At 27.2% G+C, this 72,089-nt stretch overlaps 3 protein-coding genes and 2 long non-coding RNA genes across 10 annotated transcripts in view; 1 reads left to right on the top strand and 4 right to left on the bottom strand.

The window, feature by feature from the left end:
• Positions 1–11,991: 11,991 nt before the first annotated feature.
• Positions 11,992–14,996, bottom strand: LOC136077154 (E3 SUMO-protein ligase ZBED1-like). The gene is made up of 2 exons (XM_065791862.1): positions 14,504–14,996; positions 11,992–14,333 (listed from the first exon to the last, which is right to left on the bottom strand). The coding sequence occupies exons 1-2, from the start codon at positions 14,994–14,996 to the stop codon at positions 13,525–13,527; spliced, it is 1,302 nt and encodes a 433-aa protein (XP_065647934.1). The 3' UTR covers positions 11,992–13,524.
• A 19,083-nt stretch (positions 14,997–34,079) lies between these two features.
• Positions 34,080–58,864, bottom strand: LOC136077153 (uncharacterized). 4 transcript variants are annotated; one of them, XM_065791859.1, is made up of 12 exons: positions 58,578–58,864; positions 57,322–57,391; positions 57,182–57,237; positions 55,077–56,674; positions 54,906–54,971; positions 52,726–52,788; positions 52,539–52,604; positions 36,501–36,606; positions 36,252–36,339; positions 35,994–36,154; positions 35,608–35,792; positions 34,080–35,364 (listed from the first exon to the last, which is right to left on the bottom strand). In XM_065791859.1, the coding sequence occupies exons 4-10, from the start codon at positions 55,225–55,227 to the stop codon at positions 36,089–36,091; spliced, it is 606 nt and encodes a 201-aa protein (XP_065647931.1). In that variant the 5' UTR covers positions 55,228–56,674; positions 57,182–57,237; positions 57,322–57,391; positions 58,578–58,864; the 3' UTR covers positions 34,080–35,364; positions 35,608–35,792; positions 35,994–36,088. The 4 variants fall into 4 exon arrangements, with proteins under 4 accessions (XP_065647931.1, XP_065647933.1, XP_065647930.1 ...); XM_065791861.1 differs by lacking the exon at positions 54,906–54,971; XM_065791860.1 differs by lacking the exons at positions 34,080–35,364; positions 35,608–35,792; positions 35,994–36,154 and adding an exon at positions 52,258–52,357 and having other exon boundaries at positions 36,251–36,339; positions 36,501–36,640.
• A 3,755-nt stretch (positions 58,865–62,619) lies between these two features.
• Positions 62,620–63,877, bottom strand: LOC136076606 (uncharacterized). The gene is made up of 4 exons (XR_010636420.1): positions 63,812–63,877; positions 63,655–63,722; positions 63,051–63,102; positions 62,620–62,684 (listed from the first exon to the last, which is right to left on the bottom strand). It is a non-coding gene; the product is annotated as an uncharacterized LOC136076606 (long non-coding RNA).
• Positions 63,878–64,214: 337 nt separating this feature from the next.
• Positions 64,215–72,089, top strand: part of LOC136077152 (uncharacterized) — a 13,025-nt gene continuing 5,150 nt past the window's right edge. Inside the window, exon 1 of the long non-coding RNA XR_010636866.1 lies at positions 64,215–64,285. This is a non-coding gene — a long non-coding RNA (uncharacterized LOC136077152). The remainder of the gene's footprint in view (positions 64,286–72,089) is intronic.
• LOC136077151 (histone-lysine N-methyltransferase Set8-like) lies at positions 66,495–71,284 on the bottom strand. Of its 3 annotated transcripts, XM_065791856.1 has the most exons (7): positions 70,329–71,284; positions 69,832–69,882; positions 68,537–68,633; positions 67,863–68,028; positions 67,590–67,782; positions 67,479–67,517; positions 66,506–66,559 (listed from the first exon to the last, which is right to left on the bottom strand). In XM_065791856.1, exons 1-7 carry the CDS (start codon positions 70,527–70,529, stop codon positions 66,554–66,556), a joined length of 753 nt encoding a protein of 250 aa, XP_065647928.1. In that variant the 5' UTR covers positions 70,530–71,284; the 3' UTR covers positions 66,506–66,553. The 3 variants fall into 3 exon arrangements, with proteins under 3 accessions (XP_065647929.1, XP_065647928.1, XP_065647927.1); XM_065791857.1 differs by lacking the exon at positions 67,479–67,517 and having other exon boundaries at positions 66,495–66,559; XM_065791855.1 differs by lacking the exon at positions 66,506–66,559 and having other exon boundaries at positions 66,908–67,517.

Below are 72,089 nucleotides of genomic sequence, written 5' to 3'. Positions count from 1 at the left end.
TTTGCGTATACGTGTTTATGTATATATGTGTGTATGTGCGCGCATATGTATGTCTATGTGTATATATATATGTGTGTATATGTATGTATGTGTATATATGAGTGTGTGTGTGTGTGTGTGTGTATGTATGTATGTGTGTGCATGTATGTATTTATGTATGTATATGTGTATACATGTAGTATGTATCTATGTGTTTTATTTGTATATGTCTATGTGTTTGCTTATGTTCGTACAAATGTTCTATATGCACATATGATGTTATGTATGTACATACACCTAAGTGACTAGTATGACCTTCAAAACTAACCTACTTGCCTAAAACGGCTGAAATTGTTTCAAAGTTGCTGCACGTGGGTCAAAGAAAAAGTTTTACAAATATTCATCACCAGACGATAAAAATCTTGTAATTGAAAATTCAACAAATTGTGATAAACAATATTCGACAAAGACAATTATGATATACTAAAAAAAAAAAAAAAAATAGACTTTATCTATTCAATAATGTATTTGCAAAGGTGTTTTACAACGGTTGAAGAAAATAATAATTTTGAAGAAAAATAAAAATTCGTCAAGAAAATTGTGACACTGAAATGAAGAGAAAATAAAAAAAGTTAAAAAAATCCAAAGAATGATGATCCTCGTAAAACCCACCATGTTTCAAGTTAATATAAGGAAAACTTCAAAAACTGTATTTATTACCAATAAATTATGTGATAGTGGCATTGAATGAGTTTACATCAACTTTTATTGACGTGCCAAACTTTAGCGGTTCTCATGACAAGACCTCTGAGTCTTCTTTGAGTTTCTTCGTTCTTTATTTTTATTTTTATTTAATTTCTATCATTATTTTAACATAATCTTTAATTGTAAACTTTTTAACTTTATATATCTGTATAAAAATTTTCATGTAATAAAGAACAAAAAAAAAAATAAAAAATAAAAAATAAAAAAAAATAAAAAAAAAAAAGAAGAAGGTAAAGTCTTTCTCATTTTTGGTGGTGGAGAGGAGAGACAACTTTTAGAGATATTTGGAAACACTGATGGAGCATGAATTGGTCTCAATTTACCACGACATAATGTAAACTCCGCTTCATCTGGCCAATGAAATTTACAAACACCAGTGAATTTTGTAACGGTTTAATTTAAACGAGGGATACTCATAAACCATTTATTTTTTTCTGATTCTTCACGAGGGAATTTATATATAGATACATTACAACCTGAAGACTTATAATTTGATGAACATTTTGGAACACAGCATTTTAAAGGCATTCTAAATTATTTAATTTAAATTCACTTGAAGAATAACTTTAAATATTTCTCAAAAATAGCAATCAATATTTTACACCTTTATCCAAACAAAGTTTGCGTTTATAAGAAGTTTTTAAAAACCGGCCTTCAGTCCAAAAAAATAGCGTACGGTGTCGAGGCCTTCTATAAAGAAGACCATGGTTCGAGCAGTCGGTTCTTGGAAATTAACAAGTGGATAAAGAAGTTTAAAAAACATTTTATTTATAAAACTTAGCACAATAATATTATTATAAAGTATTAAGAATTAAAAAAACACGTCTTTTTTTGTCCTAAAAAGACGTCCTAACTACGTTTTAAAAATATGTCATTTGGCGTTGCCATTTAGAACCAGCTCTGAACGTCTTAATAAAGTCGCAAAAAGACGTTTTATTTACGTCTTAAAAAGACATCCTTATTAAGTCCTATAAAAATGTCATCTGGAGTTGTCATTTCGAACCGGTCCTGAACGTTCTAAAAAGACGTCTTTTCGATGTTATATAGACGTTGGCGTGTCTACTGGGAATTGCTTTTACTTGACATTTTTGAAGTAATTGTTACGCTTTTCGTGAATACAAATTTGAGCAAAATCGATAAATGTATTCATAAAAAGGTGATCAATTAGTCTAAAAGCGCTGAGTAAAAGCTCTTTTTTATTCACCCGGCATAATGAGCTAAAAAGATTATAAACACATGTTAAAACCATAAAAAACAGTTGTAAAAAGTATAGTTAAACTTGTTTTTACTTTTTTTTTAAACAAATTTATTTACATGATATATAATTAAATATGTAACAAAAATATTTTTTAAAAAATACCCTTTATAAAACACATTTTTCTTTAAAAACAATTAACGTTTAAGGTACTTTTCAAAATCAGTTATATCAGCCGCTATCTATAGCACCGAGGAGCCAAGCATAGCCTATTGTAAAGAAAACCATATTAAATAATTATTACCGATAGGAACTGATAGCAGCCGTGGCGCAGTGGTTAGAGTTCTGGCTCAGAACCCAGAGGTCCGAGGTTCGACGCCAGCTCCAGCCCAACGAGCGACATTGGTACGAAAGGAGGCGTGAACTTCCCGTTAAATGCTCTCCCACTTTTCTCTGTGAAAAGACCGCAAGGACTGCTGGGAGCACCTAAATAACCAAAAATAAAAAATAAAAATAAAAAAGAACGATGATTAAACATATATTTAAAAATTTACGTGATTCCATTTTAGTAGAAAGTTATAGAAAAGTAAATTGGTAAAAAATAAAAAAGAACAAAATAAAAACCGGATTTTTAAAAACTACTTAACTCTGAGCATTTTGACCATGGTCTTCAATTTTGAAACCAATATCTTTTAATGAAAAGCCAACTCATTTAACAATCTTCTACCAAGCGTTTTTTCAGATAACTTTCTTATATCATTTTCTAAAAAATATAATCTGCGTTCAAATACCAGGAACGACTATCAATTAGGAAAAATTAAATCACAGCAGTCAAGTTTTTTAATTACAAACTGAGGTCCATCAATATGGAATCGTTTCCAAAATAAAAATATTAAAGACCTAAATAGCATTTCATCGTTTAAACAACAAACTAACATGCATCTCCTTAATTCCTGACATATATATTATAGTATTTGTTTTCAGATTTTTTTTTATTTTTTTTTATTTATTTTTTATTTTTTTCTTCTTATGTGTTTTAATTTTATTATATTTTTTATTTTTCTTTAAAAATTATAGTGTTTTTTTATTTTTATTTCAATAGTGACTAAAGGGACTCTATGAAAAGGTTGTGATGTTAAACGCATCATCCTTACCTTCTTTGAGTCCCTGACTGGTTATAACAGTATATATATATATATATATATATATATATATATATATATATATATATATATATATATATATATGTATATATTAAAAATTAAAAAGATTTTTTAATTTTTTTATAAAGATTTTTATGTTTACGATCTTATTTATTTCATATAAAAGATTGTAATATTGTTTAATCAGCAAAATAAAAGTTAAATAAATAAAATGAATAATAATAAATAAATAAATCTTATTCAGAGAGAAAAATTATTAATAACACTAAAGATAAAAAATAATAATATGAGATATAAAAATTGTACTTTAGTTATATCAAATGTCTTGCTTCTTAGTGAATGATTAAAAGCAGTTAGTGAAACTACCTGTAATCATTTTAACGATATAAACCAACAGGAAGTTAAGCCAAGCTGTCTATCAAAACAAAACACTACACCAATAACATCACAACAATTACGCAAAGCATTAGCAAATACCTTAAGATATTACAGTAAATATTACTTTACAGTAAATATTAACACATAAATTTTGCATAAGTACATGTATATAACAAAAGAACATCTACATAAGTAAGAAAAAATTAAAAATATAGTAACAAAAAAAAAAAAGTTGTGAAGACTTTATCAAAATATTTAAACTAAGTTTAAACTAAATTAGGAATAGTATGCCTAACTTACCAACTGCTTCAGATCTAAAATAGAAAAAACATGTTAAATTTAATTTATTTTTTTAAAAAAAGTGAAAAGGAAAATCTAAATAATAAAACTGACTTGATACTTAATTGCTTCATTCACTAAAACTGCACGCCCTAAGTAAGTGTTGGATGCCAATATTGCCGCAATTTTAAAATAATCTTTCCAAATATGGAATTTAAAAGAATAAAGACTTATATTTAGAACTTTGATAGAAGAGAACATTTCAAGAACAATACAAGAACACACATAGCATTTTCTTTTTTTGTTTTTTTTTTACCTACAATTTATGTAATTATTGGGTGTTTAAAAAAATATATTATTATTGCAATCTAAAAAAGTTACGACGCTATAAACCTTTTCAAAAATAAACGTCCGCGTTCAAATCGAGGCTATGGTTGTACCATTAGTAAACAAACAAAGTATTTCTTTGCTAAAGCTTATCTGTTTCTTTTATTTTTGAGCTTTATTTGTTATTTTAACAAGATAATGCAATATCTTCAAACACAAACGAAATTTTTCAAAGGAAATAGGTTTGTTATTTTATTTTAAGTGTTTATTAATTATTATATTGTTTTATATATAAATTATTATATAATTTATATTATAGTATGTATATTAAATACTAAATATTTTGCAAAAATTTACCTCAACTGAAGTTTACTTTTATCCACAAAATTTAGTAAATTTGCGTAGTGTAGTTGCCTTATTTTTATGCTTTTTTTGTTGTTGTTTAGATCCAGCATTAATGTTTTAAAAGTAAATGATATAGACGATCCAACTGTCAAAGCCGATTTAGAAAAATTACAAACGTATACAAATAATCATTTTAAAATGTGGCTTCTTTACCTTGGCAGTTCTCTTAAAGGTGTCGTAACTTAACGAGACTCTCAAGTTAAAGTTTTATAGTATTTTCACAACGGAACGAATTATTTGTGATCCAACTCTTGAGAAAAAATGGTCATCAAAAAAGGCATGTTTGATGAGTAAAAATATAAAAATACAAAATATAAACACATTTCCTAAAATTTAAAATGTGAGCTGTTGTATTTGAATTCCAAAATTGGATGGAGCAAGTGCTAAGAGGGACTTCCTGCGTTTTCAGATGAGAAAATTGACGCGTATGCTTTAAATGTAAATAGTAATTTTTTTCTACTAAAGTTAAAAAATATTTGGCTAGAGGAGAAATGTTTCTTGAAGAACACGACATTGATCTATCTTCTATTCACTCAAAATAAAGTATTGGACTCTTCTGTGTAAAAGGAGTGCAGCTAGCATGAAAAAAATTGGCAGTTGGATTTTTATTGCTATTAAAAAATTAGATGAATGAGTAATGTATGCATTTTGTGAATGCCCAGCATGAAAAACTGGAACTTGTTCACATGCATTTGCAATAATAAAACTTGTTGCAAAATGGGTAATTGTAAAACTGATAACTGTTCCGAATATTAAAGCCTGTACATCAAGAACTTGTGCTTGATCAATACCACAAAGTTGTAAAAGATTTGGTAAAACACCAAAAAGTGACTTAAAAATTATATCACAACAAAATAAAAAAAAGCCTTTCTCGAAATAAAAAGTATCTTTATTCGCCACAATCAAATCATCATTGTATGATACTAGAACTTATTTAAACAGAAAAAGTTAATGTGAATAGGCTAATTTAATAGTAGTAGTAGTGTGGTTTTACATTCGTTTTTAAAGTAGATTCTCGGCTTTTCTAAATGCGTTTCTTTACTCTACGCGGTCTTTTAAGCAAGGTCTGCAAGCCGATTAGAGGTGATAAATTTTTAGTTTCAAGAGGAATTGATGTTGTTCAATATTTAAAAACTTTAATTTGTTTGTTGCTGGTTGTTTTTATTTTTCTAAATTTTATAGCCTGTTTTCCTTTTTTAGAAGAAGTTAGAACTAAAATGACTGGTAAAATAGTATTTTTTAGTGCAATGTTTCTTTTTTAGTAAAGTGTTTCTGTTTTTTCTTTAGTCTTTTTAGAACATTTTAAGCAAATATTGTTTTATTTTTTAGAGCAATTAAAACGAGCTGAAGGCCATTTTAGTATGTTTAAGTTTATTTATAATATATAGTAGTTTATTTATTGTTTATATTAGTTCAAGTTTATTTATAGTTTATATTTGTAAGTTTATTTATAGAATATGATTATTGTTTGTAGAAGGATTAATAAGATTAAAAACGTTTTTTAGACAAATATGCTGACAGCGACTTAAGTAAGTTTTATTATTTAAATTTTATTTGAGTACGAATTCTACATATGTTGTATTAGCAATTTCATTGTATGTAATTTTATCTCAATTTTTTATTTTTAGATAGACAGACTAAACTCAGTAAGGACTTAGATTTTGTAGATTTAAGAGCTTTTTTGTTTAATATTCTTTTAAATCATTGAATATGTTTTAAATATTTTAATAAAATTTTGTAACTTAGGTGTGTGGTATCAGCAAATAGTAACGTCTTTTATTTCATTTTATTTTATTTTGAAAAGAATCAATAAGTATATCTTTTTCATTTAGTTTCGTCGACTTCATTATCCGGTAACTGAATAATTTTCTTTTGGTAGTTTTTCACTTGGGTAAAACATTTTTCCAAACATTATAATAGACTCTTTCATATATAAATGTCCGCATAATTCCAAAACGAGGCTTAGGTTGTACCGTTTGTAAACAAACCTAATCTCTTCTAATAAAATACCTATAAAAAAATCATCTGGCAAACAATGTGCTGCCATAATTGCTTTAATCGAAGCTATGTTATTGAATTTGGAGAACGAAAGCCTTCTGGCATTAAATTTTTTCATTTTGTGAAAGATAAAAATGAAATTTCTCTTTGGTGCAACTTGATAAAGCGTAAGAACGGTTTAGATAGTTTTAATGTTAATAGCTCATCATATTTATACTGCTTTTGTTTTAAACCGCAGGGCATTTTAAATGCTGCTAGAGATACTAGATGCACTTTAAGAAAAGGTGCTAAAGCATCACTTCATAGCTAGAATAATTTCAAAGCTAGTGAAAAAGAAAGAAAATCACAAGGTTATTGACAATCTCCCCAAAATAGGTTTTCCTGACAATGATGTTCTTAACAAAACAAGCAGTAGCTCAAATAGAGATTCACTCCTTTCAAGCAAATTAAACATGAAATAGTCGCAAAATGAAAATAAGAAAATGAAAGAAACAATACCTAACCAGGGCCACCGAGAGGGGGAGGGAGCAAAGGAACAGTTTGTCTCGGGCAGCAGATGTCGATGGGGCGCCAGATGCCGAAGTATAATATAAAAATAGTTTTTTTAATCTTAAAATGCCATGATTGAAATGTATATATTACTTGCATTATATCATTATTTTTAATTCCTCGAAAAAATTTTAAATACGAACTCATTATTGATTTCGTACTCTATACGCTATTAAATTAAAAATGTCCCTTGAGATTTTTGCGTTCATCATACTAAATTTAAAAAAAACGTAAACGTTGGTAATTAGCAATGACAAAGTGTGAATATAATTTAGAAAAAAATGTATTCAGAATTTAAAAAGTAATAGTAATATTTTTCAACTATTTACGATCAACTTATTTATGGTAATTCATGTTTAAGATTTATATTTAACTATTGAAATATTGATTTATGACATTAGCTTTTTGAGATTGAGTTTATAACTTTTTGATGAGCTTGCGTAGTTGACTATGCTATTATTTTATTGATGCGTACGGTTATATACAGTAACTGTTAATTATGAATCATAAAAAACTTTCTGGTGCCCAAAATAGGGCATTGGCTTCCAAAAGGGCAAAAGAATGTTAACAAAAATTAACAAACGCTCCAAGAATTACGTTGGTTTTACAAAGCTACTAATCAAAATACTGATTTGAAGGTGAATTAGTAGAAATATATATTAGGGTGCAGTGAATTTTAGTTTTTTTTACAAATCATTTAGCCTGGGTGTGCAAAAGTTGTCTATTCATTTCACAAATACTCTGGAAAAATATCAATGCTCTAGGAAATTATCTTGAGGTGCCCCAAGACCTTTAAAATTTTAATGGGTCCCTAATATTATATAAAAAAAAGTTTTTCAAAAGTATGTCATGTTGGGTCTTAAAAGAAGCAAAATTTTATAAAAATATTAAAAAATAACAATTATTTTTTAAAAAAATTATTATTTAAGATTTTTTTGAAATTATTTTCAAAAAAATCAACTTTTTTGGTTTTTAGTTTAAAAGGTCATTTTTTCTGCAATAAACTATAAAATAACAATTTCCTTTTTAAATAATTGTTTTTTTATAAAATATTTTTATTTTTGAAACTTTTATAAACTTTTGCTTCTTTTGAGACCCAACATGACATACTTTTGAAAAACTTTTTTTATATAATATTAGGTTTTAATAAGAGCATTGATATTTTCCCAGAGTATTTCTGAAATGAACAGACAACTTTTGCACACCCAGGCTAAATGAATTGTAAAAAAAACTAAAATTCACTGCACCCTAATATATATATATATATATATATATATATATATATATATATATATATATATATATATATATATATATATATATATATATATATATATATATATATATATATATATATATATATATATATATATATATATATATATATATATATATATATATATATATATATATAGAGAGAGAGAGAGAGAGAGAGAGAAAGAGAGAGAGAGAGAGAGAGAGAGAGAGAGAGAGAGAGATTATTTGATATGGAGCCCATCGTCTAACTCTCCTTTTTGTTTTCCGTGTTTATTTTGGATTTGAAAATTCCAGATTCAATTGGGATCCGGTATTTTCACATCCAAAATGGGGAATAAGAAATGACTAAAGAAAATTGTGTGATCGTAATAAAAGTCATCATAGCAACCCATTTCATAAAGCCATTATCTCAATTGGAAGTCTTTGCACTCAGCTCTTGTCAATCAGCACGGAATTGACTCAGAGTTCCAAAAGCACCAGGAAAGGAAGTAGTAAGACGGTGTGAAATACTTCGTTGCATTTTAGATGCAACTTTATTTTTAGCATCTCAAAACTTATAATTTAGAGGTAATTATTCTAGACCAGAACTCTAAATAATTAAGAATAAGTTCTCTATTATTACAGAACATCTATGATATACATTTAACTAACGTAAAATTTATTGTTTTAGGGCAATATTTGTCGATGGAGAAGAACGATAAAGGGAACTTTTTAAGTTGCCTTGAACTTATTTCTCGTCACAACAAAACATTAAAGACTCATCTTGAAACAGCTGCTCGTCATCAAAATAAGGGAACCAGAATGCAAGCTCACTATCTCTATCTCGGGTAAGAAGATTTGGGAAGTTAAAGAACGATTTCTCTGCGTTGAAGATATGGAGAAAAAGAAAGCTGCAGATATTGCTTATTTAATTTGAAATGTTTTAGCAAAAGTGAATCTCGATTTACGAAAATTGAGAGGCCAAGGATACGACAATTGTTCTAATATGGCTGAAATCTATAATGGAGCCCAAGCTCATATACAGGAAAAAAATCCCTTCGCTTTATACATTTCTTGCGGTGCGCATAGTTTAATTTTAGCTGGAGTTCATGCTGCTGAATCTTGCGCTGAGATAAAAACATTTTTTGACAATATCCAAGCCCTTTACGTGGTCTTTAGTTGCAGCCCAGCAAGATGGAAAATTCTTCTTGAAGAAACTGCTTTATCACTTCACAAGCTCTCAGATACTAGACGGGCAGCCCATATTGCAGGTGTAAAACCTTTAGTGAAAAAACCACGAGAAATCATTGCTGCTTTAGATAGAACCGTTACTCAACTTGACCTAACTGCGGACATGTTAAATCAAGCGAAATCGTTGGGAAAATATTTTGAATTATTTGAATTAGTAGTTCTCCTGACCATTTGGTATAAGACACTGCAAAATATTGATGGTGTTAGTCGATGTCTCTAGTTGGAGTCAATCACCATTAAAGATGAAGTCATCCTCATTCAACAACTTCTTGATGAACTAGGTCGCATTCGTTCGTCGTGGAGTTGTTTTTGACTGAAGAAAAGCTATTGGCTGAAAACCTAGGCTTTGATACCGAATTGAAAGTGAAACGCACAAGAAGAGTGAAAAAATAATTACAATATTTAACACAATATTTACAAACATATCAATAAGAAAAACTACATCCAAAGAAATCGTTAAAAATAAATAAAAATAAAGAATAAAGATAAAGAACGCGGATACTCAAAGAAGACCATACAGGTCTTGTCACCGAGAACTGCTGTTGAAGAACTTTGAACTTAGTAAATATAAATAAAGCAAATAAACAAATTTTAAACTTTTCCGTTTGTGATACAAATTATTTACAAATATTACGAATTAAATAAAAATTAAAGTAAATAGGTAAATAATAAATGACTACTGTACAAATAATGTCAGTGCAACTTTTAACAAAATTCAAATAATGGTGTTTAAGTATAGTTTCTCACATAAACTTTAAATCAATATTGTCTAAAAGTAAAATATAAATGAGTGATGACAAAACTGGGTACAATTAAAAGTATATAAAAACATTTTCAATTGAGAAAATTACTTTTTTTAGTTTTCTTTTGAACATATGTTCAAAAGAAAACTAAAAAAAGTAATTTTCTATATAATTCCATTCATGATAAAAAAAGTAAATTTTATATAAAATTCCATTCATGATAAAAATCGAAATGTTTTAAAATTATTTGGTTCCATAAAAAAGCTCCACGAAAAGAAATGCAAAATTTACCAAAGTTTGTTTGAAATTTAGGTTGTTTAATAAAATTATCATTTCTTAAAGAATATTTATTTTTTTCTTTTAAAGAATATAAATCAAAAAAGGCACCAGGAGATGAGTTGGTTTTACATTTAAACATAAAACAAAGAACATTATAAACATTTACTTGATGTATATTAAAAACATTCATGTTAAATAAGAGTCGCCTTGAGTGAGTAAGACAATTTTTGAAATTTATAAGACGTGCAATATGCTTCTGCTGACAATAAAGTGGCTTTAATTTACTTGTATGGGTACTACCCCATGCAATATTTGCATAATTAATATGACAGTGTATAAAAGAGTAATATAGAGTTAATGAATGTTTGTTTAAAACACTTCTTGCTTTATTAAAAACTCCAATGCTTTTTGCAATTTTGTTGCATAAATATCCGATGTGATTCTTCCATGATAGATTTTCATCTACAATGATACCTAAGAAATTTGTGAAAATTACTCTTTTTATTTGAATATTATCAATATGAAGAAGAGGCATATTACTTGGAAGTAAATGTTTTTTAAATTTTGGATGAAAGAAAATCCATTTAGTTTTATCAATGTTGAGTGAAAGTTTATTTGATTTGAACCAGTCTGATATTTTTGTTAGTTCAATATTTATACCATAAAAAAGTTTATTGATGTTATTATTAGATATGAATAGGTTTGTATCATCAGCAAACATTATAGTTGTTAATTTTGAGACTTCATGGAGATCGTTAACATAAATCAGAAGCAATAAGGGCCCTAATATAGATCCCTGTGGAACACCACAGGTTATATTTAAATAATCTTGTGAAGAAGTTCCGTCGACACAGACAAATTGTTTGCGATGTTTTAAATAGCTTTTTAGTAGTTTTAAAGCATTACCGGTGATACCATAATGTTCAAGTTTTTTAAACAGTATTTCATGGTCAATTGTGTCGAAAGCCTTAGATAGGTCTATAAAGCATTGATATTTAAGTTCTAAATATAATTTCAATTTCCAATTTTACTTAGTTCTTGAAGCATTGATATAATTTCTAATTTTAATTTTACTTCTTTTGAATCAGTTCTGATTAAATTAATTTCAGTTCAGTTCTTATGATTTCAATCATTTTAATTCTTATTTCAGTTTCTAAATCAGTTCATATTTTACTTCTATCAAATTTCAAAGCAATTAGTAGTCCTAACGACACATTTTTTTGAAAAAATTAAAGTGCAATCTTGAAGTTTATGAATTTGGGTAACTTGTACTTGTTGCATTCATTAAAAAGAAAAATCTTATGACTCCTTCCGGGGCCTTAAAAAAAAAAAATTACTCCACCCCGGTGTAAGTTGGCGCAAACTATAATAAAGATTACAAACGTATTAGTGAGTAAAAATTTATAAAATTTTTTAAATATTTCTATGAGCTAGAAGCAGTTAGTAGTTCGAATATGAAGCCAAAACAACACCCCACCTTTGTTCCTGGTAACAAAATCCCATAAAAAAATTTTTTTGTAAAAAATAAATTAAAAAAATTTTTTTTTGTAAAAATAAATTTTTTCAATATTGTTACAAATAATAATTTAAAAAAAAAATTGATTTTATAAAGATATTTTTGTTTTTCAGCTTCCCCTGTGAAAATTTTACCAATAAACCCCAAAAGCTTTTCAATAAACTGCCTAAAGATCCTGAAAAACGACAACTACTAAAAAAACCTGACTGATAATAGTAAATCAGTTGTGACTGGAATATTTATAGTAGTTTTATTCATAGGACCCAAGATGAAATGATCAATTAGGAAAGTTCCCTAAGATTTCTGATACTTTTTGATAAAAGACTCTGCACATAAACGCAATTCGTCAACTTACCCCTGCTGACAACTAGCCCCGGTCTCCCCTATCATTATTTCAAGAAATAATGTAATACATAAGTTTCAAGAAAGAAATTTAAAAAATTTTTTAACTTAGTAGTAAACATCTAAATAACCATACAAATAGTCATAAAACAGTCATTCAATGATTCAATTGAGTTATAATAAGATTTTTTTTTTGAAATTGAAAGAAAATATCTGGTTGAATTATAATTACAAGTTTTTGTTCAGTTTCATAAAAACTCTCATCTCTAATGATTTTTTCATTCGATTGCGGCGACCAACAGTTAAAATTCCACAAAGTGAAAAAATCCTTTCTACAAACGCCTGTGATGCTGGGGCGGACAGTAAATCTTCAGCCAAAATTGCAATCTTGCTATACTTGCTTTTGTTTTGTTTCCAAAAGAGCAGGCCGTTACTTGGCAGCGCTTCATCACCGCTTATGTCAACCAAATACCTTGACAGCTGACTTGCAACAGTGATATTGTCTTGGTTATAAATCTTTCCTTCTTTTGTAAAGATTTTATTTGACAAGAACTTAAAGCGCTTTATGGCAGCAAATTCACATTCAGATCCATTTGACTCAGCAGCAGCTTGTAATTCTTGTTCTACTCCACAAACTTTTATTATATACATCTTTGCTGCATGGAGCAAGGTGTCCATTTCCGGTGTGAGTATAAAGACAGCAACGGTTGGATCTAACAAACATGCAGCAGACGGAAGAGGATTAAACGTATCTGAGTCCGGCTGCAGAATTGATTGAAACCGTTGACGTAGATCTCCAAGAAGATTCGCTGTCAAAGACTTGTTGGTAGGATATTCTTGTAAATGGCATTCCAAATTGAGTATAGATGGTAGAACCTGTGAAAGAGACTGGGCATCGGTCTGAAGTATATCTGTTTGTACTGCAAATGGTTCCAAAAGTGAAGAAATGTTTTGAAGACGAACCCATTCACTTGCTTTGAATGTGTCGTGTTATTAGTAAACCTAATTTAAAGACTATATGCCCTGTCTTGTTTTTTAATGATAATGACTAATGAACTTACAATTTATTAACATTTTCGTTTTTTTAGTTTAAATAAGGTAAGACACAATTTTGTAGATTTAATAAAATTCCGAAAACAATTTATGTACACTAATAACATAAATAATAAAATAATATGTACCAATTTCTGTAAGAACTTCATTCACCGATGTCTTTATTTTCAACAGCCGGTCAATCATCTGATATGTACTGTTCCATCTTGAGGTGCAGTCAGTTATCACAGACTTCCCACACTTGTCAATAAGTTTCTCAATTGCCACACTCGATTTCCTAATTCTTGATACAATTTGTCTTGTTTCTAAGATGGTTGCACTATAATGCTCATAAACTGGTTTTATGAGAAGCTGGAGTGTGTGAGCCATACAGGGCATTCGACGATATGGAATATGATCTGGTAGGAATAAATCAGTTTGTTCTGACTGAGACTGGATCTCTTCCTCATCAGTTTCATGTTCAGACTCGTCAGATTCAAACTCATAAGATTCAGATTCGTCAGATTTCTTAGCTGAATGCACTTCCTGTAAGAGCCTGATGGCTTTAACCATATTAGACCCGTTGTCTGAAACAATCAACATAACTTGATTTTCTCTAATACCCCACTGGTCAAGACATTTCTTCAAACATTCGGCAAGCATCTCACCCGTGTGGGGATGTTGGAGTTCCATCAAATTTAGGAAAGCATGTCGTGTTTTATCAATGGTGGTGTCATAGAAACAAGCAGATACTCCAAGGAACGATGCTGTGAGACCCTTCTTCGTCCAACCATCAAGACAAATTGTTACTTTGCGTGTATGATTTATCAAGTCTTTCAGTTGTGCAGATTGTCGAAGAAAACGCTCGTTTATCCGCTTGTTCAGTGTTGCAGACCCTGCAATATAAAATTTAAATTAGTTAAAATTTAATGCACATCAGTTTGTGTAGTTAGTTACTATAGTGTTACACTAATGATACGATAATTACAGGTAAACATTTAAAAATTGTTTAGCATTGAATGAATCTAAAACAATAATTTAAAAATTTAGTTGTGTTAATTATTACCTGGCAATTTAAATTTTGGGTCAAGCGTTTTTATCATCTTTCGAAACGACGGCTGATCTAGCAATACCATTGGATAGCTGGTATTAACAATCATTTCAATCACGCTATCCTGACGCACTTGATATTCACTTGATTCCGTTGGCCACGCGATGATTCGGTGTTCAAAGCTCTCTCTTATTGTCTGGGTTTTTGTCTTTCCACTATTTTGGGAAGATGTAGAATTAATTTCATCAATTTTACGTATCAAAAACATTTTTTCTGCATTTCGTTTTTTCTTTTCATCCGTGTAACATTTGTGTGTCTCTTTATGCATTCTCTGAATGTGCGCTACTAAGTTACTGGAATTTTTTCCGGCAAGAAATGCGCCACACACGCCCTCATTATTTATGTCCTGTACTACACACTTGGATTTGTCAGTTTTTTGATCGTAAACAAAGAATTTCCATACAGGACTGTCACGCTTCCTACCAGCCAACAACCTTGATAAACTCATTATTCTGTTATTGATTGATTTGCAACTCTTAAGAATCTACAGATTTTTATTTTATTTTACAACAAAAGATTGGACGCATTGAATTTATACTTAACGTAATGACAAGCACGTGACCAGTTTTGTGGTCCATTAATACATTCTATAATCATTTCAAATATCATCGTTATGGTCAAACATGTGCGCCAATTTCAAACCAAGTATGTAAAATTTGTAAACTAATTGTCAAAAAACAACTAATTATTGTATCAAAACTTTTTTAATATTCAATAATTTTCGTTCGTTAATAATTCTTAATTCTATTCCTATTTTCGTTTTTTGATGCGTATATTCAATTCTATTTCAGTTTTCGTTCTTCAGATATATCCTAATTTTAAGTTTTTATTCACATTAACGAAATCAATTATTTTTACTTCAAATTTTACTTCACGTTAATGAAAATATCACTGCTATAAAGACGCCTAAAGTAAACTCTGATTTTTCGAATGAATCAGTTATACTACGAGTAAGATAAATTATTGCATGTTCAGTAGAATTTCTTCTTTTAAAAACGTATTGATTTTTGTAAAGTATATTATTAACAGCAAGATGATAAGATATTTGGTTGAACAGAATTCTTTCTGAAATTTTTGAAAAAACAGAGAGGATAGATATTGGTCGATAATTACTGACATTTGATGGTTCACCTCCTTTAAATATAGGCTTTATTTTGGCTATTTTCAATTGATCGGGGAAAATTCCTTGATTTATAGAATATTTAAAAACTTTAAAAAGAATACATTTTATGGTATCGCCTGAATCCATGACTATATTACAATTTATATTATCAGGACCAACTGCTTTATTAGTTTTAAGCATTTTCAAATTCTGAAGAAGATACTTCAAATTTATCTAAACAAGAGATTAATGGAAACACGTAATCATTTATTAAGTTAAACATATTTGGAATATTTTTGGCTAAATTAGGGCCAACAGACACAAAATATTTATTTAATTCTCTTGCAATTTGTTTGGGTTCATATAAAAATACGCCATCAACTTTTATAGTGTTAGGAACAGAGCATAATTTTAATTTACTATTTCCAGTAATTTGACTTATAGTTTGCCATGTGCATTTTGAATTATGTTTATATTTTTCTAGTAAATCATAGTAATATCTTTTTTTAAAATTTTTTCTTTGACTTTCAAACATTTTAGCGTAATTTTTATAAATAACTTTATTTTCTGGTGTTGGTTTTTTTAAGTACTTTATATACAGTTTTTGCTTTATTTTTGAGGACTTCCTTAGATCTTTATTGACCCATGGTGACTTTAAACTTTTATTGGTTATAATAAATTCACGTTTTGGAAAATTTGCATCATATAATTCATAGAAAGATTGAAAGAATGTGTCGTATACTTCATTAGCTTCAAGTTAACTGGTTATATGGTTCCAATTTATTAAAGATAATTGATCCTTAAACGATACTAGATTTGCATCGGTGAAAAAACGTTTAATAATGACTTTTTTATGTTGTTGTATTAATTTGTTGTCAATATTAATAGAGAAAAAAATAGGAAAGTGGTCAGAAACGTCACTTTTTATTAAACCTTTTTTAAGAGTTTTGTTAAAGATATCGGTTGTTATAATGTTATCAATTAAGGTAGCTTAAGTTGAGGTTACTCTAGTAGGTTGTTTAATTAGTGGAATTGCTCCGTGTTCGAATAAGTCATCGTAAAATTTTTTAATGTTGTTATTAACGTGATATTCAAAACAATTTAAATTTACGTCACCAATTATATAATTTAGTTTTTTTTCCTTAAAACTATTTTTTAAAATATCATTACACAAAAATGCATTAAAATTTTCAATATAGGCAGATTGTGGGCGATAACAGCAGCTTATAAGTATGTTTTTAGAACTATTGGTTAAAAGTTCAATTGTTGAAATTTCTTTATTGTCATCAGAAATACTCTTCTCAGGCCTAATAAAAAACCTCAAATTCTCTGTTATATAAAAAAGTACACCACCACCGCGTTTATTTGCTTTACGCGCTAGTGGGATCATTTAAAACCTCGAATACGGAGATTTAAATTAGATTTAGCGTCATCAAATTCACACCACGTTTCAGTTAAGCAAATTATACTAAATGTATTTGAAGTTTCCTCTATTAAATTACACAAATTTTCAAAGTTTTTTTTAAGACATCTGTTAAAATGAATAACATTTAAATGTATCCGAGGAAGAAATTCTTTTATTTCTTTGTTATAGAAATAGGAAAAATTGTTTCGCAAAGCTCCTACATCACTAAAATAGTTTAGATCCGGATCTGAATTAGTGTCAAGCGCCAAGTCGTTAAATTGAAAAAAGTTAAACGATAGCGATTCAAAATCGTTTTGATAAGTAGAATCCATTTTTAAAATTTAAATAACTATAAATAAAAGAATTCATTTAAAAATCGCGCGTAATAAGTTGTAAATAACTTAAGCAAATTTACCTTTGGCTCTTAATTTCTTTGCTTCTTTAAACAACTTTTTCCTAATTTCCATTGTTCTTTCGCTAAAATCTTCATTAACTTATAGATTTTTATTCCAAAGTTTTAGTTTGATAAATTTTCAAAAACTGCGTTTCTTTTTTTGTAATTAAGAAATTTGACTATTATTGTTCTGTTCTTTTTAACTCCTTTTTCATTTCTTTCGATTTGATGCGCCCTTTCAATTTCTAAATCACTAGTAAAACCAAACTTAGATTTTAAGACATCTTAAATTTTTCTCTCGCTGTCTTCCCATGATTCGTTCTCGCTTTCTTCGACTCCATTAAACCTAAGATCTTCGATCTTCAATTTCGGCAAGCCTGTCTTTCACATCATTGTTTTTTTCATTAAACTTTATGTTATCTGTTAGTTCGACATTTGGAATTGCGTTTTTTTTTCAGTTCTTTCAAATCGGCTAGAGTTGTTTTATACTTCTCACTTACAAAGTCGACTGCCTTTCTTAATTCCTTCATTTCATTTTTAAGATTTTTATTTTCTTCTTGTATATTATTAAATTTAATTTCCATTTTATCAAATTTATCATTAAAAAGTTTTATTAATGTGTTTTCATGTATCTCCAGTAAATCCTTTATATTGGTTGCTGAAAATTTCGCCATTATTTATTTATTTATTTTTTTTTTTTTGTCGCGGTTGGTTTGTTAGATTCAATCAAAGTTTAATGTGGTCAAACAAAATTTAATGTGGTCAATGAAAGTTTAATGTGATTCAATCAAAGTTTAATGTTTAATGTGATTGCGGTTGGTTTGTTAGATTCAATCAAAGTTTAATGTGGTGAAAAAGGTTTCTTTTCAGTTTTCCTTTATCTGGCTTCAGTCTAAAGACCCTTCTTCACAAGATGACAAAGCTCGTCATCTTGCGAAATTCTATTCAAATGACATTAAAGAAGATGATCTTGTTGAGGAAATTAGTTACTTTGACCGGTTGAAAGCATCTTCTTTGTTCAATAAAGGCAACTCTTTCAATCTTTTAAAACAAATATAATCCAAAGATATACAACCAATTTTCCCGTCGATATGCATACTTTTGCGCATCTTTCACACAATGCCAATATCCGTTGCAGAGGGTGAAAGATCATTTAGTAAACTTACGATTATAAAAAACCACTTCAGAGCCACCATGGGAAACGAGCGACTTTCAAATCTTATGATGTTGTCTATTGAAAAGAGACAACATCATTTTATATGGTCATAATTTTTGAACGCTAAAATATTTTAAAATGAAGTCTAAAATTTATCGATAAATACAAGTCTAGTTAAGAATAGTACAAAAAAAACTTCATCAACTTGTTGCTTTCACGTTTGGGACAGAGGGGGGGGGGGGCAAAAAATTTGGGGCTTTTTGTTCCCAGCTTCCAATCATTGCAATTTTTTGCAAAACCTCATTATTTGACATAAGTATAAACATATAAATAATTGGAGTTTGCTCCATGTCTGGAAGTTATCTATCTCGAACACCAAAAAATTCTTTCTACGCCTCTGCATATGATGAAGTAACTTATAATTTTGCCTCAAAAAAAGCCAGAAAATTTTATTTAAACTAAGAATTGTTTATGCTGTGGTTAGTTAGCAAAGTCATAATGTATGTTTTTGCTTCTATGCTAAGTATATATATAAAGCAAAATCTATAAGGGTACCAAAAAAGGTTTTGTCTCGGGCGGCTTGAAGGCTCTCGGCGGCCCTGTACCTAATGAAGAAAATAAATTTGTTGAACATGTTCTCTCATGTGATAAATAATAAAAACATTACACAGGATTTCCGAATCGAAAAAAATTTGATGCAGTTTTTATATACCTAGAACCCGGAGAAAATGAAGAAAACTTGATCTTATTCAATAGTAAGCATTCAAAAGAAAATGAAAATAGGGGGAGAAATCGAATTATGTTACAATTAGAAGCATATTTATTAACATTAGTGCGATTAAGAAGAAACTATGATATTAGACATTTAACATTTCTTTTTTCAGTATGTGAAGGAACTGTAAGTAACACTGTTATAACATGGTTGAACTTTGCTGGGTAAAGCTGGGTAGCTTTAGCACATGGCCTTCGTTAACTCAAATAAAACAAAATATGCGTCAGTCAATGAAGGATAAATTTCCTAATGTTAAATGCATCATTGATTGTCTCGAAATAAAAGTAGCTGTGCCTCAGTCATTGATTGTACATAAATTGCTCTATTCTGACTATAAAACTCACACAACTGTAAAGATTTTAGTTGGCATTGCCCGAGGAGGTGGTTTTACTTTTACATCTGCTGCTTAGCCCTGGGAGTATATCAGATTAAGAAATAACCATTAAGAGTTAACTTTTTAATCTTAATTTATAGAATCATGGTAAAGAAGTTATGGCAGGTAGAGGTTTAACTATACAAGATTATTTAAGTCCACTCGGAGTTAAATTAATCATTCCATTATTTTTTCGAAATCGTGAACAATTCACTGAAACAGAGGTGATACAAAGTCAGCAAATTGCAAGTGAGCGCATTCATGTTGAGAGAATGATTCAAAGACTAAAATGTTTTCATATATTCGATAGAGTTATTTCTCTAAACATGATTGGTTCTCTCAATCAAATAGTTACAGTTTGTGGAATTTAAACTAACTTTAATGAGTCTATTATAAAAATCGCATAGAAACTAATGGATAAAAATAATTTGAGATAATAAAGAAAATTTAACATTGAATTTAACATATATATAATACATATTAAATTCAATGTTAATTAATATATATATAACTTTTTTGTCATAAATTTTTAAATGCATATACTGTAAAATAGACTCTGCAAATTTCAATAAAATATTAGACTTCAAATTTACTTCTTATTTTTTCAATTATTTCGTTTAAAATATAGTTGAAGTAAAAGTCTAATACTCTTTTCCTTAGAGTCTCCCAAATATACTTTGTCATACGTAATACGATCAATAACTAATCCTTTTGAAGTGTAAAACACAAAATCACACCATGTTTGTGCTGTTAATCCAAGTCACATTTGGATTTGATTATAATAACTATGGTTTTTGTTTATTAAAATTTTATTACTAGATTTATCAACCATTATAGATGAATTTTTCGCTACAAAACATATATCTTTATGGGTCCAGGTTACTGTATTCTTCACTGCACCTAATTTCTATTATTCCACAATCATTATCACACCTTACTTTCTTATCAGGTGATGCACTCAAAACAAAATTTTTTTCATCGAGAAATAAAATTTTAAATATCACTTTTTCTGTTTAAATCAGTTATTAGACTTTAACTTCAACTTTATTTTGGACGAAATAGTTGAAAAAAAAAACAACAATACTTTAATTTGAAGTCAAATATTTTATTGAAATTTGCAAAGTCTATTTTACAGTATAAACATTTATAAACCCGCGTGTTGCATGGAATTCGGACGAGGGATTACGATATGTCGCGCTGCGAGCTCGAATCTCCGAGCTTGTACGATGTATTTCCAAAGTAGAATATATTGCCAAGTGCGCACTATTATATGAATACTAATGAATAATGTGTATACTAACTTTATAGTGGTTTCAATTATTTTCTAGACATAAATAAAAGTTTTAATAACAGCCAAAAATTATCAAACTCGAGTTCACTCGTTAAACATCGAAACCATGCAAATAGTTGAAGATTTGTCGGCAATGAATTGTAAATACGCCAATGCGCCAAAATTAACTTAAAAGATCAGCAATGGAGTCGTAATTGTTCTTTGCTATTTGTTACCTGCAGCCGTATTCACATCTCTCCGTTAAGCTTAACGGAGCTTTTGTTTAAAATTTCATTACAATATTTCTAAGTAAAGAAACGACGAAAATTTCAATAAATTCGTTTAAATAAAACTAATACCAAAATAAAATATTTACGTTTAAAAAATTATACTATTAAAGAATTTTTTTATTAATGTAATTAATAATAAGTTTTTGACTAACGCTCCGTTAAGTTTAACGGAAAGATGAGAATACGGCCCCTGACAATTATCATTACTTTCATTATATATATATATATATATATAAATATATATATATATATATATATATATATATATATATATATATATATATATAAAAATATATATATATATATATATATATATAAATATATAAATATATATATATATTTATATATATATATATATATATATATATATATATATATATATATATATATATATATATATATATATATGTATATATATATATATATATATATATATATATATATATATATAAATATATATTAAATTAGTAAAAACATTCATCTAATATTTGTTTTCTTCAACACTGTGTTTCACAATCAGTAGGTTCATCAGGAAGAATCTTCCTGATGGTTCTTCCTGAATTGAAACCTTCCAGTGTTGAAGAAAACAAATATTAGATAAGTGTTTTAACTAATTTATTATTGCTCTGTTCTTTGAGAACATTGAGCACTCTGTAGTATACACTAACATAATTTATATATATATTTATATATATATATATATATATATATATATATATATATATATAAATATATATATATATATATATATATATATATATATATATATATATATATATAAATATATATATACATATATATATATTTATATATATATATATATAAAAGGCATGCTATCGGAAAAATCTGCCCACCTTTCTTGATCAAAAAAGGATGTAAGAAAGCTTAAATGTATTTAAATCAATATATTTCTGAAAAATTAGACTGTAGAGATTACATATTAATAGGGAAAAAACAAAAAAAATTAAGTTTTACAGAAAATTCTGACTTTCTTTTTGATGCCTCCCATAAGTTTCTAGACAGATTGATTTTTGTAAGTTTTAGCAGCGTAATCCAATTTTTTCTCCAAATCTGTAGCTGATTTTACTGTTTCTCCTTTTAATTTCAATTTCTTTTTTATGATGGCCCAATATTTTTCAATAGGACGTAATTGGAGGATTCATCTTTTTCGGAACCAACATCCCTCCATAATCGTCGTAAACTTTTGAGCATCTTTTGAGTAATGTATTGTGGCTAAAACAATACTGAAGTACTTCTATGAGCTTTAATTAGTCGTTTTATACGAGAAAGACAACATTTCACGTATTCCAAAGATTTCATTGTGCCCAAAGAAACATGAATTGACGATTTTTTGCCGCAAGTGCAAAGTGCCTGCCAAATCATCGTTTTTTCGAAAGTTTATCAGTCATTACATATTTGTATTTATCACTCACATTTCCTCTTATTTTAGAAGCACTGCCCAGGAATTTGTTTAAAATCGATTTTAACATAAGTTTCGTCATCCATCAAAATGCATCCATTATGTTTTGTTAACAAGTTGTCATAGGGTAAGGTTGCTAATATTGTACCGATGCCTATATTGTACTTTTAACATAACTCGTTATTTTTACAATCCACAAGAAATTTTTTAATTTATTTTTTATCTTAGCTGAATGAAATTAAGGAGTCAACTGTTTTTTTTTTGTCATCCAAATGCATTAAGGCCAGAGTAGGCTCTTGTTGGTTTTTTATTGGAGATTTCTTATTTTAGAGATTTATGGCTAAGCGTATTTCACTAAAGAAAGTAGAAGATATGATTAGTTTAAAGTATTTATGTTAAAGCATAATTTATCTAAATTCGAAATAACTACTTGAAATTTAAAATACCTTATTACTAGTTGTCAAATTTTCTAATTAACCGAATGTCAGATTAGTTCCATAAATTGTACCTCAAGGCAGATCCTAAATTGTACCGACGCTACCGTTTTTACCAAAAACGCGTGTAAAGTTTAACAAATTCCATTTAAAAAAAAAAATTTGAAATGTCAAAACAGAGATATGGATCATGGAGATAAGAGGATTTGGAAAAAGCTATTTTTACTTATCTTAATAGTGATATCGGATTAAATGCCATTTGTTTAAAATATGGAATTCCTAAACCAACCTTTGAAAGGTTTTAAATTTAAACATTGCGTACATTCTCTCTTTTTTTTTTTAAAATAATCGAAATAATTTTGTATTTTTAATTTTTTATGTACTTTATTTAATTTTAATATTGTATTGAATATGTATATGCATATGAAGCGAATTAAATTTTTTTTTTTGTTTATTGTCTTTAATATGTATACGAATATGTACAGATTTGTAATTTTTTATTTGTTATTTTATATTTTAACTTTATCTTAAATTTCTTCTTTTTTTAACTTTAAGTTTTTTTTTAACCTTCTAAAATTTCTATTAAATTCACTCTTTTATGTAATGTTGGAAGATGTAAAATTTAATTGTATTTTTTTTTGTATTTCACAAAGGGGCTTGATGATAAGTCATTTTGACTTCTACTTGTCCCTGTCAGCTTGTAATTATATATATTTGTTTAAATTTATAGATAACATTGTAAAATGTGTAAATTGACGAAATAAATAGAAATTCTAATCAAAAAAAAGGCATGTGGAGCAAAATGTATTTGCTAATGATCAACTAAGCATTTTGGCAGGTAAAGTAATTTACCTCCTGAAATTGAGAAAGAGTTAGTTGAACATGTCTTGAAACTTGAATCGTGTATGTTTGGAATTAATACTAAAGACCTAAGACGATTGGCAATTGAAATTGCTGAGAAGAATAAAATACCTCATCAGTTCAACAAAAATTTGGGCATGGCTGGAAAGAAGTGGTGTTTCCAGTTCATGAAACGTCACCTCTGCCTCAGTTTGAGGTTACCTGAACCAACATCTATGGCAAGAGCCACCGGTTTCTGTAGATAAAAGTTTGAACTATTTTTCAATATACTTACAGAACTTGTTGACAATTACAATATTACTGCTGATTTGATCTACAATGTAGATGAAACTGGAATAAGTACAGTTCAGAAACCAATGAAAGTTTTAGCTCTGAAAGGGAAACATCAGGTAGGAGGTATAATAAGTTGTGAAAGAGGTTCAAATACCACTGGAGCATGTTGCATGAATGCTGCTGGATCTTTTGTACCTCCTATGCTAACTTTTAAACGCAAGAGATTCAAAAATGAGCTCAAAGACGGAGCAACACCATTGACAATTTTTGGATGTTCTGATAGTGGTTGGATAACCACAGATTTGTTTACTTTGTGGATTAGGCATTTTATAAACTATCTTTGTTTTTTAAAACTTTTAACAGAGCATCCAGAACAAAAGAAAGTACTTCTTATCCTTGATGGTCATTCAACACATACAAAAAACCTTGAAGCATTGGTTTTAGCTAGAGATCATGGAATAGTAATGTTATCTTTGCCATCACATACTACTCATAGACTACAACCTTTAGATAGATCATTTTTCAAAGCTTTGAATTCTAAATATAACATTGCCTGTGATAAATGGATGCAAAGCCATCCAGGCAGATGTATAACTCAATTTCAAGTGTCTCAACTTTTTGAGAGGCTTATGCAAAAGTTGTTGGTCTGGAAATAACTATTAATGGATTTAGAGACACTGGGATATGGCCAGTAGACAACTCAGTATTTCAGGAAGAAGACTTTTCACCTTCCAGATTACTCATATGAGAGTTGAGTTCAAATAAGCAACAATCAAAAACTTTCCAAACAGTAAGTAGTTATTTTCTAGCTTTATATACAAATTGTTTTAATTAATATTATCCAGTTGTTGTTGGTTATTCAAATTTAACAATTTTTACCTTTTTTTTATGTTAACATTTTTTTAATTTTGAGATTCCAATTGAAGAAATATCCATACTTCCAATACGAACTTCACTACTTAAACAAAAAAAGAAAAATTCTAGTACTACTCTTGTATTGACAAGTAGTCAAGATACACTCTCTAGCTCAGTTTTACCATATCAACTAAAAAGATAGAACACGGCAGGAATGGTGTAAAAAGGTTCAAGCATGCAATTACATCTCTTTATAGTGAAAGCTGGTTTTGTTACCTTTGTGAAGAAAATATAGAAAAGAATATGATGAAATGTATTGCTTGTCAAGGCTGGTGTCATGTTGACGGTGCAGGTTTTAATCAAAAACAGAAACAATATATCTGCAACTTTTGCCAAAAATAAAGTCTCTATGAATTTTTTTTACATTATTTAGTATATTTTTTTTTAAAACAGATACAGTGTATATTGTTTTACATTATTTAGCATAACTATCTGTAATACCTGTCTTCCTCTTCTATTTTAATCCTAGCTAACCCATTGTTAAACATATAATTTAAATAAAAATTGTACCATATGTGGTGATAACTGTTTTCGGCATTTTCCAGAAGAAAAAAAATTCAATTTGTATAGAGTTTATTAAATAAAAAAACTTCATTTCATTATATTAATCCCTTAAGCTTAAAATCATAAAATATTTGCGAAGTATTTTAACGTAATTGAAATCAAGAAAGTGGTACAATATTGAATTACAATGGTACAATTTAGGATCTAGTTTCCTTAATTGTACTCTTAGCGCTATTTTTTTAATTTGATTCTTCGAGACTTAACGTTTTTTAAATTTTTAGTTTTTTTAACATCTTTACAACAAACAATCCCTAAATTATGAAATACAATTGAAGATCCATGTTTCCACTCAGTAAATTGCCTACATTTTTTAATTTGGTCTTAGGGGGTTCAATATCGGCAACCTTACCCTACAACTTTCGAGCTCGACTCTTTGCGGTTGAATTTTGTTTATCGTTTCGATTTGGCATTTTAACTACTTTAAAACTTTGATATCCAAGTCTCTGTCGCCATTTGTGTACAAAACAATTGGAAACCTTCAGTTTTTTCGCTCGTTATCGATCAGACCAATCAGGATGTTCTTCCAATGAAGTCTCCAACCGTTCAAGAGCACTAGCATTTGCTGTGCGTTTTTTTCGACCACTTCCTTGTTTTCTCTGAATAGTTTTCTGTTCTGTAAACTGTGTAAGAACAGTATCTAGAGTTCTTCTTGATATTTTTAATGATTTTGCCAACTTTCTATTTGATAAAGTTGGATTTTTTAAGTGTTTGTCCACAATCAAAAATCTTTGTTTAGTTTGCTCGGTTGACATTTTGAAACTAAATAATTTTTTTAATTATTTTTTTCTGAAAAAATTTTATATTAAAAAAACACTACCACACACAAAAAAATAATTTAAAAAAACGACCGTTAACTAGCTTTACCACACCGCTAAAGGTGGGCAGATTTTTCCGATAGCATGACTTATTTATATATATATATATATATATACATATATATATATATATATATATATATATATATATATATATATATATATATATATATATATATATATATATATATATATATATATATATATATATATATATATATATATATATATATATATATATATATATATATATATATATATATATATATATATATATGTAAATTATGTTAGTGTATTTTACAAATAGAGTGCTCAATGTTCTTAAAGAACAGAGCAATAATTAATTAGTAAAAAAAACTTATCTAACTTTTATCTTCGACTTGGAGTTTCACCATTGCTGGATCATCAGGAAGAGTAGTTTTAGTAACTCTTCCTGATGATCCAGCAATGGTGAAACTCCAAGTCGAAGATAAAAGTTAGATAAGTGTTTTTTACTAATTATATATATATATATATATATTTATATATATATATATATATATATATATATATATATATATACATATATATATAAATATATATATATATATATATATATATATATATATATATATATATAAATATATATATATATATATATAGTCTACAAAAACATGCCTGCAGAATTATTTACTCAAAAAATAGGCGTGAACACGCTAAGCCCTTAATGAAAGATATGAAAATGATGAATGTGTTTGAAATAAATATCTACCAGCATTTAATTTTCATGTATCGTTATAATCACAATATCTCTCCAATAAGCTTTAATAACAAGTTTAAATCAAATAAAAATGATAGCTACAATCTTAGAGCGAATATGTCCAACACATATAAACTGCCTCGGATAATAAACAAATATTCAGAGTACAGCATTCTATATCGAAGTCCAAAAGTATGGAATACTTTTCAAAAAGGATTCAAAGGTACGGTTAATTCGTTAAGTTCATTCAAGTTTTTAACAAAAAAAGAAATTTTTAAAATATAAGAAACGTTTTTGGTAAATGATACTTTGAATAATTTCTCATAAATCTGTTTTTGTTTTATTTCTACTTTTGTTGGTTGCTTAGCAATTTTATTAGCGAATTACGCGTTTTATTACGATATTTTATTGAAATTTTATTACGCATATTGTAACATATTACGATATTTTTTTGAAATCTTGTTATAGGGGCTCTATGAAAAGATTGCGATAACGTACTGTCATCATCATCTTCTTTGAGCCCCTATCTGTTTTACTTCTTTTATTTATTGAAATTTTATATTACGAAGTTGTAAAATCTTATATCATATTAAAATAGAGAAAGAAAAAAAAAAAAAAAATATATATATATATATATATATATATATATATATATATATATATATATATATATATATATATATATATATATATAACGCTATTTGATTGCAAAGCAGACAGTATTAAAAAGTTGACCTAAAGCAGACACTTGAAATCTTGGTCCTACAAACAAAATAGTAATAAAGTTCCTAGTAAAAACATGTTATTTTTGCTTTAGAAAACAAATTTTGTAATTAAACTCACTTAAGATACAAAAAAACTAAATAAAAAATTTTATGTCTGCTTTACGTAATATGAAGAATATTTTTCATACTAAAGGTCTGCTTAAAGTAAAATTAACGTAAAACATACTTTTATTCAGTGTAGCTTTTTTTTTTATTTTTGATCTCATTAACGGTATCTCGCTTGTGATTTCAATGCAATTGTAATATTGTTCCATCAAGTCACGAAGTTTTATAGCTACATATAAATAAATAGTTAAAAATAAGTCACTAATTTTTCCTTAACAGTTCGTGCAAAGATTTTTTTTAAAGTTTTTTAACTATTATGTAAAGTCTAATAATTAATAAGAATTTATTTCCGTATTTTATTAATATTCTAATTTACAAAAGCCATTTAAAACAGAGTTTCTTTTAAATAGTTTGATATTTAATAACATAAAACACAGCTACTAACTAATTAAAAATAATCACCGTCCTAGGTAATTTTTAATTTAATCATGTAATATTTCAGTATAATTAGCTCAGACCGTCATCAGACAGCATAAAATAAAGTTTTAAGTAGTGTTTATGCAAAAGGGTAATTATTCTCAATTAGACTTATATTCATCTATAAATTTTAAGTTTCATAGTACTTTCACTCAGGGTTCGAAAATTATTAAGTTTAAACCCCCTCAATTTGAGAGGGTTACAAATTTTATATGGTCATAGTTTTAGAACGCTGTGAAATAATACTATAAAACTTGATATTTATTGATAAATATATGTCTAATTAAGAAAAGTACACAAAAAATTTATCAACTTATTGCCCCTCGGGGGAGGGGGGATAAAGTCAAAGGGCTTTTTCGTTCCCAGCCTCCAGTAAAAGCAATATTTTGCACAGCCTCATTATTTGACAAAAGTATAAACATACAAATGTTTAGAGTTTGCTCCATGACTGGAAGTTAGCTACCTCAACCACCAAAAAATCCTGGATCCGTCGCTGTCACACTCTGCCCTCAAACTTCTCTGATACCTAAATGATTCGCAAAATAAATGCAGTTGATATTGTTCTCTTTGTTGATATTTTATTACTTTACAATTGCAACAGTCTGCATCTAACAACTAAAACATTTGGTATCGAATCCGTATATTAGATTAATATCAGAAATCAACGTTTTTAGCACAATTAATTGTGCTAAATAAATACAACAAACAATACTTTAAAAACGCAAAATAATAATAAAAACTTTTACTAATAATTTGCGTTTTTAAAGTATTGTTTGTTGTATTTCAGAGTTGTCATCAGAAAACGTTAATTTATTATAACTATTGTTACTTAATGTTAATAATATTTTATCAAATAGTCTTAGGTTATTTATATAATGGGTTCTACATATGTTCTGAAAAATTTGTCTGTGTTTGTTTAGTAAATTATTTAGGTTCAGTCGTTTCTCGATCATTAGTTTACTAATCTATGCTTTGAGACAATATTAACGATAAGTGGTAATTTATTTACTCTGAACTAGATTTATTTTATTAATTGTAGAGGAAGCATTGCGATAGCAGAGCTAATCAAGGCGAGTTCCGTTTGCACTAAAGTTCTACTCACTCACTGAGTAGGCAGAGCTGGGACTCAAACCTACAAACCTGCTATGGGCGTTTTGGTAAGTATTGAATAATGAAAAGGAATTGTTCAACTGAGCGATCCCAACTTATCTTTACTATCTCGACTCACCCGTACATTACATTTAACAGAAATCTATTGAAATTAAGCTTTCATTACTGAAACCCATTAAAAACTCTTTTACTTTATCTACGTGGGTGAACGGACTTGATTTCAACAACTCTATAAAATATAAAAACACTTGGGATAAAATATAAAAAGTCATGGGCGCCTTCTCTATAGGGGCCGTAGGCACCGTTTACATTTGTCTAAAATATAATATTTGAATATGTTTACTGTTAGTCTAAAATGTATGCACGGAGGTTTTTTCAGTTATTCTATAACTTAGAATACTTTATATAACTATAAAGTATTTAAAGTTATCATTTTACTTAGAAGTACATTTTGTACATGCACGTGCAGTACCGAGAAGTTTTACTATTGAAGTCGGAAGGTGAGTTTCCACTCATCCACTTTTTCTGCAGGAACGGAAAAGGGAAAAAAAAAATAATCACGCGCAGTTTTTCTTGAGACAAGTTAAAACTTTTATTACGCATGCTCACGTGATTATTTTTTCCTTTCCTTTCTGGTTCCCGTAGAAAAACGGATGAGTGGAAACTCGGCTGGACTTGCGATTTTGTTTAGCGACTCCGACTCCGCTAAAAATGTCGCGACTCCGACTCTACGACTCTGGAGCCCTGTTTAAACTTTAGTTAAAGTAAGAAAGCTTTTCTGCGTTAAGTTATTTCTTTGTTAATTTTTTTCGAATAGTTATTTATAGATTAAATTTAATAAAAAAATTTTAACATCAGCACAATATTTACGCGTCTGTTTCAAGCGAGCTTTACGGCTTCTTGTTATTTTTAAAAATTATTTACTTAATGTGCGTCTTAAACTCTTATAACTTTTAAAGTACTAGAAATAATTTTGTTCTGTAAAAAGAATTTAAATTCCAATAAAATGTTTTAATTTAAAACACTTAACAAATTCATAAAAACTTTCCTCAATTTTAGAATAAACGTGGCAAATGATGAACTTGGCTAAATTTTAGTAACTTGTTTATACTTTTTTTTTTTTTTGTTATTGGAACTTTTCATGGTATATTTTTCTATTCAATGTTTTTATCCGAAGATATTTTTGGCTTAGCATAGGAACAGCTACAAATAGTCATTAAGACTAATCCAAAGTAGCGTCCGTTATTGACCAACATTTTTGCGTACAGAAGTACTACTCTTGCGCTGAGTTGGCGGTGGCAGGATTTGAACCCGCGTCGTACAACAGTCCGGGTTTTTTGCGTTTGACGCTCTAACCAACTGAGCTATTCAGCCACAATTTTTATCTAAAAAAATCTCAAAAATTATATTTCAGATATTTATGATCAAATGTACACATTGTTAGATTATTATAAAAACATTTTTTTTTCTTCACTTAAACCAAACGTTAACTGAAACAGGCATTAATTAAGTCGTTAACTGAACGTTAACTTAAACGTTAATTGAAACAGACATTAATTAAAAAATTATTTTATTCCTCGAACTCAATCAAAGATCTTTATGAATGTATGAACAAAGAGCTTAAAAGATTAAACATATGGTTGAAACTAAAAAAGTTATCACTAAATACAGAAAAATCAAAATACATACTGTTTCATTCCAAAAAACAAAAAATTAATATACCAACTATCCTTCCCTCGCTAAAAATAGATAAGGTAAACATTGAAAGAACAGAAACAACTAAATTTCTTGTGATCCTTGTTGACGAAAATTTATCTTAGAAAGCCCATATAAGTACAATAAACACCAAAATTTCAAAAAATATTGGGATACTCTACAAAGTTAAGCCTATGTTGTCCGAACATTATCTTAAATCCCTTTATTTTTCTTACATCCAAAGTTATCTTACGTACGCTAATATTACATGGGCAAGTACACACAAATCCAAATTGAGTACTATTTAAATAAGTCAAAAACACGCATCAAGATTAGTTTGTAATAAAGATAAACTCACCCATGCTGAACCCTTATTAAAAACCTTGAATGCTCTAAATGTTTACCAAATGAACATCTACAAAAATGTACTATTCATGCTAAGACACAAACTTGGACTAGTCCCATTGTATTTTTTAGATAATTTCTTTCAAGTTAACTCTAATAGATATATAACAAGAGCAACAGGCAACTTCATACTGCCTAAAATAACAACGAATTTCTCACGGTTTTCTATTTCCTAACGGGGTCCGTACCTATATAACAAAATAATATCAAAAAATATAGAACTTAAAGTATTAAATAATCCTGCCAACTTGAAAAATAAATTAAAACACCTCTTACTTAATATCTACAATTATATTGACATGTATTAAACTTAGCAACAAAATTTATACTAAAATATTTATATGCATCACTGACTGTATACTGTTTAACCACTTCTAACTATATATAAAAATAAAATAGACTTTATTTAACCACTTAAAGAGGTACTCGATGATAAGTCTTCTCAGACTTCTACGAGTTTTCCTTTACAACAACATGTTTTTATGACAAGAAACACTATTAGTTTACGTTATACTTAGTTATATTTGTTAAACCACTTTTTATTATGATACGTGGTAATTTTATGTTATATATAATTTTATTTTTTACGTTGCATTATACTATGTTATGTAATTGTAACGTAACAATGTGTAAATATATTGAAGTTGTATAAAAAAAAAAAAAAAAAAGTCAGTAAAGCAAAACAAAATTTTCACAAAATTCAAAATCCATTACAAAAATGCCTTTAAGATCCGCGAAAACATAATTTTTTTAATTAATAAAAAAAAATTTTTTCTCACATCTTTTTAAAAAATTAAGTTTAATCTTTTTAAAACATGTGAGTAAATTATTTTTAATTGGATACATGGGGGATTTAAAAAATAGTAACAACTATCTCAATTTTCCCACCTTACGGGGAAAAACGAGTCAGCAATTTTTATGCAATTAAAATGAAAAATATTGAGACTTAAAACAAATATTTTTGTGATAAAAGATAATAAATATAACTCATAAAAAATATGGTAGCTTTAAACTACTATATTTTGTACTATATATTACTATATTTAAGCTAATTTTAGCTTAAAAAATCAATGTTTTTTTTGCTTTTATTTTATTTTATTTAGGTGCCCCAAGAATTCCTTACAGTCTTCTCACAGAGCACCGCGGATGAGCATTTATTTGGAAACTGGCGCCTCCTCTTTAACCAATATTGCAAAACCTGCCCAGAAGTAGGGTTTGAACCACAGATCCTATGTTTCCGAAGCAAGTGCGCTACCACAGCGCCACGGCTACTCAGTGTTTTTGGCTAACTCATAGTTCAAAACTTAATAATCGCCCGAAAAAGTTACAAACAAATACAAGACATATAATCATGGATCATAAAATGCTCAGATCATGGTTTACGCACAGTTCATATTAAAATTGCTTTTGACTTACCAAAATAATCTTTGCTGTACAATAACTAGGTGTACACTGATAGCTAGATGCCGAGTTATGCGTTCAAACCTGCGTTGATGCCAATAAAAAAGTAGTATTCTATTATGACTTAGAGGAAATGTTTTTGATACTTCTGTATCATGAACAGTGTTCATAATTTTTTCTTAGTCCTAAATGTACAACTCTGTATAAACAAGTTCCAGTTTCTAGTTTGTAAGTTTTTTTAAACCCAGTTAATATCATTTTACAAGTGACGCAACTGGCGTCTATTAATTGCGACCTTAGAATAACATTCGTAATATTTTTTAAGTTTTTATAATTTATCATTTATATTATACATAAAAAATTTATAAATAATAATCAATAGTATTTCACATCACATAACGTGAATCATGAAATGCAACTATATATATATTATAACTGTTTCAAAGTTTTTTTGATGACACTTTTAAATTTATTACTTTCAAAAACTGTTAAATAAGGAAAATTTAAAAGTTATAAAAGCAAAATGAACATGTTGATATGCAGAGATATGATACACTCTTAAAAAAGTTCCGGTAAATTGATAGAAATTTCAGGCTAAATACCTGAACTACTTAGTGCCGTATGGAACCAGACGAACATTCAGGTAAAATACTTGAACCTGAACTGTTTCGGTTCCGGTATTATTCCTGAACCTGAACCATTTCAGTAAAATTGCAAATCGAGATTATAAACTATCTTGGTTTAGGCGTAAATTCGATATTAGTTTTTATTAGGCCTAAAGATATTAAATTTTCAGTAAAATGCCAAATTGTGACTATAAATGAACTCGGTTTAGACGTAACAACGATATTTGATTTTCAGACAATACATTTAAATTTATAATTAATACAAATTTACGCTTAACAATGCAATATAAAAAATAATAATTAAAATATAATTGTTTCAGCATTTAAAATTGATTAAGTTTTTGTCTAAGGTAAAGGGACAAGTCACTGGCTCCTCTTGATAGATGCATTTCATCTTGGTAACCTAACACAGTATGTTGCAAAAATTACAATATGTGGCTACATTGTTCCGCATACTCCATGTTCATTAAAAAATAAAGTTTAATATGTACACAGCATAAGATATACATCTGTTGACAGGAATAGCTCGACACTGTAACAATAAGTAATTGTTCGACACTGCAATGAGTACCCAAAGCTGAGACTAAAGGATGCTTGTGAGTAAGACTTTGAATCACAACTTCCATCGGAGTTGATACCTATTTAGATGTAGTATAGAAATTAAAATAAGTCATTAAAAATGTAAGTTTGATACATAATAAATATAAATATCATCACATACAACTTAGAACTAATACTATATTTACTATATTTAATAACTAAACATACAGTAGAATCCTGTTAACTCGGACACTGGATAAGTCGGACAGATTTTCAATTCCCCTTGAACTCTCTCTCTATATATATATATGTAGAGAGAGTTCAAGAAGAATTGAAAATCTGTATAACTCGTTGCTTAACTCGGACATTCGCAGAATATTTATCTATTCCCCTTCCCTTGAGAGTCCGACTCACAACGGGGCATTTTTCTGTATAGCAATGTTAATAACATGTAAAGTTATTAAATATATATTATTGTGCATATTACTACAAACTTAATATTATACTTAATATGAATAAATTTATATCTATTAGAAATCTATTATTCCAATAGACCGGATAAAATTGAATAAAATGTTCTGCAACTTCAGCAGCTAATGCATAACTTTTATTCTTTGATGGCACTTTAATTATAAAGCGGAGCAATAAGAATGCAAAATTCATTTCAATTCCTGTTTTAAAAAAACAAATAATTTTTGTTAGTGAAATCATTTTATTAATTTATAAATTATTATAATGATTTTACATATCAAATACACCCTACCATATTGTTTTATAACACTGAGATACCTATAAAAGGGTTGTCTTGCATATCAAGCTCAGCAAGAATCTGCTTCACCATCAAATTTGTCTTTTGCCTTGCCCAAGAGATAACTTGTGGCGTTATTTGCTCCCAATGAGCTAAAAAATCATTTGACTCTGGAAAAATGCAACAGAAATCCTTCTGAAACTAAGATAAGAATATAGTATAAGACTGCTAGTAAAATCATTTTCTTTTATTTTACTTCAGCAAAACTAAGAATATTTTAGCAAAACCTATAGGACAAAAAAATATTTAAAAATTACAAGATCATCTTGTAATTTTTATGTATCTTGTAATTCAAAGGATGTATCATTTAATTTTTGTGATAAATAATTTTAAATATATATTGGTGAAAGGTTTTAATGATAATAGGGTGATTTTTATTCTTACGTGTATGGCTAGATCTTTTAGTGGCGGAAATGTTTTGAGTAAATCATCAAATGTTGGCCTACAATTCACGATCCATTTTCGACGAGAGCATGAAGTTTTTTCCAAACAGTCCAATTTTCTTTCATAGCCTAAGTCATCAAATCTCAACTCTCCTATCATACTTAGTTCTTCTTTTGAGAAAGGTGCTATACAAAAAAATATATATTATAACACAATAAATTTAAAAAACTATTTTTCAATATTTATATAGATTTAAAATTTTAATTTTGGCTAGATTTATTAATTTTGATAAATCTAGCCAAATTAATTTTAATACTGAGTATTAGGTAAATGTCTTAATTAAACGAAGAAAGAGTTTATGAAAAATATACTTAATATTAAAATACCGGACGAGTGGAACTCTTCTGCTAAAACAATAACTCTCTTTCGACGAGCTTGTACATCAACACCAACATGTTTACGCATAGTTTTCAGTCTTTTTTTAAGGAGTGACCTTCCATTTCTTATTACCCACTACATACTCTGTATATGGGCTATAATAGTTTTCCTACAAAATTTTTTTGTTTGTAAAATTAGATTTTATTACCTCATAGACAACTCAACTTATAATTGACAAATTAGTAAAATGTCTCTTATAGTCTCACATATCCAAGTTTTCCACCAGAATGTAGCTTTGGAAAGGCAGTGATAATAGCTTTTGCAAGATTAGACTTGGTTTTTGTGGAAGGATACCTAAAACATATATTAAAGAAAATATTTGTATTGCCAAATTTATATTAAGCAAATGTTTGATAAATTTTCATAAATAACTATATAAATAATTTTTATTAAACAAAACTTTTCAGTGTTACGCCAATAGTTCCTTGATATTACAGAAATAAACGAAAACTTACATATTTCCAACTCTATGGACCATTGAGTTAACAACAATGTGGATCATATCTTGACGCCTTTTAATAAGTGCACCCGTAGAATCATATTTTGCCAAAACAAGCCTACCTGTTTAATGTTCATCAAGAAAACTATGTATGTTCTACATAAAAAAAAGATCTTTACTTGTATAAGTTGAAAGTTTAGTTTTTTTTTAATTATAAAAGGAATTTATTGCTGCAAAAAATGTGGGGGAATCCTGGCTTATTACTGTTTCTTTAAAATAATGAACTTAGTATAAACAAAACACTTTATAAGTATATATATATATATATATATATATATATATATATATATATATATATATATATATATATATATATATATATATATATATATATATATATATATATATATATATATATATATATATATATATATATATATATATATATATATATATATATATATATATATATATATATATATATATATATATACATTTATTGTTTTGGACAAGTTATAGTGGGTTATTAATACTTTTACATTTAGTTTAGCAAATTAATTATATTATTTATTGCAACTCAATAATAAGCTTTTCTTTAAATGCTATCTTAAGAATTTACAATTAAGCAAAATATACAAATTATTAAGAAATGAAAAATCATTTTAATACATTACAATGATACAAATAGTGATGTGAAATAATATGCTCGTATATATGTAGGTTTTAAACAACGAACAGCATAAAAAAGGTTTATAATCTGTCACTTGTCTCAAACATATACGCTCTGAACCAAGTGAACAACACTACAATAGAGTTAGATCACAATACATGTGGACATGCCAATTAAGTCCAATATAATAAATTACATTTTGATGAACATATATTTGTTCAATTTTAACAAATGACGGTTCACCTTCATCACTAATAGAGTGAAGTACAGACATCTTAGTTTGGTACTTTTGACCAAAAATGACTACTATTTCAGTCATAAACACATCTATTTTTTCACCAATAAGTGGTAAAATTAATGACTTATGCCTAATATCTGTTGATGAAATAATTGTACCATTTCCAACATCTGAAATCCCTCTTAATGGACATCTAGTCATCCAAACAAAAGCAGGAGAAAGTTGGTGTCTGCTTGCTAGAGAAAACCCTATATATTATTTTTAAAGTTACAAATGATGAGCAAGACGCTTAGAAAAGTTATGTTTTGCTTCAAACCGCATTACCATCATATGTAAAAGTGGTCCGCTATTCTCTATTATAGTACCATAGTGAACCATTCTGTGATGTTAATATAAAAGTCTTTTATCAGGATAACATATTTTAAATAACTCATGATGCTCTGATACAAGATCTTTTAAGTACAAAACATGTGACAATCCAGAGTTTGGTAATAAAATAATTTCTGTCAGCTGCTTTAGCAATTGGTACAAACGTCATTTTAAATTATCTACTTTGTCAATAACATCAGCTAAAATACATGATAAATGTAAAAACAAAATCAGCATCTGAGCTGACCGTTGTCCAAGTAATGAGTTATGACATTTTAAATGTGACTCACTTATAAAACTAGGTTTTGAGTTACTAACCAGACCATAATCCATTGTATTATTACGACAATTAAGCCCATGGAAATTAATAAGCTTCAAGGCATAAATTATGTTGCGCAAAAATAACTTGACTTCAAATGGAATTACACCTTCGAATAAATCATGCATTATATCGGCTGAGTCATTACGAGCAGGATTGTAATAGTTCAAATTTTTTAAAGTTGATGGTCGCTTGATGCCACACTCTTTAGATGAAATGATACCATTTTTAAGCTACTCAATATGTTGCTCATATGATTGTTGTGTCCTCATTGTAAGAAAATACTCACAAAATACTTTTTGCATCTCATCCTGAGTCGCCATACACAAGTCACAAGCAAATAAAGCACTGCTAAAATTTTTCATGTGTCCAAGTATTGCATGCAGCCCTAAATTATCACCAACAATTTGTGTTAAAAAACAACAAATATTTATCTCTTTTCCATCACAAAGCAATGTAAAATTAAAAGACTTATTGTTCAGCAATTTAAAAACTTACACGATGAGGGCATCATGTAAGTCTTTTAATTGCTGAACAATAAATTCCATAACAGGATCAGTGGTGTACTGTTAAATGTCTTCCAAATGTGCTAAGGCCAACAAATGAATATTGCTTAACGCAGAATTTGCAGCTGGTGGAAAGTTTTTTATTGTAAAACAAAATGCACCTAACTTGTGTATTCCAGTTTTAGATCCAAGCGGATTTGTTGTCTCTACCTCATCATATTAATAACATGATATACTATATATCATAAAATTATGATATACACTATAATATAGTCATCATTTTATGATATATCATAATATGATATAGTATGTTATGATATTCTATATCATAATATGATATAGTACATTATAATATAGTAGGATTGCACATCTATTATTTATTTACTTCAATTTTTTCTTTTTTTACAAATTTAAACTTAGTTGAACTGAGTTAGACTTTGTAAATTTTATTGTATGTACATCTTTTATTTATAAAGTTTTTAGATTATACACATCACATACTACATAACTTTTATAATGAACACCATATAGAATGTGACGTGTAAACATCACATTCTATATGGTGTTTATTATAAAAGTTATGTAGTATGTGATGTGTATAATCTATAAACTTTTTTAAATAAAAAGATACACATTATTAATAATATAGATATCGATATAGCATATTGATATGATAAATAATAAAAATATATTTTGACATCTATACATGTGTATACATCTATATATCATACATCCATATATATATATATAACTACATATATATATTTTCTGTAAGTTTTTCATCCATTTTTCCACACTAGTGTGGTTTGGATGGTTCTTCATAATGACATATAAATGCCATTATGAAAGAGTTGAAGCATTGTTTTAAAACCGGATGCCCTTCCTTACATTAACATGAAGCAGTTTGTATTGGATTACATGTTACCAGTAGCCTGCTACTGGTAACCTTACTTGACATAAGGATAATCTGACCTGACGGTACCGGTAAGTCCCTTTTCGATATTATTCTCTTTTGAGCTATTTTGTATATCATATATCATACATATACATACATCCATATATCATACATCCAGATATACCATGATATATCGTAACATGATATAGTATATTATATATACTATGATATACTACATTTTATATACTATGATATTTTATATCATAATATGATATAGTATTATATAATATATTATAATATACTATATCATATTATGATATATGATAACATGATGACTATATTATAGTGTTTATCATATAGACTATATTATAGCGTATATCATAATTTTTTGATATATAGTATATCATGTTATTAATATGATATACTATATCATATACACATTTATATCTATACACTCATATATATACACGTATATAATTCGTATTAATTTATATCTATACACTCATATACATACACGTATATAATTCGAATACGTATACTGTCTTGTAAACAAGAGATGTTTATATACATTGTGTATATATACATGTGTATATTTACATATGTATATATTACATTTACATTCATATATTATATATGTATGTAAATGTAATATATACATATGTAAATATATAGGGTTACCATATGGTAATCATCAAAAAAGAGGGACTTTACTAAGCGCGTTAAATGAATGGGGAGTCCCCATTATTTAGCAAGGTTGTACCAGGAGTGGACTCCTTTTAAGAAAATTAAATGAATAAAAACCCTTTTTTTTTAAAAAAACCCTTAAAAAAATAAAAAAGGCCATTCGTTTTTTAATGCAAATTGCTGAATTTTTAATTAAAATTAATTTAATTAATCGCAAAATGTTTACATTCAATTTTATTATTGTCTTACAATTATTGAGTCTTGATTAAATAAATCTTATAAAATGGTATTTTTTAATATAGAATAAGTTATTCTTTATTGAAATATACCATTTACAATATAATTTACAAAATACATACAAAATATATACATACAAAATAATATACGAAAGATAAAAACTAAATAAATGCAAGCCATGAATTAAATCTTCATTATATAACTTGTTTTTATTGTCATCTTGTAACCATTATTTACTTGTATCTAACTAATCACTTGCATCAGTTATCAATTTCACTGTCATAGACCAACAATTTGTTGAAACAGAGCAAGAACTATAAACAGGGGAAGATGAATCATACCAAATGTATATTTTTGCTGAAACCATCTTTTCCAATAAGTCTTTGCTTGATAACAAATACTTATTGACCTCATAAATTGGAAAATTGGTCACGGCACAATGATTTATTAACATAAAAAAAGATTTTTCTTTTAAAAATAAAATAGAGCCTTAAACTTGATCCCAAATAGGAATACTGTCAAGCTTCATCTAAATGAAAGCTTTCAACTCTTAGTATTAGGACTAATAACAGGTCAAAGGTTATGCAAATTGCGTAATCTTGATTTATTTATTATTGTAAGATGCATTAGATAAATAAGATTAACATAAGGAAGTTTGTTTATCTTCGTGACAAACAAAATTATATAATCCAGCTGGCCAAATTTTGAATTTGGCTTCACAATCATTTCTCCCTTTCTTAAACTAGAAAACATTTTTTTTGGACGACATTATTGATAGTGTCGCAATTCTTTTACTTTTTAAACGACAAATTTAAATTCAAGGAATAATTTCTTGTGTAGTAGAAACTAAAATACTTTATAAACTTAATGTATGGTAAATACAGCAATTTACGGCCATTAACCATTTACTGGCCACTTTTAAAAGCATTTCTCATAATAATCTATGGCACAAGTTGTCCTATATTATTATTTAAACTCAATGACTTCATTAAAACTTTGTAAATATCGCAATTTCAGGAAAGTTCTAGAAGGTTTTAGTCGCTAAAAACAAATCTCAAAAACATAAAAAATGTAACAATTTTACGCTTTGTTTTCTTAAATTCATACTTTATAGTCTTTTTTTTGTGCCTTGCAAGTATTTATGCCAGTCCATTCAGGAAGGAAAAAAAAGATAAATATCTTATGTACACTTTGAAACAAAAGTATTTAGTTGATGTTTCACATATAAGGTTTTAACTGAATTAGATTAATCCTTTTCTAATAAACCATTTACTGGCCGGTTAATTAATCCATTTACTGGCCATGGCCAATAAATGGTATCAAGTATAAAATTTTTTAGTTTCACATTTTTATATAGGATTTTCTCACACTTAGTTATTATTCATGTGTGAGAGTTAAGTTAAGATATTAACAACATCCACATTTTAAAATAAATTCTGATTTTCTGAGTTCACTCAACTTTTAAAGTTACTTTCTGAGTTAATTCTAATTTTAAAGTTACTTTAAAAGTAGAATGCTCAATCATTTTAAAGTTACTTTTAAAATCATTTTAAAGTTAATAATTTTAAAGTTACTTTAAAAGTAGAATGAACTCAGAAAATTTTAGTTAATTATAATTATAGTTAATTATGTTAGGATAACGTTGATTTAATAAAAATACACCATTAAAGTAAATATATGATTTTCCTAAAAGTATTTTATGAATGTATGTTTTTATTTTTAATAGATAATAATATTATATGAATCCATGAAACCAGTTATTTCAACAAGTATAATAAAAAAACGCATGCTGTGGACTGAGAATAATATGAAACTAGCTGTACATGCAGTTGCATCAGGTATTTCTAAACGGAAAGCAAGTTTATCATATAAAGTTCCGCGATCGACTCAGCAAACCATAATCTCTGGAAAGTCCAAAATAGGAACGAAACCAGAGAAAAAATGTTAGGTGACCTTAAGAAAAACTAATTGATTTTGCTGGCAATCGTGCCCGAATGGGAATCGGTTTTGGGAAAAAAACATTTAGGACTTATGCTGCTAAGTTTGCTAAAAACATAACACATGTTTTAAAAATGGTTGACCGAATGAAAAGTGGTGGCAACTACTTAAAAAGAGACACGGTTGTGTTAGCTATCAATACACATGTGTCGTTTAGAAGCTAAAGCTTCTATACGACACATGTGTATTGATAGGATAAAGGTTTCCAAATATTTTACTTCTTTAGAAGTTCTGATACAAAGTAAGAATTTACAGGACAAACCAGTATGTATGTGGAACATGGATGAAACAGGGATGCAACTAGAGCATAAAATATATTCAGAGTCGAACAAGTGGCAACAAGGAGACAATTACTGTTATACGTTGCATAAATGCAGCTGGTCAAGTTATACCACTTCATATAATAGGGAAAGGATAAACTGTACAAACTTTTTAAGGTTTTGATACCGAAAATGATCCAAGAGGAGCATTTTCGGTATCAAAATGGAGTGTGTCTGAAAGAGCTGGACAAAGATGGAGTGTGTCTAAAAAGAGCTGGACAAAACAAGGTATTGCAGAGTTATGGTTTGAGAAAACATTCCTTCCAAATATTGGCTCAGTAAGACCACAGATTTTAATCCTAGATGGATATGACTCACACAATTTTGTTGAAATGATTAAGCTGGCTATCGTAAACCAAATTGAAATTGTTAAGCTTTAATTGCTTCCAGCTCACACCAGCAACTGATTGCAGCCTTGTGACAGAACAGTTTTTAAGTCAATGAATACTGCCTATTCTGAGGAATGCCAAACAATGATAAATGGCTATCCAGGTGTAGTAGTTTCGCATTCTAACTTTTGCGGTTTGTTTTCAAAAGCATGGAAATATGCTATGACTGACACAAATATACGCTCAGGATTTAGAGCTTGTGGAATTTATCCCTTTAATCCAGATGAAATTCCTAAAGAGGCATACATTCCAAACATTTTATATAGTAAAATTTCAGATGCTGTCCCAGGTCAAAATGTATGCAACATTTCAATAATAAACAACCTTTCATTATTGTCTGATCTATCAGAAAACAGCTTTGCAATTAACTTGCTGTCTTCTACCAAACCAGTAGAAGAAAATGAGTTTTTAATTCAAGACAATGTGCAATATTCAAGTATTGTTACAGAACACAGCTATGCAAGAATCAAACCGGTACAAGACAATGAGCTTATTGATTTTTCTGTTCAATACAATATTCTGGGTTTGAATATTGATACTGATATATGTCTTGAAGAAGTAGAAGTAATTGAATCAACATTAGATTCAAACGATAAAAAAAAAGTTTTTTGCAAAACATTAACAGTTCTTCCATTTCCATTTGCTAATTCATCTTGTCTATCAGACAAAGATTCAGATGTTCTTACATATCCTTCTCCACAAATTGAACAAACAAAAAAACACCCAAAAAACTCTAACCCAAAGTTTTTTGTTCTGACCTCAGAGGAGGCTTATAAAGCAAAGCTTGAAGACAGGGCTTCAAAGGTAGGTAGTGAAAATAGAAAAGTTGAAAAACAAAAGATTTTGAAAGAAAAAAAAGAAAAACCTGCAAAAAAGAAACTAGATCATATATCAAACTTGAAGAAATTGACCAAGGTGAATGAAAAAAAATGATATTTTACAAGAAATATTTTTTAGGTATTTTTGTTCATGTTAATTCACCTTAATGAGTGTATAAATAATTTAATTGAACAAGTTATCTTGATTTTATGGTGTGCTTTTTATTTATTTATATATATATATATATATATATATATATATATATATATATATATATATATATATATATATATATATATATATATATATATATATATATATATATATATATATATATATATATAAATATATATATATTTTTTTAATTCTATGATAATAAATCAATTACAATGCCCTATTCAATCAAATACGGCCATGGTCAATCAATGGTTAAGATGGCCAGTATTTGGTAAAATTGTTTACCTTTAATATCTGGGTTATATATAATTTCATATTACTTATAATCACAATAATTTTTACTAAAATGTCAGAGCTTTTAATTCTCTAAAATTTTATATATGGTATGTAACTTATACTTAAGTATTTTTCTGTAACTGATGTTTCTTGTAAAAATGTGGCCAGTAATTGGCGTAAGTACCCTAATTTAACGGTCGCGACTTTCGTTTTCTCAAGTTTGGATGCGCGCACATTTTTCAATATTGTGTAATGAAGAGAAGAGAACACGTGTTGTTTGAGCATTTTCAATAAATTGTTGGAATGACAAAAAAAAATTTACATTTAATAGTTTTTACATTTTAAGTTCTATATATACTCAAAATTTAAGTATTAAAAATGAAATTTTTATAAAAATTAAATAAAAATCTCCAAAAAGAGGAGATTTTACATTTTTTTCTGAAATCCCCCGAGGCTTATTTTTTGCCTTAAAATCCGGAGATCTCCGGGCAAATTCGGAAATATGGGAACCCTAAAAATATACATATATAAATATGTAAATATACTATATACACATCTCTTTTACGTACATTTGCAAAAAATATGAAAAGATAGCTTACTTTTAAGCTTTTCTGTAGCATCTACAGATATTCCTTTTGATAATAAACATTCTGCCAACTGTGACTCTGCCAACGTTTTTATGCTCATTTTTAATAAAAAAATTTTAAAATAAGAGAATGCGAGCACACGCGACCTCTAAAAAGTTTAATGGTGATTGCTGTTGGGCGCAGAAAAATTATTTCGCATTTTCAGGCGATTTACTTGATGTTTCCAGTAAAGCACCTGAACCTGTAGAAAAGTTTCTTTTTTTTCTTATGGCAGATTTTAAGTCAACAAACATGTTTAGAGCTTCTTGACACATAAGACTTGGAAAAAGTAGAGATATAAAGCCTAAGTCCTTTTAGGACTCTGCATCCCTGGATAAGAGGGATTATATAGTAAGCAGGTATATGACATGAGGAAACAATAATAAAAATACTGTAGTATCTGATCAAACTTTGGCAATCAATAATGTTATTTAAATGAAACTTTGACAATGTATATAATTGAAACCTGGTATCAAACAAAATTATTTTTTGTTTAAACCGTTTCTCATAAAAATTCTTGCATTTTTTTAATTTTCAGCTAAACCATACTCATTTTTACTTTGGTTTCATTCAGCTAACTAAGTTAAAAAAAAACAGTTCCTTAGACTTCTTGTCGGCTTCAAAAGTATTACACAATAGCAGTTTATTTATTTTTCCTTACGCTTGAGCATTTTTACCCCTAGTCCCATCATCTTCTATATTCACCAGTTGCCACTAAAGAATGTGATTAGAAAAGAAAGATCTTGGTTAAACTTTAAAATATTTATACACTGATGATAAAAAAAGATAAATAAAAAACAAAAACTGATTTTGTAATGGGCATTGTAATGGATGAGGTTAAAACATCTCCTAAGAAACTTTGACAAGTTTTTTTTTTAAGTTTAGATTAATGTAGTAATTAGTTGAGAAAAAGTTTAGCGCTAGAAAAAGAAATTTTAATTGTATGCCAATTTCAAGTTTAAATTTGCCTACTAAGTGATTTCGTCATTTACTAATGGTATTTGTCATTTGCTAAGTGAATTCGTTGTTTATAGTTCAATATTAAGCATTATTATTTGTAAATTTAAAATAGTTCGCGTTTATTTGCAAACGGTTGCATTTTATAAGCATTTATGGACAACTTAACATGCTTTCAATTTCATGATCCCATAGTATTTTTAAATTGATAGCACTACCATCTTTACTATTGATTGTAGTACCACTTTATGGCATGTTCTGATTATTTTAGTTATTCTACAATAGTTAAAAGGGCAATGTAATTGATCTATAGAATTTTTATATGGTCTTTAAATTGCTTTTTAGCTCTAATAACAAGCTCAGCCTAATAAATGAATAAAAAATAAGCCAAAAAATGAGTTAATAAAAATTTTCTTATAGTTAGCTTTGAGTCAACTACAAAATATTTGTTGTAGATATGTTGCAGATTATTTTAATAGGGTTACCATATGTCCTCCTTTTCCGCAAGAGAGTAATTTAGAGTAGCTGTGGTGCAGTGTCCTAAACAAAGGCCTCCTAATATAAAACAGTGTAAAATAATGTTGGTAGCAACAAAAAAGTCAACACACGATCTTAAATATTGACAACCTCAGACTTAATCCACAACAATTAAACATGGTTTTGGTATAATGGTCTAAAATGACTTATAAGTTCGCACACATGAATCCTTCCTTTCTAATCGTAGTATAAAAGTTGTCCTCAATGGACAGCACTCTTCTTCTTATTCTGTAACTTCAGGGGTTCCTCAAGGTTCTATCCTTGGCCCTATACTCTTTTTAATTTACATTAACGATCTTCCAGATATTCTCACATCTAAGGTAGCATTGTTTGCTGATGATACTACCATTTATTCTTTTCGCGATAAGAAGCCAACAATCTCTTATTGCTTGGAGGGGGCATTTGAGCTTGAAAAGGATCTCACTTCTGCTACAGCATGGGGCTCACAGTGGCTGGTGAACTTAAATATAGATAAAACTCAATTTTTTTCAGCTAATCAATATCGCAATAACTTATATCTTCCTGTATTTATGAGCGGTGATGTACTCGATGAGTCATCTACTCTTCATCTTCTAGGATTAACTCTTACTTCCGATCTTTCTAGGAAACCATATATCAAATCAGTTGCAAAATTAGCATCTGCTAAGATTGCATCTCTTTATCGAGCTCGTCACTTTCTTACTTCGGATTCTATTCTCTATCTCTATAAATCTCAAATCCGGCCTTGTATGGAATACTGTTGCCATATCTGGGGGGGATCTTCTAATGATGCCCTTTCTCTTTTAGACAAGGTGCAAAAACGCATTGTAAACATAGTTGGACCTGCTCTTGCAGCCAACCTCCAACCATTATCACATCGTCGTAATGTTGCTTCTCTTTCACTTTTATACAAATACTATAATGGGCACTGCTCTAAAGAGCTAGCATCTCTTGTGCCATCTACTAAAATTCATTCTCATTTTACTCGTCATTTAATTAAGTTTCATCCTTTTTCTGTGGCTGTTCCTAAGTGCTCCTAACTTTTCGTAGTAGTAGCTTAAATCAATGGCGCACATTTAGAACAATGGCACACTCTTTCATGAAATCTGACATTAGCACTCTTGAAAATTTATGTATATTTAAATTCATTTTCTATTTCTGTTGCATAGAACAAACTGAAGTAGGATTAACAACTGTTAACAATGATTGGCTGAAATGGAGGCCCTTGGCAACTAGTTTGTCTAAGACCCAGACTCTCAATTTTAATAACTATCAAAATAGTTTATCATGAACAATCGTGGTTTCAGTAGTTTATCAAGTTCTTTCAAAACAAAATTTGTTATTATATTTTATTTTAAAATTTTAAATATTATATTTTATTTTTAAATTTTTTACAACTATAACTAAAAAAAATTGGCGGCAAAAAGCTCTAATTTATCTTTGAGTCCATCTTTAATTATGTCAGAAAACGACAGTAATGAGGTATTATTAATGGATCATATAATATTGGCATTTCCAAATAGATTAAAATTTTTGCTTTGGTTTGGCCTTTTAGTTAGAAGTATTTTTTTAATTTCAGAACCGCATTTAAGTACGGTAATCAACTTTTAATATTTCTAGCTATTGCTAAATCATTTTTGTTAGTAGTATTTTAAAAACTATAATAAAACTTTAAATAAATTATGATTATTTTTTTCTAAACTTTCTTAAGTGCACTCTTAGTAATAGAAACACAGTAAGCGAATAGTTTAACTAAGTTCTTTTTTAAAAAAATCGAGTTAGAATTCAATTAGTACAATACAATTTTAAATAGAAAAACTATTTTAAATAGTTTTAATTTTATTGGTTTATTTAAAACTGAATTTTTTTTTAAATATTTTTAACAAAGACTAGATTAGTATAGGCAAGGAGTATTATTTTAGTTTAACCGAGTGGAAAATTTTAAAGATTTTGGGGCCTTTATGACAGGTTTTTTTGGGGGCCTCAAAGCCACCTGCCATGAAGCTGATTTCAAATAACACGAAAGGAAAAGAAATTACATGCCAAGTGTTTTCTCTAAAAACCTAAACAAATCAAATCACTTAGTTTGTTTAGGTTTTGGTTGGTATGTTTTTTACAAAATGAAAAGGTTAAATCTTTCAATTCAACATTTTATAAATAACAATATTTTAAAAATACAACTTGTAATCAATTGCAATTACAAAAATTTAAATTATTAAATTTGTTTAAAACAATTTTACCTTTGATTGTTTATTTATTTGTTATAATATAAAATACTATTTATTATATTTATTTATTACACTATATTTATTGTATTTATTATAGTATGATTAGGTTTAAAATTAAAATATTTTCAAAAGGATGTTTTAAATTATATAGTATATATAATATAAAAACAATATAGATTGATAAGCTTAACGAGACAGAGTGTTTTTAATTTGATATTATTGAACTATAGGTGAGTAATATAATTTGATGTTATTGAACTTTAGGTGAGTAATATAATAAAAAATGATTAAGCAATGAAAAAGTGTATAAATTCTTCAGTCTTAAATTTTTACATGTTCATATATTTTTCTCGATGTTTTACTACATTGCACAATTTCTTCCTCTCATTGTTTATTTTTGTTCGTATAGTTTTATATGAAAATGGAACAAGTTCTTGAAACTTTTCTATATATTTGCGATCTAAATACATAAATCATAATATTTAAAGGATCCCAAACCTCTTAGACATGTTGTGTTTATATTAAAAAGAATGATAAAAAAAATGTTTGGGCTAAATTTTTTTGATTAAAACAAAAGGATCAATGCATACCAAGAAAATCTAGTTTTTTTATTTTAGTTGAAGCTTGCCTTTTCTGTTTTGTTGTAGGCCAAAAAACCAGCATATGCCGCAATCTACAGACTTGATAATTTATTCAAGTGCGTTTTGTTTCTAAGAGTTTCAGTATGTGAAGTCATTGATTTTTTTTGTTTGTGTAAAAGATCGATTATGCGAACAAAAAAAAAAGTTAATGACGCCATGCACTGAAACTCTTAGAAATAAAATGGGCTTGAATAAATTATCATGTCTGTAGATTGCAGCATATATTATGCTGTGTTAAGTTTTTTCTGTACTAAGTATTGTTAAGTTTCAAAATATTTGCAAATCAAAATTACAATACTTAAAAACCACCAATAGCAATAAATCTGAGTAATTAAACTTAAATAATATTGTTTTACCAATGAATTAAATGTAATTTTATTAAAATAAATTTTTATAGTTTCATAAAAATGATTTGAGCTTCGTGGTTTCATGCTTAACAGCGTATAAAGTTAAGGTTGTGCCTTTTATATACTCAATATCTTTATCTTCGATACGAACGTTTTTTTGTTAAAACATATGCATTGAAATCCACAATTATGTTACAAAGAAAGTTATTTTGTATTAAAAAAAACAAATTTTTAAACTAGTTATTTTCAAAGAATTCTTGACATCATGAACCATCATGAATATTATTTGTAAATAATGTTCATATTTTTATATAGTTAAAACTTGAAAACTACTGATATTTATTCATATATAATACAAAAAAACTTGAACTTAGCTAATCCTAATTATTTGGATACAGTTTTAAATGGCATAAACTTAACTGCAAATCATAACCTGTCTAATTTCATAAAGCATCTTCGATGAAGGTATATATGCAAAAACTCTAAAATTTGTTTTGAAAAGAATAATAAACTACTAACTGCTTATATTGATAAAGAATACTCTGCTCTTATCCAACTGTAGTATCTGGTAGACCCCAGGTAAATTTTGATTCTTTAAAGGAGAAAAACAAAGAAAGAAAGATTAGCGCAATTAATTGCATCACATTCATCTTAAGAACTATTGTTTGCATCAGGGTAGTGCTTGCGCCAAGATGGCAAAGAAAAAGAAGCTAAAGCAGTTTTACAATTATCCGATTATATGAGTTGAAAACTATTACTGGCCATTTTTTAACACCTAATTACTTTAAAACTCACCACACTACTTATCTTGGTATTCTGTTAATAGCTATTTCAAGGTCTACAAATTACATTTGCAGATTTTTTTTGCTTTTCTAAAGACATTCTTGCCTTAGCCTGCCTTACAAGAAATATAGTTTCTATTGTTCTCTATTTCTTGGCCTAAAACAACCCAACTGCATGTAATGGTATATTCATTGGTTCCATGGGGGCCTGCAGGATTTTTTGATTTTTCAGATAGGAAACTTTCACACATTGTGCTAACACCAAACTTAAGTATGTTCATACCTATGCCAAATGAGGAAACCTTGCAAAAACTTGGGTTGATGGAGGCCTGGGAACAACAAAAAAAAGCCCAAAAATATTCCTCCCTTGTCCTTCTCTGCCCAAACGTGAGGGTACTAATGTTGTAAATTTTTTAACTTTACTATCTTAAACTTTAAATTTATCGAAAAACTTTTAATTTTGTAGAAAAATATTGTAGGTTAAAAAAGTTATCACCATGCGAATTTTCTAAATCCCTCAAAATGAGGGTGGTGTAAACTTTGCAAGGTCATAACTTTAAAATCTGGTAATAAATTTAAATTTAGTTTAAGATAGTAAAGTGGAAAAATTTACTACATTAGTACCATTACGTTTGGACAGAGGGAACAAGTGTTTTAGAGCTTCAATGTTCCCAAGCCTCCGCCAACCCAAGATTTTCCAATGCTTCCTCATTTGGCATGAGTATGAACATACTGAAGTTTAGAGTTTGCACAATGTGTGAAGTGTCCTATCTGAAACATGAAAAATCATGCGGGCGCCTATGACTGCTTCATATTTAGTAAGTAATGATTTTTTTTTTAAATTTCATTACTTTTTAAAGTAATTTTGTTTTTCTCTTTAAACCATATTCTTCACCTCCTTTGTAAATCTTTAATTTTAAAAAACTCTTCAACTTTTCCTCTGATCATTTAGAATTTTATCTTTAAAAGGGCTTCAATTTTAATTTTTTAATTTTTTAATCCAGCTCTTTAACAATCCAAATATCTTTCAATCTCTTTAACAATCTTAATATACTTTTCAACAACATCTCTTATTTTTATAAACATTTTTTTTCCCGCTCAGAGCAATTTTTTTCTCTGAACCTTTTTTGTGTATAGTTTGTTTTTTATTTTGTAAAACTAAGTAACGCCATCACTAAGAAGATTACCATCCTAGGTTAATAAGCTCCTCTAGCTTATCTCACTAAACTAAGGTTTTTATTTCAAAATATTTCATTATTCAGGTGAGTTGCCTTCACCATTACTAAAGAGCCTCATTTGTCCTAAAATATTTTTCTTTTAAAATCAGTTATAATCATGACATTATATAAGCAGATATCTCCTTTTAGTAAGCATTGTAGTACTCACTAAAAGGAAATCTCTTAAATTTTTTTTTCCACTTTTAAGTGCTTAATAAGTGCTTACAAAAATTTATCCTTAATAAATAATCTTTAATAATAATAAAGATGATGATGATGATGATCATAATATCAATAACAATGATAATAGTAATAGTAGTAATAATAATAATAATAATAATAATAATAATAATAATAATAATAATAATAATAACAATAATGTAATAGAAATAATAAAAATATTCATTAATTCATCTTGATATTGTTTCAATTGTTCTGTATCAATGCATTTGTTTCATACCAAAATGAACCCAACCAAGCATGATTTTGTCTCAATATTAAATTATCAAAAAATATTAAAATAATAAAAAATTTTAAATAACAAAAAATTTTAATATCAAACCTTCCTGCATTTTTGTCTAAGTATTTTTCAAACCATTTAACAAACAAGGTTTCATAATCAACTGCCCAGCAACAATATAGCCTATTTTTTTCTTTACTTTCTCAAACAAAAGTAAAGAATGAGAACTTTACTTTTGATAATTTTATAGTACAAAAGTTTAAATGAAATAATTTTTAATCTCTAAAAAATGCAATTGAAGTTTTCCTAATACTAAGGCCAAATTTTGATTAAATTTTAATTGAATTTGCTCAAAATTGAGAAGAAAAAATTTTTCAGCTTACCAAAATTTGAATTAAATTGCACTAGTTCATATTTAGCATTTTTATCTGAAGTTGTAAATTGAGGACCTAAAATGTTAGTAACATTTATTTAGGTTTAAATAATTTAAGTTTTTAATTTATAAAAATTTAAGTTGGTTGTTGTGACTCCTCAATTCTTTTAAATTAGATAATGTAGCTTTTGATTTACCTTTCTTGTTTTCAGCATCACATTTTAGGTTATCTGACTCATATAACAATTCATCGTTGTTTTCTAAATAAAAAAAATATTAGCTGTTTATTTTTAATTAATTTAAAGTTATTATTTCTGTAAAATTCTTTTCAATTTACTAATATTTTACTTTAATTAATTACCTTAATTAATTTTCACTTATCAATTAGAATAGTATTTGAATTATGAAATAATTAGAACATTTGTTTTATCAGGGGGGAACCTCATGGTTGCCCGGCCGCACGGGATGACCTGTTTACTTAAAGTGCAACTTAGAGTTTTGAATAAAATGTCTTTTTGTAGCCAGGCGGGATGACCAGAAAGTTGTTAGTTACAAATGAGTGTTTATTAATAAAACCAGATTTTAAACTATAAAGTTTTTATTCCTTGTGATTATTTAAAAGAAACCTTTAAAAAAGCATTTAGAGTTCACAATGTTTAAAAATAAACATAACTTATACACTACATGTAAAAATAAATACGCTGCAGTGCATTTTACATAGATCATCCAGGTCATATTTTAAAAATCCAAAAAATTGTTTGGGTAAAATATCCAGAAAATAACTTTACTTTAGACTGAGTTTTATCCAATTTGTTTTTTCAAACTTTTCCTAATTTTTGTATGAGTGATGAGTAAAAAAGCCTTAAAAATGAAAATATTAAACAAATATACACCAAAATTTATGTATATGGTAAACGTTTTGGGTCTCTGGAAAAACTGAAACTTTAGAAAAATATCAGGAATTCCGGAAATATCCGGAAAAAGATAATCCCTGATTATATAATTTTAATAAACGCAATAAAAAGATGCTAACTTGAATTAAGTTAGACATGCACACGATTCAAAATGTTTTAAAGTGCGACTTAAAAATGTTTTAAAGAAGGTTTTTAAAACATTGTTGTTGCATTTTGAAGCACGTTTTTTTTTTAATTCAAAACGCAAATTTATTCTACAAAATATAAATGTTACAGTCGCGTTTAGAATTAGGTTTTTTTCTCAATTCAAAATGAATTTCAAAATTACAGTTTCTTCCAATTTAAAATACTAACATATCATTTTTTTAAACGTATTAGTCACATTTTGAATCACGTGAATGGGCACATGAATTATAATAAATTTAAAACTTTTGTTTTTCATTAGTAAGATTTAAGTATTTATTTAAAATTTGTCAAACAAAATTAACATAATAAAAAGCATTATTAATCATGCATGTGTTAGTTTTTTTTTTTTTAAATAAAGCTTCATAAATTAAATTACATTAAAAGCCTAATGTTTTAAACATTAAACTAGTTCAAATCTTATTGAAAATTGAGAATAATTTTATTCTTTTAATAAAATTATTCTATTTATAGAATTATTTTTTTATGAAACTCTTTCTATTTATAAAATGTTTTAAAGAAAGTTTTATAAAAAAGTTTTATAAAAAGTAAAAAATTATTTTTTAAAAAAGTTTCTTTTCGTTTATGGCTTGTAACTTATTTGCTCCACGCTTTTTTATTCCTCAATATATTTTTTTTTATTAATAATTTTTTTTTAATTAACAGTTTATATTAGTGGTAGAAGTAACAGTTCATATTAGAAGTTTTAGCAGTAAGTCGTATAATTTTTTTTTTCAGTTTTTTCACCAGAGAAAAAATACCCAAAAAATAAAAATATAGAACTACTGATTATCATAGCAGATGGCTCAACTAGGAAAAAGACTGACATTCCACACCAGGTGATATATAAAAATATATAAAAAGATTCTTATATTATGTTTATTACATAAACAGTTCACTTTTTTAAATTATTTTAAGAACTTTTTTTATACTTGACATCACTCTATTTTTGCTAGTTTAAGTCTTGTTGTTACCATAATTTTGTAAAGGTTGTATTCTTTTAAAATAATTTTTATATTAAATTATGTTAATAAGTTACTGTTCTTTTTATAAAATTAACAAAAAATGAATTTGTCAAGTTACTTATTATATTTATATAAAAGCAATGGTAAAACATCTATTGCAAAAAAGTGTGAAATATTTAAATTATTTTCTGAAAAGAACATCAAAATTGACATCACAAATTGTTTAAACAAATGATGCATGTTAATTTTGATTTTAAAATTAAAAGATTAGTTAAATTAATTAAATAAAAATGTGCTAAAATTTTTTTACAATACCATAGTTGTTAATAGGTTGCATATGATCTATTTTAGCAAATTTAGCTGGACTTGCACATTGTTGACCTAAAATATTTTTGAACCTAGTGTAAACATCTTACCTAAAAAAATAAAAAACTAAGGCTGTTATAATAAATGTATAGAGTAAAATTATAATATTGGACTTAATACCTTTATCAAGGCTAGACAACCTTAATCCAGTTTTTGCAAGCGGCATTATTGCAGGTGGTGCTTGGTGTATGTGTTTGTTTATGGCTTCACTATGACCCATATGGTCATAAAACAAGTTTCGTTCACTATCTGTCATAGAAACAGAAGCCATTAAAGTACTGATTCTGTGTCTGTAGTTGCAGTAAGTCTTTTTTTGTTTTCAAGGGGTAGATTTTGAAAAACACTAGTTAGTGCATGCCACCCAGAGCAATGGCTTTCCGAATTTTTTCCACTCACAAAAATGTATGGATTTTCGAGATGTATTTCAAGATTTATTCGAATTTTTATGTCTGATAAAATTCGCATTGCCTCTATTGTGTCTAAATGAATAAAAATTGAAACATCTCTGTTTCCCTTTCCAATTTGATAAGCTATCTTGGTCTTGCTAGTACTGCTATCACAATTGTCCCTTTGTTGATCCAGCCACACCCCTTTTCATCAGCATCCTTCCAATCACTTAGAAGCAATCTTGCAGGCTCACCACCACCTTCTTGCATTAAATATTGTCAACCTTGTAACTGTGCAATTTCTTAACAACACAAAGTAATGCAAATCCCACAAGATAATTTTGTTGTTAACAATTTTTTTAATAGTTTCTATTGTGTAATTTCTAAGAAGTTCTATGTCATTTTCAACTGGCAAGTTAATTGGTTTTTTGAGTTTTCTATTTCTTCTTGAAACTAGATCATTATTTGCATCTGCAAATATGTTGTCCTTTTCTAGTTTAAAAAGTTTTAAGAAATTGCAAATATCATCTGCTACTTTATCGTTCTCTTGGGCTAAAAAATGTCCAACAAGCTTTTCAGCTGCATTTAATATTAAGTAGCATAAAGCATATTTTAGTCCTGATTTTTGTTCTTCATTTTCAGTTAAAGTGTAACTTGAAATAGCTGATGAGAGATGTCTAAAATTTAACCTTAAAAACATGTCTGTTGCATTGTTGTATACAGATTTAATTTCAAATTTTTTAAAGTTTGTATACAAGTGGGCCAATCTCCTCATATCTGCTCTTACTGATCTTCTTACTTCATTTTGTTTATTTTTTTTTTTTTTATTATTATATAGACAGGATCCAATCATTAAAATAGTTTGATCGTTTTTTCGCAATTTTTTCCAATTTCATCATCTCGTAGTTTTTCAATTATGTTTTTTTTTTAAATCTTCACTTAAATCTTTTATACAATTATTACCCATAGATGTAATTGGCAAATGGATTACAGAGGTGCAAGAATTTTCACTGCATTGATTTTGGTGTCTTTTAAAAAATATGTGCAAGCATAAAATCCAAAACATTCTGTGCACATTACAGGTTCAGCGTTTGTTTTAGAAACTCTCTCCCGTAGATAAGTTGGATTTTCTCTGATAGCTGTTTTCGGTTATATTGCATAATACCAGTTTTTCTAAATTGCTGAAAATGTTTTTTCTTCATAATTTTGTTATTTGGTTTTATATTAATAAGTTTTTCATTTTTTTGGCGCTTATTCAAAATGTGTCTGCTTAACTTGGTATGCAGTTCACCACAAAATGGGAAGACTCTTGTTTGGTGGTTTTCTTTGTACCTTTTTAATAAATTATAGTAAGTTATACAAAATGTTTTTAAAAAATCATTTAAAAAAAAATTATATCACATAACTTTTTGAAAAAAATAGTGAAAAAATGGAGTGTACACATCGACTAAGTAAGATTTAGCCTAATTTAGACTAAGTAAGATTTAGCCTGACCAAGCCAAAACCCTCAGTTGATGTATCTACATGTTGATTGTAAAAAAAAAACTATGCCTAAATTAGGCATAGTTTTTTTTTACAATCAACATGTAGGTACATCAACTGAGGGTTTTAGCTTGGTCAGATGCTGTTTTAATTAAAAGAAAGTCTTCTCTTGATTTAAAACTAAAAAAAAAATGTTGTGTCACAATATCGAGAACCCTTCCTCCCTAAAGCATGACATAATATATGGACAACCCCTTTAAAGATTTTACAAAAAGAACTGTTTATATTTCATTAACCTATATAAAACTTAAGTTTAAAAAAAAATTATGAAATAATCAGATCATAAAAAATTATTACCTTTTTCAGTTGTGAATATTTTAATATAGTTTTTTCAACGGGATCAACTTCTAATTCTAAGATGTAATTTTAGTTTAAAAAAATTTATATTTGTTTAGTTGTTTAAACCTTTTATAAATTAGGTTGATTAATAACACTACCTTTATTGTCTAGATTGTTACATATTAAAAGAATATCTTTCTTTACAACTGCATCCATATATTTTTTAGTCTAAACAAAATATAAGCAGTTTACTTTACAAAGGTTAATTTCATATTTATTTTCTTTACTATACCTATTATCATCTTTTTTTCTAATAATAATTTAACCTTATTAACTCCAAGCGATTAAATAAAAAAAAATAGAGCTAACTAAATGCAACCACAAAAATTTAAAGAAAATTGTTAACTTTTGGTTAATGTACATTTTTATTTATTTATCAGAAGCAAATACAGCAGGTTGAAAAATGAACAAGATTGATAATGTAAGTTTATTTCTCCCTGTGTACTCAGTGGTAGTGGGATTACTAATTTCTTTAGTCTTAATTTCTTTAATCTTGTTATCTATTTTATAATTAGATATATGTAATTAAGGTGATAAAACTGTTGTCTTATGTTTTCAGTTATAGAAAGGTTTAATATATCTCTTTCAATATATTTTTCAGTATATTTATATCAGTATATTTTAGAGCTGAATTAAAAGACACCACATCATGTTAATTTAATTTAGTTTAATTAGCTACAAATCTATATATCGCAATAAAATTACAAATGATAAAATAAATTTTTAAAAGTATTTGTTAGTAATATTATTTATAAACAAATTTTTTTTTCAAAGTTAATAAATAATATCTGTAAATGTATTGTTATTTGATTCTTTTGATTTATTTAGTTGTTTGTTTGATTTAAATATATAACTTCATGTTGATTTAGTTTAAAATCAATTTTTATATATTTAACTCAATTTATATAACTTCAAATTTAGACCAGGTTATCAAGATATAGCTTACGCTGGCCCCCATGCCCTCTTTATTGGGTTTACATAACCAAAATTATTATCTACTGCTAAAAAAATACTAAGAACTTATATAATGTCCGTTTAAATTATTGGAGGTTATAAACTTTAGCAAGATTTTTAAACTCCTCTATTAGCTTTTTTAACTAGCTGAAACAACTTTTTTTTATCAATAATGGTTTTTCAAAGCTTTAAATATATTCTAAGAAAATATTTTTATTTTGATTAAAACCCTTGATTTTTTTTTTGTCATTTTTATATTTATAAACTTATTCGTATTTTTATTTATATAATTTTCATGGTTAAAATTTTTATTATCAAGCTATTGTAAATTTAAAATCAATTTATTATGTTTTATGAAAAAAAAAAAAGATTGAAACTGGTAGCTTGCATAAAAACTTACTCTGTAAGTGACTTGTGTTTCATACATTTTTTAACTCTCAAGCATGTTTACTTGGGTTAGCGAAGTTTACTATGACTCAAAATGAGGTTTTGATTTTTCCAAAAACGAAGACCAGATATATTACTGATTTGGGGAGAAATGTAGGAGAGTGCTGCTACATTGGCTAATTTATGGATAATATGCAAGGGAATGCTACTACATCGACTGAGGTTTTGGGTTGGGGCAGGTGTAGATCAATCGATGTAGCAGCACTTCCCTACATTTCTCCAAAAATCAGTAATATATCTGGTCTTCGTTTTTTTGAAAAATCAAAACCTCATTTTGAGTCATAATATCTTTCGCTAACCGTTTACTTGACCCACATAGTATGTGACCGGGACCCCGGCCCCGGCTAAAAACAGAGGTTTTTGCAAACCTGGCTCCGTCTAAACAAACACAATTTACAGGGGTTACTAGCCGGAACTGGATTTTTGTTGCTGTTGTTGTTGTTGTTGCTGTTTTTTTTATTTTGTTTGAGTTAAAATTTGTTATGAAAGTTTAAGAAAATATAAGAAAAAGTTTTAAAAATAATATATACAAATGTAATATAATTCATAAATATTTCCAATGACAAATAAGAAAGAAAAAAGATCAGATGGATATATGGTGTCTTTAAAAGATAGGAAAAGAAGCAATGATCTTAGAGAGAGTAATTATATTTATAGTGTGCATCAGAGAAGATGGTAATGATGCCAACGATTAAAATGATGATGATGATCATTGTCATCATAATCATCTTAATCATCATCATCAACTGTGTGCTTGATGATGATGATGATCATGATGATGATGTAGAGATGATAATGATGATGATGATGGTGGTGATGATGATGACGATGAGATGATATATATACCTTTATATAAAATGTATCATGAATTTTAAATAACAATAGTATATTTGATGCGGTAGTGGTAGAGCGCTCGCTTCATAAGCGAGAGGTTCTGAGTTCGATTCCCACCACGTCCCTGGGAGTACCGCGCTCAACTTGTTCCTCCGCGCAGCGGCCTTGTTCGTCAAGGTTCGTGTTTCGGAGTTATAGAGTTGGGAGAGGGTTATAACCACAAGTACCATCCTCATCTCTAGTGGCTTTCTTGGCCTTGGGGAGGTAAATTACAAAAAAAAAAAAAAAAAAAATTTATAAGGAATATCAATATTAATGCAGCCCCTGTCACAAACCCGGACCTGGCTATGTTTTATCAAACCCGGCCTCGGCCCTGATCAAATATCAACCCCGGTCGCTTACTAGACCCACAGTTTGTAGCCTAATTAGATTTTATTACAACGTTTTGTTACTACTAACTAGTTCTCGCGACTAAGCAAAACTATGAAAATATTTTATCTTATAATTATATTATGCATGCTATATATGATTGTGTTTGTTTTACATATATGATATGTTTGTTTTAGATATATAACAATAACCTTACTATTAACATACAACTTATATTTGTCTTGATTGGGTATACAACAATATTTTTATATATCTTATTAAATCAATGGATGATAAAATATTTCAAAAAATTCTTCAAGATGAACCGTTGGAGGAAGAATATTTATAATGGAAAACAATGTTATAAAGGTATATAAAAAATTTATATAGTTGTTTAGATTTTTTTAAATAAGTGTTACTTCTTTTTGAACATATGATTTTTGTATAAGTATTATAAAATGTCATATTTACCTATTATAGAATCTTATATATCAGATGACCAATGGTCATCTGAAAAATAAGATTTTTTAACATGCATCTGTTTTGTGCAAGAGCTAAATAAAATTATAACTTAAAGTGAATTCCTAAATAAAAAGATAAGTAACGTATTCTGAAACTTTCTTATTTTTGTTTAACAATTACCTTTTTTTTTAATTTTATGTAGACCGTTTATCTCTATGAATTTTTGACACCAGACAATTAAAAGTTAGAAATTAAACAGTTAAGCATTTAGATAAAGAAAAAAGATATCATTAATAAAAAAAAGTATTTTAAGTGGTCACAAATTGCTATTGTCTGAAAGAAGTTGGCAATCTTGAAATTTTTGAATTAAGGAAATTGCAATGGTTTTTTTTTAGGTATTAGATAATTATTGCTTGTTAAATTAAATAATTTTTAAAAATAAAATATTTCACTTATAACTATTTAGTTGTAAATTTAAAACGCCAGATTATTTAAATGCTATGTAATCAATGAGTTGAAACTTAACTTACAACTGATTTTAAACTTTTTTATATTTAAATTACTTGCAAACCAACGTTATTGAAAGAAATTTATTTTTCTAAATCTATCTTTGAATTTTCTTAAATTTTGTATATTATTTTTTGTGTAATTGAACATGTCTTTTAAGCACTCACTAGGACTAGTATTTAAAGTTATAATTTCCCAAAACTAATCAAATTACCATCAGACTAATTAAATTTTTTTATTTTATTCAAAAAGTTGTTCAAAAACCGTACTATATAGAGTTAAATTAAAAAACTGTTCTCAAAGCATGATAAACTTTACTAAGAGTTTTATTTTTTAAAAAGGCATTTTTTTAAATTCATTATTGTGATTTTTTTTAATTGACTATTTTTGAAACGTTGGCAAAATATTATAAAGATATTTTTGTTTGAAAGTTAGTGAATTAATTGAATATTAAATGTTAAATAAAAATAAGTAAGACTTATTTTTATTTCAAATAAAATACTTATTTATATTTAATATTTATTTTAAATGAATAATTATTTTAAATAATTTTTTTTTTTCATAATTATATATATTAAATAATTATTTCAATCAAGTATTAAATAATTATTTCAATAAAGTATTATATAATGCCTTGTTTATGAATCGTTTAGTTCTTTGCATTTCAATAAAGTAGTTATAATGCCTTGTTTATAAATTGTTTATTTCTTTGCAAATCAATGTTTAGTTCTTTGCAGTTCAATTCTTTCCAGTTCTTTTCAACTTCAATTGAGTTCTTTTTATTATGCAAATGTAGTGGTTATTTACAAAATATGACAAAATTTAACTTTTAGTTGAAATTAAAAGATTATTAGTACCTTGTGTACTTTAAAAATGATCTCTAACACTAATTAGTTTACACTATGTTACTCTATAAATTTTTAATGATGTTGAAATTTTTTTGTAATGTTTAGCATTTTTATTTTTTATGATATAATTTTTTTTTAACTTTTGAATTCTTTTCATTATTTTCAAGTCTATATTTATATACAAATCATTATCACCATAAAATTTTCTATTATAATCTATCTTCAAAAAAATTAAAGAGGCAGGAGGAGAGCTGCTTTTTCCCCCACAAAAATCAAACAATCCAACAAATTTGAGTTGATTCAACTCCTGTTTAATACGTTTTCTATAAGTCAGATGCCAAATTTTATCAATTTTTTCAATCAGGACTAAGGGCTCCAAGGTCAAAGTTGATAGACTCCAGAATATTCTTTTTTTTAATCTTTAATTAAAAACTAAGCTAAACTAAACCTAAGAGAATTTAAAAAAAAAAAAACCCAAAAAATAAAAATAATAAAAAGCAGTTTTTTTTCAATTACATGTAATCTTATTTTTTATAGATGTTTAATATAAATATTTCAAAATTGTTTCTATGGTTAATTGTATGAACAACAACAACTTTAAACAACAGTTTTGTTAAAGCAAAATTAGTGCTAAAACTAACGTCATGTATCCTCAAATTGTCCTGTCTAAACACTCTGTAATAAAAAGTACTGGTTTCTACCACCATTAAAATAACTTTTTAAATGGTGGCAACAGTTTTGTTTTTCTAAATATGGTTTAAAAATTACTAATAATACTGCAGTAAAATTAATTTTTTATACAATATAAAAAAATTAATATTAGTCCAACTAAAGTTTTTTTTAAGTTTCTTATTTCAATTTTTGCATACTCAAACATAAACAAAATGTTGTTACACTCAAGTGATGAAATAAAATTAATGTAAATAAATAAAACAGTTTCATTATTTTGTTATCTATGTTATAATATACATAAACCTCTGTGATTGGCAATGCAGGTAATGTTTCTTCCACTGGAATCTTTTTTTCGATACCTAAAACGGCTAAATTGAATAAAAAAGATTAATACCTATATTGAAATTAGATCTTTTTTTCAAACTCATTTTTATGATTCAGTTTCAATTGTCCTCAAATCAACTTCATTTGTTTAAAAACAGTTACTTTAACAGTTTTTGTTAAAATATTTTAGTGTTAATTTATAATATAGTACTTAATATTATTTGTGTGTGAAATAATACTAATAATACTAGATAATAATACTTAGTGTGTGTCTTGTTAGTGTGTATGTGTTGTGTATAATATAGTACTTAGTATTCTTTGTGTGTGGGATAATACTAATAATACTTAGTGTGTATGTTGTGTTTTATTACTTATTTTAGAAGTATTTATGAAAAAAATTTAAACTATACCTTCTTTGATTTCTTCAACCAAAGTTATGTTTTTTGAAGAACAATCTTGATCCTAATTTATTACAAAAAATTGTTTTTGAGCCAAAAATATATCAATAACTTTATCTTGGTTAATTAAGAATACTAAATCTAAAAATCGCATCATTTTTTTTTTGTTTTTAAACTAAATCCTAAACTGATTTCATATATTATACAGTAGTGGTGTAGTGGTAGAGACTAGCTTTGTTTCAGTGACGAGCTGAGTTTCTCAGGCATTCCATCTATAAAATTTTTTTTTTAGTTTAGTTTTTTTATTTTTTTATTCTGTGGTTACAACCCTTTCCCAGCTCTTTAACTTTAAAACACAAACCTTTGTAAAATAGGCAGCTGTTAAGCCAATTAGTTTGGCCAAGTTACTACCAGCAACCCAATTACAAGTTGGACCCAGTACTACCAGTGACATAGTAACAATTGAACTTGGAACTTCTTTGCAAAGCAAGGGCTTGACCACTACTCCACTATTATATTGACCACAACACCACAATTACATTAACGTAAACATTAATGTAACATACAAATAAAATTAGAACACTTTTTTTGTATTTCAAGCTAAACAAACTTAAACCTCTAAGCTTGTATTATGAAATGACGAGTTAGATATTGCACATTCCACACAAAAATCGATGTTTAAATCTGTAAAACAGTTTCAGAAAACAATATTTTTCCATGTTATGATTAATTCCTAAACTTTTTTCTATAAAAACTTTTTTTAAAAGATATACCTTCTGATGGTTCACTATCTGGTGCATTATTTTTTAATGTAGAAGAACAAGCCTATATACATATAGATATAGATATATATGTAAACAACTTTAAAATGTATTCTACAAAATAGAGTGCTCAATGTTCTTTAAAGAACAGAGCAATTATAAATTAATTTATATATTATATATTTACGTATATATATATATATAAATTAATTTATATATATTTACGTAAATAGGTAAATATGCATTTATTTATTTTCTTTGTTGAGGATAACAGGATATGTAAATTTAGGACCCTAATATCAATAAAGTATCTTATGAAAACTCTATTCATAAGTACTTAGCAATTTTGAAATCCTAGATTAACATTACATGGGTTTGCTGAACATATGAACATATACTTTTTCACGTCTTTTTTAGTTCTGCTGTTATCAATTTGATGTTGTTTTACCAATCACAAACTGATCAACTGAGTTAATGGCAGAGTTGGTAAGATTGATTTAAACTTGTAAAGATAATGCACAGCTTTTGTTTTACTTTTAGAGAGTTTGCTAATTTAAATTCTGTCATAATGTTATCATTGAAATCTGATTGCCAGATTAATTAAACACTGCAGTTTTTATTTTAAAACATTTCTCAGGAAAGCTGTATATACACATATACACATATATGTATATACACATATACACATATGTGTATATGTGTATATACAGCTTTCCTGAGAAATGTTTTAAAATAAAAACTGCAGTGTTTAATTAATCTGGAAATCAGATTTCAATGATGACATTATGACAGAATTTAAATTAGCAAACTCTCTAAAAGTAAAACAAAAGCTGTGCATTATCTTTACAAGTTTAAATCAATCTTACCAACTCTGCCATTAACTCAGTTGATCAGTTTGTGATTGGTAAAACAACATCAAATTGATAACAGCAGAACTAAAAAAGACGTGAAAAAGTATATGTTCATATGTTCAGCAAACCCATGAAATGTTAATCTAGGATTTCATGGGTTACATGTGTATATACAACTTTTCCTTTTCAATAATTAATTTTTTATAAAAACTTTAAAGTTTCTAAAAATTTTTTGGATGTTAATGCAGGATTTCAAGTTTACATTGTATGGGTTATTACTAGCATGTACTGTCGCCCTTGAAAAGGATTATCATATTCATAGTAATATTATCATTAGATATTTCATTGGCATTTGGGTCCTAAACTGAAAAACTGCAATAAAGCTAAAGTAAAAGAACATAAAATTATTTATTGTACTTTTTTTATTTATTTGCTGTTTTAATAGAGATACTAGATAATTAATAATTGCAAAATTTTTTGTTTCAGTGCTTGTTTCGACAAAAGCTTTTAATTTTAATTAAAACTAATAACTGGTTTATTATTTTACTTAAGTCTTTTATTTAATATCATTATTAATATATTATTAAATGGAATTAATATCTCTTGATTGTCTAAACTTATAAAAATAAGAATAAAGTAACACTAAAATTGAAGTAATGTGGACATAAGCAAAAATTAAATAGGATTTTACACTTCTGCAAGTTTTAAATAGTATGGAATGACTTATTTTCTACTTTAAAGAAAAAACTTGTTTAAAGAAAAAACTTGTTTTTTGCAAATTCATTGTAATGAACCATAATTTTAATGATTTAGTTTGTGGTAATTTACTTAAAGCTTAAACTTAGATCACTATATATTTTTTAATTAAACATGTATTTTTATATTTTCCAATTCAATAAGATAGAAACACAAACCTCAGAACTTGTTAAATTAGCTATAGCAATTTTCAGAAAAAAGTGTTTTTCTTCATTATCTAAATCTATAAAAAAAAATCATTTTTAATAGGCATAATATACATTAAAATAGAAAAAAATGTAATGGTTTTCTATAAAAATTTAACATAAAAAAACCAAAGTTAAATAGAAGTAAAAACTCTTATAAAAAATAAATTCACTCATATCATACTAAGCGATTATAGCTATTTTGAGGGTTGAGAAGCAATACCTTGTATCTGCCAAAAACTAAACTATTCAGGAGAGGATTTAAATGGTTAGATCTATACTACAACAAACCATGTAAACTTTTTTTAAATATATATGATACAAGGTGTTGCAGAATAATTTAGAAATGGTTTAATACAGCAAACCTCAAGTATCATTATAACCATCATTATAAATAGTTTTTTGAAAAATTTCTAGCTTGTTAAAAAGTAATTGTATTTTTTATTTATATTTATATTATGCAAATCTGTCAAATCAAAAATTTGTGTCAAACCATAGAAAAAATTGCTACATTAAAGTAAATTTTTTAAACAATACCTAGTTGGGTTTCGTCATCTAATTCAGTGTCCTTTGTTATAGAAAAACAATTGTGAACCTAAATATTTATGTTTATTTATAAATGTTTATGTTTATTTATTTTAATAAAAAGAAAGCTTTAATTTACATGTTATGTTTGAAATTTATAAAATGTCAATACTTGTTTATTGCTAGAATAAATATTTTTTGGTGCTCTTCTTTTAATTTTTGCATTCTCAATGCAAAAATTACATAATCAAATATAAACAAAATGCTTACTTTTTGCATACTTAAATATAAACACAATGTGGTTTTGTTTAAAAGATAAAAAAGCGAAAATAAATAAAAAAGTTTCACTATTTTTTTATCTATGTTATAATATACACCCACCTCTGTAATTGGCGATATTGATAATGTTTCTTCCAATGGAATGTTTTTTTCAATACCTAAATCTGTTAAATTAAATAAAACAGATTAATACATATTTTGAAATTAGATCTTTTTATTCAAACTCATTTTATTGTCAATTTTTCAATCTCATTTTAATGTCAAATTCAGAGTGTTGTTTTTTATTTTATCAATTTCTAGTAAAAACTTTGAAATTTTTGTGAAAAGAATTTAAACTATACCATTTTTGATTTCTTCAACCAAAGTTATGTTTTTCGAAGAACTATCTTGGTCCTAGTTTTGAATATTATAACACACTTATTATTTTTTTAACTGAAAAGTTTACTAAAACTAATAAAAATTTAAGTTAAGAATTTATCAAGAACTGTTTCTTGGTTACCGGACACAATATCTAAAAATTACATCATTAACTTTTGTGTCTTTTTACTAAATCATAAACTGATCTTATATATTATGTAGAGACCTTGTTCAAATATATTTTTAGTTTTGGAGTTAAAGAGTTAGGAGAGGATGGTACACACAGTATTAAAAAAAGGAAAAGAGTAGCCTATTCGACAATAGAGACCCTTTGACCTTGGTGAGATAAACAGAAAAAAAAATTAATAAAGCATATGTGATGGTCCTCCATCAACTGTTATCTCGCTCTTTAACTCTATTTTTTGTTTTGAATGTAACTCCAACTTAATAGTGGTTGCTTGCAGCTTTGTTGAGAGTGAATTTGATTAGAAAAAAATAATAATAAGAAGAAGAAGCAGGTTTTACTTTTCTGGTCTCTGTTATAGCTGACTTAGTGGCACAAGACATGTTTAAGACATCTAAAATGTGTTTTAAAACTTATTAATATATTTTATAAACATATAAAACAGGTCTTGTGCCCTTAAGAGACAGAAACATAATTTCAGAAATTAAATTTTAGTCTATTTTTAAATATATTTCATACATCATTTTTACATAGTGGTTTACCTTTGATTTATTTCTTTTTTGTTGTTTTCTTTTAAACTCCTGTAAAGACGTAAAGAAGTAGATGTCAAAAAAAGTTTAATATAATTTTTAAAATGTATTTTTAAAATTTACCTCAGGATGCCATGATAAATTATCAACACCATAGAAATACAGTATTTCTTCATTTGGTTCAATATCTTTTAATGCAAACAAGCATAATGATGGAGTGTTTTTGATTAAAACTTTTTTCATCACAGCTTTCGGAAAATATTTAGAATCATTAATGTAACGTCCAACATAATTTAAATGTAATGTGGCATCAATACTAAACAATTTCAACAAAGTTATTATGTTCTCACCATCAATTTTTTTAACACAGTATAATTCAATAAAATTTATAGTTACCTGTATTCAATATTATTGTGTATAAAGTCATAAACGTAGCTACCAGCGTTTGTTTCTTCGTAATGTTTTATTTTATCATTCATTTCCTTTTTTGGCACTAAGTCTCCTCTATATTGAGCAATGAACTGACCTTTATAAATTTTTTCAAAAGAAAAGACGCCAAAACCTTTATTTAAAAATGACAAAGATATAAAGAAGTTTTAACAGCTCTTTACAAATCATAAAATAATTTGGAAAGCAATACTGTACATTTTATTGGTACACCTTTAGCATTTATTTGACTTTAGGACACCTTTGGAATTTTATTTTATTTTTATTGGGACATCTTTGTTCTATTATATATATTTATATAATATAAATATATGTGTAAGTGCGTTATCTCAAATTGCCACTTCGTTTTGATTTAGCTGCTTTTTTTTCTTTCAAAAGCTCCTTAAGGCATATAATCCCTTGTTTCTCCTATTTTAAAAATGTTAATCTATTTTTAGTATTTCCAAAGAATCATAATTTTCAATTGTTGTAAGCAAAATCAAATAATTAAATAAACAGGTCCTTTATTGTAAAAATTAGCTTTAATCATCCAAATTATAATTGAAAAAAACGTTGGAAAAATATCAAGTTATGCAATTTTATGATAAATTGAAACACATTAATAAAAATAATACTCTATTTACCTTTTGTTTTGTCTATTAGTTTTTTGTATAAATTCTCTGGGTCTTTTTCCATTTCTATATAGCTCTTTGCAGTTTCAATTGGAGAAAGGCGTCTTTTCTGTAAAAAGTGTTTTTGAATTATAATTTTATTATTATCTATATTTTTATATTAATACTTTTTTTAGAATCAAATTATTAAATTAATTTTTTTTTTGACATAAAAAGCATTTTTTTTTTTGAATGTTGCTTCAAAGTGTTTTAAAGGTATGTTTTTAACACCAAGTTATTTTGTGTGTAAATAAAAATAAAGGTGGGGTTAGTATATTTTAAAATGGCATAAGGTATTAAGTTATACATAAAGTAAGTTATCCCAAAAAACAATTTTTTTTAGTTTTGGTGGATTCAAAATATCTGTTATTTGATAAATATTAGATCAATAAAGTATACCAGAAAAATGAATTTTTATGCTTAAAAGCTTAAGTGTATTGAATTGTTTTTAAAATCTAAACTTTTAACAATCAAAAAAAAATTAATTTATAAAAATTTCTAATTATGTTCTGAGTTAATTTTTTATGATTACATCATTTATTCAAATTGGTATAATAAAAAAAACATGTTTTGATACAGATGTATGAATGTTTTGTTTTACTAATCAGATTCTTATTAAAATGCACCCTTATCAAATATGTTTTAAAAAATCCTTCGAAAAGGGTACACTTATTAAAGTAAATATTGCAGTCCAAATCAATATTATTTATTTATTTTGAAGAGAACTGTGATTTATTGTGAAAAATTAAATAGAAAACTGTAAATAAACAAATACTGTAAAATACTTGAAATTATATTAACTATTATATACTGATAGCGTATTTAACAAAGTTTTGTTCATTGTTTAACCTCCGATTATTTTAACCGTTTTGAAATTGCATCTAGTCTATTGAGAAAACAATGGTACAAATATTTTATTAAATGTCCATTCTTGATCCACAATAGTTACAAAGAATGCAAAGTTAATCTAAAATCAAAATGTTTTTATGTTTTCATCTGAAGTAGAAGAAAATATTACGTCTAGTTTCATCTGACCAAGTGGTCTTTCCTCACACAATAACCTTCCCAAACAGCGACAACTATTTTTATTATAGTAATTTATATCATTCCATGGATGGAATGATATAAATTACTACAATAAAAATAGTGTTGAGTTTTTACTTCACCTTGTTTTCAATATTTCATGGTTTTTATATTCATAGATTATTATTTTTATTTATTATTAAGTTATTTTTCAATTTTTAGGAAATTTAACAAAAAATACTTACACTGATAAATTCACTTCCCTTTTCATTTATTGAATGAAACGCTTTCAATAGCTAAAACATTAAAAACATTTATTGTAACCTTTTTATTAATATTTTTAAGTTGTTTTTTTAATTAGTTTAATTAAATTTTATTATAAAATAATATTTTAATTATATTTTGCTAGTGCTAAATATTACATTATGTATATTAGCGCTTATAGGAATTTTAGGTTTCCAATTTTTAACTCTAAACTGTTGTGGAATCACAGATGTCAAGTATGTCTGTGAAATCACAATACTATTAGCTTAATTGCTTCCCAAGAGTTTACAATGTGTTCCTTTTTTTTAATTTTTTTTTAGAATATTAATTTTATGTCATATTCTTATTTATAACATTCTTATTTTGTAAATTTTATTGTACAACTCATAGGAAATGTGTTTTTTTTATCAGAAAGTCTCTTGGAAATCTTTAATATGTAAAAATATTTTGATAGTTACAAATTAAAAAAATCATTTACACTTTTCATTGATAATCTTTCTTCTGGTGATGATTTCCAACCTAATTTTATTGCTTTTGTTATTTTTTTAATATCTTTTTCATTGTTTTTGTAAAGAAAACTAAGTATACAAGTATCTGGTCTTTCATTGTTTTTAATGGCTTGGAGGAGTAAAACATCATTGATTATAGGAAGATTTTTTTCTTGAAATAAAAAAGGCATAAATGTCAGTTAACACCGAAAGTTTATTTGTATTTCGATCTAAAAGCTCTGGCGCTACATAACATATTGTTATTCCTTTTAAGCTGTCATTGATAGTGCATGTGACTGTGTTTTTTATTGTTGTCATATCACCAAAATCTGATATTTTTATTATCAAATTTTGAATGGAACCACAGACCAACATGTTAGTTGGCTTAATGTCTCTATGTATAATGTTTTTTTCGTGGAGGTACATTATTCCTTCGCAAGCTTGCGTTAAATATGATGTTCTTTCAGTTAAATTAAAGTATTCATTGTCATTAAAAATATTTATTAATTCTTTTAGAGAATAGACAAAAGTGTCATGGACATGAACACAGCATATTTCAAAACACAGAGCTGTTGGTCGAACACTGTACCCAATAAAGTTAACAATATTTTTATGCCAAATTTGTCTTAGCTCTTCACAGACTGTAAAAACTTGTTTTTTTGAAAACTGTGTCTTGAAAACTTTTACTGCTAACTGCTGTTTCCTTATGTTTGATTGGTATACTTTAGCAGCGCTGCCTTCACCAATTAGCTGGTCAAAGTTAATTGATAGTTCTGGGATCTCCAGGTGTTGCACTTTTTTTTCCAATTCGCTAATTTTAAAAGTAAAAAAACTCATTTTTTTTCAGATACAAACTGTACAAAGTTAGCTGTGTTGATAAATCAGGTTGCTGATCAGACAGCTGATGCACAATCCAAATAGCTAAAGAAATAAAATGTCATATTCAATTAATAGTATTTTCAATCATTGAAACATCTTAAAATCATTTTTTTTTTAAACATGTTAAGGTGAATGTTTATAAAAAAAGAAGCTAAGTTTCTGCTATTTTAATAAGCTATATATATTTTGGGATTTGGTGATTTTTTTCTTGTTACAATATAGGGTATTTTTTATAGAAAAATTTCAATTTATAAATCCAAAATAATATTTTTTTAAAAACACACATAAAACTATTTAATTCAAGTGTGGCTTTTGGTCAAATGCGCATTTTTTAACAGCTGTTTTATCATAATTTCAATAGGATTTAATATGCTGTTATTAGTTTTTATACTTGATTTATAGTGAGAAATAAATGAAAAGCTCGTTTTCGACATCAAAATTTGCTGGATCAAAGATTTTCGAAGCCTGTTTACACTGAAAGTTTTTGTTTTTATCAGTGACTGAAGTAATTATTTTCTAATTTTTAAGGCCTATTTTCACTAAATTTTTTTTTAGTTTTTAGATATAAATTTTTTGTTGATAACAATTAAAAATTAATATATGGGGGGTGGGGGATCTTAATAAACTTAGGATGGATGGTTTAATAACTTTTGGGAAATTTATTAAATTTCCCAAAAGTTATTAAACTTTCTCCCTCCCCCATTTTATCAAAGACTCAAGATTTTCTTTTTATCTATTATTTTATATGTTTTTATCTTTTTTTTTTGATTTAACTCTACCAATTAAAAAAAAAATCAAAAATATATATAATGATCAGATGAAAAGATAATTGTATTATTACCCGACTAAATCAGCTTTTAGTTTGTTTAGTC

Source organism: Hydra vulgaris, chromosome 02 (assembly GCF_038396675.1).
Source record: "Hydra vulgaris chromosome 02, alternate assembly HydraT2T_AEP".
NCBI lineage: Eukaryota > Metazoa > Cnidaria > Hydrozoa > Anthoathecata > Hydridae > Hydra > Hydra vulgaris.
Note: the sequence above shows the minus strand (reverse complement) of the source record. Positions and strands in the feature narration are given on the sequence as shown.

Coding starts and splice junctions, on each gene's coding strand:
- LOC136077154 (XM_065791862.1), bottom strand. CDS start 14,996: ATGAGTTTATCAAGGTTGTTGGCTGGTAGGAAGCGTGACAGTCCTGTA. Junction 14,334..14,503: donor CCCAAAATTTAAATTGCCAG/GTAATAATTAAC, acceptor TTTATATTGCAG/GGTCTGCAACACTGAACAAG.
- LOC136077153 (XM_065791858.1), bottom strand. CDS start 35,766: ATGATAGGAGAGTTGAGATTTGATGACTTAGGCTATGAAAGAAAATTG. Junction 35,087..35,204: donor GCAAGACAACCCTTTTATAG/GTATCTCAGTGT, acceptor TTTTTAAAACAG/GAATTGAAATGAATTTTGCA. Junction 34,514..34,970: donor ATTTTATTCAATTTTATCCG/GTCTATTGGAAT, acceptor ACATCTAAATAG/GTATCAACTCCGATGGAAGT.
- LOC136077151 (XM_065791855.1), bottom strand. CDS start 70,529: ATGCCTTTTTTATTTCAAGAAAAAAATCTTCCTATAATCAATGATGTT. Junction 68,634..69,831: donor AGGGAAGTGAATTTATCAGT/GTAAGTATTTTT, acceptor CACTTTTTACAG/AAAAGACGCCTTTCTCCAAT. Junction 68,029..68,536: donor ACTAATAGACAAAACAAAAG/GTAAATAGAGTA, acceptor TTTTAAATAAAG/GTTTTGGCGTCTTTTCTTTT.